This window comes from Microtus oregoni, unplaced genomic scaffold, assembly GCF_018167655.1.
Source record: "Microtus oregoni isolate MIOR12 unplaced genomic scaffold, Mior012 000009F_ref0000495, whole genome shotgun sequence".
In the NCBI taxonomy this organism is placed as follows: Eukaryota; Metazoa; Chordata; class Mammalia; order Rodentia; family Cricetidae; genus Microtus; species Microtus oregoni.
This window is the reverse complement of record NW_024543068.1, coordinates 1,061,149-1,133,237: the sequence shown is the minus strand read 5'-3', so window position 1 is coordinate 1,133,237 and position 72,089 is coordinate 1,061,149. Positions and strand designations below refer to the sequence as shown.

At 41.6% G+C, this 72,089-nt stretch overlaps 1 protein-coding gene across 1 annotated transcript; it reads right to left on the bottom strand.

Annotated features, from left to right (window-relative positions):
* Nucleotides 1-17,603: 17,603 nt before the first annotated feature.
* LOC121452303 (galactocerebrosidase-like) lies at nt 17,604-67,091 on the bottom strand. Its single transcript, XM_041658365.1, has 17 exons — nt 66,882-67,091; nt 60,133-60,201; nt 59,658-59,721; nt 57,030-57,143; nt 55,415-55,554; nt 51,731-51,769; nt 47,628-47,758; nt 40,307-40,462; nt 37,812-37,936; nt 35,592-35,719; nt 31,403-31,492; nt 28,323-28,409; nt 26,265-26,415; nt 25,052-25,232; nt 23,982-24,145; nt 22,716-22,792; nt 17,604-19,172 (listed from the first exon to the last, which is right to left on the bottom strand). The coding sequence occupies exons 1-17, from the start codon at nt 67,080-67,082 to the stop codon at nt 19,026-19,028; spliced, it is 2,064 nt and encodes a 687-aa protein (XP_041514299.1). The 5' UTR covers nt 67,083-67,091; the 3' UTR covers nt 17,604-19,025.
* Between the last annotated feature and the right edge of the window lie 4,998 nt (nt 67,092-72,089).

Here is a 72,089-nt window from a genome sequence, read left to right as displayed (position 1 = left end):
GAGTGAGTAGGGGAGTGGGAGGGAAATGGGAGGAGGGGAGGAGGTGGAAATTTTGAATGGTATTATTTACAAAGCAAAAAAATAGTTAAGATTATGAATTGAAAAAAAATGTAAAATACACAACACTACTATCTATGTACACCAACTTCAACAATGTCCAAATGCACCTGCATTTGGTAAAGAGCTGAAAGAGAACCCAAAAGGAGAAAAACAGGGCTTTGATTAGATATAGGAATTATCTTTCCTTTGTTAAAATGGCTCTTTGTGGTAAATAATTCAACCTATCAGGCAGGGTGACCATATTTGATCTATTTAAACTTTCTAACTCCAACGACTAAGATAAGCATTGTTTCTTTTAAAAAAAATATGGTTTGCTACTACAACTTAAAAAATCAGCAATCATTTATTGAATGCTTAGTATACGGCAGGCTTGTGCCACGCACGTCACATGCATTATCTCACTTAACCTATACAATACCCATACATGTCTTAAACACAGGGATCCGAGAGCCCAAACGAATTGCATTGTCCAAGATCAAGAGCCAACAAGAGTGAAGCTGGAGGCCACCTGCTTGGCCTTTGGATTTCATAGAATTTTGACATATATTATGTAATGCATCCCTACCAGAATCACTTACAGGGGATCCGGATAATAAAAGTTCAGCAAAGTTTTCTACCTCATTGAGTAGTATAAGCATGCCCCAAAGCTTCACTTAGACAGTTTATATTAGTGAAATCAAAAATAAAATCAAATCTTAGAACCTGAGCACACTACCTAGCTCTGGGAACGAGGCGGTATGTATGAAAGTGGCCTTTTATTAGGTCTTAAATAGCTGGGAGAGCTTCCTTGTAAATTTTACATTTACAGTCCATCTATTTCCTTCCTGAAGATGTCACTCATATCCGCCTTCCACACACATCTATGTGTGTGATGTCTGACTAGTGTCCGACGGCTGGGGCTCGGCAGCTGACACAGACGCCACTCACTACAGAGGACAGGGAGAGGTGATGCTGGCCCCATGGATCTTGTAAGATTAACGCACGGCTTTGAAGCCATGAAAGGTTTCAGGCAAACACTGTACTGGGGTCTTGTCCTTCGGCCATTCAGACTCTCCCATGAAAAACCACACAACCTCTCTCCTAGTCAGTCTAAGTAAACAAAGTTACTTTTATTGAATTGGCCTGTTTTTGTTTGTTTGTTTGTTTTTAAAGACCAGGCCTTCTTACGGAGCTATGTAGCCTAGGTTAGTCTCTACCTCAAGAACTTCCTGCCTCATCCTCCTGAGTTATGATTACAGCTGTGCACAAACACGGCAGTGATGAACTAAGCGGTTAGTTCTCTGAATGAAAATTCTGTTGAAAAGTGCTGGCATCCAAGTCACTACAGAACTCATACCACACCTACAGAACTCTGTCCCCTAAAATGAGGCCAGGGTGTCACTGATACAGAGAAGAGAAAGTGTCATCAGATGATGACAACCAGGCAGGAACTTCCAAGGTAAAGGCCCAGTCTAGATTGTTTGCTCAGTTGAGAAGGGCAGGCAGTCATGTTTAGATGGTAAGGTATAGCCCTCCACGTTTGTTTTGCCAGGAATTAATGGGGCTTAAAGAAGAGTCCCTGGCATTCCCAGACTCCTTACAATCTGGGTAAGATTGGCTGTGACTCTCATTCCATTTTAGCAATCCATACTTTACCCTTCTACCACTCTGAATCTAGAATCCAGCTCCTGCTGAACTTCCACTCCATCATCCCCTGTTGTGTAATGCCATCATCCTCCAAAAAAACAAAACACTTGGGTTCTTCCTTTCATGAAGCTGTTCTACTTTGTCTGTATTTGTCTTGACTCTCTCTTTCTCTGTGTATCTCTCTCACACACATAAACAGATGCATACATATTTACCATATATGCATGTCCTTATAACTATTCATACATACAGACTCATGCAAGCACAGACCTTACATATTGCTTTAAAGAAATAAATATTGGGGAATACAATAAATTTAGCCAAAGACCAAAACATTAAGAGAGTGGCAACACTAACGAATAGTTCCTTTAAAGAACAACTATCATCTCTATTCCCAGCCCTTCTTGGGCTTCCTTACCTCCAGCAGGGGCACTTCAGTGGCCCCTGGATTCCTTTCCAGCTTGTGTCTATTTTCCTGGCTTCTCTAGTATCAAGATCTCGTGCACAGAGATTTCTAAATCCTTTCAGCCACCTAGACTTTTGCCCTCAATGTTCCCTGCTCCATCCACAAAGGATTTGACAAGACGCTTTCCTGAAATAGCTCCCTTCAGAGGAATAACTCCAGTAGCAGATCTCAAAAGAAATTCATCTGCCATCTATCCTTCTTTTCAATTAATTTTTCTATGACTTGGTACCCGGTAGTCAGGACAATAAAGACATGCTGTATTCTGGATTTGGTAAATCCTGGCAACAAAAGCCATCATTAAAGCAATCTTAAGGCTGTTCCATCTTTATGAGCATTTCACTACCATAAAGCAGCTTGCTGGCTAGAGTTGTGTTAAAACACAGGGGTCCTGTATATTCTTTGGTCTAGAACTGAGACTACCACGAGGCCCAGCTCCTTCCAAGGATAGCTGGACATCTACCAACAACAAAATTCGAAGCCTTGAAGACAGATGTTCACTAACAAAAGAGAACTGTTGGCGGGAGGCTCCAAGTACGATTCTGTGTCAAAATGGAGGACTGCTGAAGACGACAAGCGGTAGCTAAAGGAAGTCGTGCCAAGCAGAAGGGTTTTCAAAAATAATCAGTAGGAGTGGGCATAGAGGGGACCAGCTGGGGTGTCACTTTCAAACCTCAGTTGAGCGTGCCAAATTCTGAAATTGAACAGAGTAGGAAAAAAAATCGTACCAAGTTGTCAGCAGATGCGAGCTCAGAATGCCAGGTGTCATCTTCACACGGCCAAAAGAGGGAAAAGGAAGAGAGGACCAATGTCCTGAACCCAGGACTTGACACACTGGGCCAGTTCCAGGTCAAAACACTGAAGATGCTAGACAAAAAGCCTGCCTCTTCTGATGCCTTTTTGCTGGGTCATCCTGTCTCCCCTCTGCCCACCTCCTGTTCACTCCACAATTGCTGTCAACACACCTACTCACTCACTCATGAACAAAAGTTCAGCCCTGCTGTTCCTGTGTCCATGTGAAAGAGAGTGAGCTTGCTCAGGACAGCTGCTGAGACACATCTACCCAGACAGGAAAATACACTGCTGTCTTAGTGAGGGGATTTCAAGATTTCACAAGACAAAAGGGTAGAGAGCCGATGGCTGTTGTATGACGGGCTTTAGGTTTGTCAGATTTTCAAAATGATTGTAGAAACCATTTTCTTGTTCTGCTTGTTTTTTCCCTTTTCACTACAAAGAGAGCAGCTTAGCCAAGGGTTGTGAGCAATTTGGAAAGCCCGCATTCTCTGTGACATTGCAGACTCAAGAAGGAAATACAGCTTGACTTGGCTAGCGAGAGAAGGATCTGGGAAGAAGGACGGTGTCGGAGGATATCTGAAAAAAGCAACAGCAGGCTGGAAATAAAGTCTCCTTCCTGAAGGGAGTGCTAAGGGCTCTCTCCTGCACAGTGGGACTTCCAGGCATGCTGTGCAGGATGGAGATGGTCTCAGCCCTCTTGCTGGTCACCTCACCAGCAGCACTGAGCACCCCATGCTCACTTTGCATGTTGCGTACATTCTTTTTTGTCTCTATCACACTGGCTATCTCTGTTTCTTTAGCCAGTGTCTCCTCTCCTTACCTTCCAAACTGGGGAGCATACAAGATCTCAGTCCTTTTGGCTCTCATCTTATTATTTCCAAATCTCTACCTGACCTTACCCAGAGCATCAAGCTGTCCTTGGCAGGTAAATGTAGCTCTCGCCCCTCATCAAAGAAGCATCCTTTTACAGCCAATGGAGATCATTACAGAAAACAACAACTTGATATAATGCAGAAATCAACAGATCATGGGGAGTCCAGGCTCATTAGATACATTGACAACATACTTCCTGTACCTAAGGCTCAGAGAACACCTTGGAAGAATGGGGCAGAAATATTGTAAGAGCCAGAAGACTAAGAAGTCTGCTGTATGGTCCTGCCCTGACCCTGGAACCAGAGCCAGTGAACAAAACACCCTTTAGCCCCCCAGTGAAAGAAACACACTTTGGCCCTGAAACGAGAACCAATGAAACATACCCTGATCCTGAAACCAATGTTGGTGAAAGAAACCCACCATAGCCCTGAAACTAAAACCAAAAAGTTGAAAAGTACACATTTTGAAATGCATACGAATAAGAATACATTTTGACCCTAACACTAGAGCCAAAGAAACACACTCTGCCCCTAACCAACTGAGCAGGAAACCAACCAATCCCTGAGCAGGAAAACCAACCAATCCCTGAGTACCAAATCTAGCCAATCTCTGAGATTGTCAAGCTTGTCAAGCTCAGGAGATTGAAGTCTGACCAATTCCCACCCTGAAAATCTCCCTGGAAAACTCTGCCCCCAGGAAGTCCTATATAAACCCTGTGTCTGTTAAATGGGCAGCTCCCCTTTCCTACCCTGACAGAGGCAGTCACTCTCCTGGATTTCTCCCTCCCAAACAAATCCTTTGAAAGAATTTTGGGTGAAGACCTTCTTTTGCCAGAGGGGAACTGAATCTCTGCTGGGAAACTCTCTCTGTAGAGTGGAGCAGAGAAGCAACAGACCTCTCTGCTGGGAAACTCCCTGGTGGAGCTGAGCACAGAAGCGACAGAAACCTCTGCTGGAAAACTTCCTCGGGGGAGCCAAGCAGAGCTCAGCTAGCTATAAAGGCTCTCTCAGAGAGGAGCAGGATTGATACATCCCCAACAGAACCCTACTTCAGGTATAACCTGATTTCCCAACAAGTCAAAGCTGTGGGTATCCAAGATACCTTCCCTTCATCGCTGTAGGTATTGCCTGACTTCCAACAGGCAGGGTCCCTTTCCCTCAAGAGCTGCAAGATTTGCATCAGTGACTCGGACTTGTGGCACCAGATTCCCCAATCACAGATCAGTACATCCAATGGCCATTCGGCATCTTTACTGGGTATCTGGTATATAGCCTAATACATCACAAATAGAAATTGTTGGTCTTCTATCCCAACTCCACTTGCCTCACCTGTGCTCTCTTTCCAGAGGCAGTATAAACTCTTAAGGCCATTCTTTGAGTTTGCTCTTTCTGATATGCCTTAAATCTAGACTATCAACAAGGCTGCTTTCTTCTACTTTGTAGTTATATCAGAATCCAACTGCTTCTTATCACAATGGCTGTTACCACCACGGTGCCCACCACCGTTCATTGGTATCTGGACCACTGTAACAACTTCCTAAGTAGTCTCCAAGCTTCTGTGACTCTGCAGCATGCTGCTCCAGAAAGACACATCCTTTCCAGGAATCCCTGCTCAGAACTACTGAAGATTCCCATCTTGCCCCACACAAATTCCTATACCATCTGCCCCCTGCTATTTGTTATTAATTCCAAGTGCTCAGTCACACATCCCATATACCTTACACCTATAGACCTGTAAATATATCTCGAGGCACAATGTAGCTGCATACTATCCCCCAGACCAGCCACATGCTTCTTACAGACTCCTATTATAATACAGGCATAAACAAAGGTGCACACTTTGACTAAACGTCAGTCAATACATTCAACCCTGCCACCATCTGTCTCCCAGACGATTAAGTTCAAATTCGGCAAGGCCTCCACCAACTCAATGTAATAAGACTCCTTACCTTTGATACTTTTGATATCATTTAAATTCTTCACCTAAATCTTTGCCATGCTCTTCAAAATAATTCTGTTGGGCTGGTTTAAGGAGAATCTCCTCTCCTTGATATCCAATTACATTTCTCTTAAGAGTTTCCCGTCCCCACGATTTGTTCTGCTGTATCCCGGCCTGAGTAGTCCATAGCAAAGTCTCTTCCCCTTCCTATTGTGACTTGAATGCATGCTTTGTGTCATTTTTAGCAAATATCCAGTGCAAATTTTTCCCTCCCACCATTCATTTGCATGTCGCCCACGGTGACATATGAGGAGCCACAAGGCCGAGGTAAGTAGTTAAAAGAGAATGCCTAATCTTCGAAACTTAAAATATTTCCTCTGTAGTCACTTAAGCCCGCCGATCCTTGCTATTGATTGTGAACTCCTCAAAGATAGAAAGTTTGTAGACGCTCGGCAAATATTGATTGAATAAATCATAAAAACAAGATAAAATTACAAAGTAGTAGCTGGGTTTCTAACAAAGGGAACAGGTTGGGACAATCAATCAAATATGGCCTTACTGCCATGATTATAATAAGAATGTAGTGGGATACTTCTCTCCAAATATGAAGTTGAAATCTATGATGCCATAAATAGTGTCTGCTTCCAGAGGAAGGGGCTGTGAACTCAAGAAATTTAGGAAAACGATCCCAGTCGTATATAAATAGATTCCCATCTGGTGTCACCAGGAACTGTAACAGTGGAGCAGCCAAATGCTTGTGCTCCTGATGCTATTTCACTTTAATAAGGTAAAAATAGGGGTGTGTTTCTGTAGCGTTGCAAGCTTTATAATAAGGTGAAATAAAACTAACTCTCTCTCTGTCCCTCTCTTTCTCCTGATACTGAGGGAAGCTGAGGGAAATACTATAGGCTCTGAGCAACAGAGGATCCTGGGTCATCCCAGTATTGGATAAGGAGCTGTTTCTTGCTTCTGATGGCCGGCTAGGAGGCAGGGAGGGAAGTGGCCTTGTGGAGGCCAACATGGGTAAAGCCTAGGCCTACAGTGACTGGTAGAAATTTTAAGTTATTCTCTGTGGTATGCAGGCCTCTGAAATGCTTCTGGGAGCTACAGAAAGAACACGGCCCAGGTGAGAGATGGAATGGTAAGAAGTGGGGTTTTTAGACAAGACCAACAAAAGGTAGACAGGATCCCTCGGAGGACTAAGGGTGACAAAGTCTGGGTGGCATCAATGCAGACACATGACGTAGAGGCTGGAGAATGACAGAAAGAATTGGTCCTAAGTATCATTAAGCGACAGTCCTTCTAGAACACCCAAAATTATATAGGGGACAGGATTTCTAAACTTAAAGTGGAAGGAATGCTACAATGTGGATGTCTCAAGTGAAATGTGATCTTATTTTAGACCATAACCCACTGTCTTTTTCTTGTTTCCTACGTTCATTAAGAAGAGGTATCTGGGGGCTTTCTCCAAGAAGGTAATTCTGTTCCTGGAAGACCTAAAAAACTGAATGCCACCAGGAAATAGTGGCACACGCCTTTAATCCCAGCACTCAGGAGGCAGAAGCAGACGGATCTCTGTGAGTTCAAGACCAGCCTGGTTTATAAGAGCTAGTTCCAGAACAGGCAACAAAGCTATACAGAGAAAACCTGTCATGAAAAAAATCCCTCCCCCTCAAAAAACAATTTTGAATGCCACCCTTCTTAAGCATCCACTAAAAGTACAAGAACTCAGCTATCCCTGCCACACTCTTATGAAAACAGCTTCACCGGGACTCCCTGGGCCCCCTGCCTTTCCTCGGGCCCTTGCTCCACACTTCAGCAGTGTCAGAGCATGGGCAGAGGAGACAAGAGATGAGCACCAGCTTGTTCTCTTGATAGTAGATGGGAGTGACTCAGGAATCCTTTATGGATCTTGGAGCAGTCACTTCTGAGAGATGCTTCTCTCAATCATGGGATATCAACCTTCTAATCATAAGAGAAATGATCCAACAGGGATGCATTCAGCTCTCACTGGTGTCTCCTAAACATGGGGAGGTTGGCAGACTGCAAATGCTACATCAAGTCTTCCCTAGTTTGAGACCTCAGTTGTGGGGTTTTACTGGAAATTCTAGGCAAAGTGATTCCCTTGCCTACCTGTCTATCAGCCACACCTATTATTTTTATTTTTTAATATCTTAAAACCAAAAATTTCACACTTTCTGGGCAGACCCCAGAGAAAATCTCTCTCTGTCCTTGGCTAGGGTTCTAAAAGGTCTGTGTCATCATATTTGGTAAAAGAAGACAACTTGGGTTCGTCATTAGTCAGACCACACACTCACTGTATGAACTAAATGATCTCCAGATTTCAATGTTGGGCCACACGCAAGTGTGATAGAATTAGGAGGTACAGCCTTTGGGGACCAATAAGGGATAGATGAGGTCGTGAGTAAGGGTGGCATTGGAGCTGTTTAAGTTCTCTGGCATCTTTCTACCTTGTCTGGGCACAGCAAAAAGCAGCAGCCTAGAGGAAAAAGAAGGGAGTCCTCCACACACACAGGACCTGCTGGAATCTTGGCCTTAGACTTCCGGTCTCCAGAACTAGGAGCAATAAATGACAGGTGCCTGGCCTGTGGCTTTCTGTTACAGCAGCTCAATACCAACAACTGATAGATCAAGAGGGGAAAAAAAAGGTAACATAGTCTTCAAGGGTCTGGTCCCTCCGTTTCCTGGATCAGTCACAGCGTATTTTAAACGTCTTTTAAGTGCCAGTATATGACAGGCATTTCAGAATCTAGGATGCATGCAATCCCACCTCCTCCTGCCCAAGAGTGGCCATTAGTTTAAAGAAGAAAAAGGATCTGAAAATAAATCTTTACACCACGAGGCCAAAACAGCAAAAGAACAACTATTCTTTGAGAGAATCTGGACATTCAGATGGATAACACTGGTCCTCAATTGTGAAAGCAGACTACACCCACAGAATACTATCAGGTCTGAGGGGACAGTTCAGTTGGTCTGATTCCATGTAGCAGTATGTTTGTAAAGCCAGCACTAAGAAGATAGAGACAAGTGGGTCCTTGGATAGCACAGGGAGTTAGTCTAGCCTATGTGGTGAGTCCCAGGTCAGTGAGAAACCCTGTCTCAATAAATAAGCAGGCAGAAAGGGTGGATCTGAGAAATTACATGAAGTTGTCTTCTAGGGCATTTAAATGTTCATGCTTACACACACACACGGTGCACACACACACACGGTGCACACACACACGGTGCACACACACGGTGCACACACACACACACACACCATTCTACTCACACACACACACATGCACATCTGCCCACATGCACATCTACACACATGTAATCTCATGCATGATCACACATATTTTCACACCAAAAAATAAAGAAATTCAAATCACAATACTGGGGGTTGACAAAAAGGCTGCAATAGTCTTCCAAATAGCACTCAAAAAGCATGACAGCTATGATTTATTCTCATCACTCGAGTACCTCAGAATCCCCAAAATATCCCATCAGGGGCAATAAATACCACTTCCCAAAACTGTCCACGACAAGCCTCTCAACTGTTGTAGAGCTTAGAAGTAGAAAAAGAATCGGGCCTTCTTTGAGTTGATTCTGACCTAGAATTAGAATCAGTGGGTGGACGTTCTACAAAGGCGGATCTGTGCGTTCAAAATAAATCGTTTCTGATGACTCTCACTCCTGCCATGAAGATAGCTCCATGGAGGAGCAGAGGCACCTGCCACCGAAGAGGTCAGACAGAAATCACATCATCATAGCAAGAGCTACAGACGTATGGATTCATCTGAGGTCCAACATGACCTCCAGATAACTCAAAGACGTGTTCGTTCTATTGTGAAGAAGCTGCTCGTCTGGATGGCACATTTTCTTCATGCTTATTAAACCATGTCTAAGGGTTCATGTCATTACGAGAGGTAAGCTCTGTCAAGGAGGGTCATTGAGGAAAACAGCTTTTGTGCCAAACCATCGATTAGTTGTTTGGTCCTATGGTCAAAGCTTGGAGTTCTTGCTGTGGTACCCATGGAGGAAAGAAGATTGCTACTTAAAAAAATGAGTCCAAAACTATTTGGGGAAAGGGGTATAAAAGATAAAAAGACTTTCTTCCTTCCAAACTCCACAGCTGATGCTGGATTGTGGTTGTCATGGTGACCTGAGCTGGTGCCTGCCTCCTGCTAGGACACCTCCTTACTCCCCGCTGGGGTACAGTGAGTTTCCAGGCTTGATAGATACTCAGCTTCCCTCCAGGGACCTCAGAGCCCTTCTGCCAGTTGTGAGTTATGTTTTGCTTTAGTCAAAATGAATTTTAAAAAAGGAGGGACTTCAAATTCTGGTCTTGTGTTCTTTAAATAAATTTTAATAACTTTATAAAATACTAAACACACATTATAAACAAATACATTTCTATGTACACAAATACTGCATAATACAAAGTAAATCCACCTAAAATTCTATTTAAGGAGGCTCTCTATGTGTACCAAACACTGGAAAATGCTGTTGTTAGTTCCTCCATTCAAGCATACAGGAGCTAAAGGGGACATATTGTACTAATCCCTTTAACTCTCAGAAACTCCAGGCAAGGAATGTCCCTGCTTCTGGGACTATTTTACTATGATCGTGTTTCACAAATAGCAAAGAGATGTATTTGAATTCCAAGACCACAGAGGTAGGAAGTGGTAGGGATGAGAGTCAGTTCTCCATTCCTCACCCAAAACCTGGTACACTTAATTGCCACATGATGTCTTTGAGAAATGGTAATTTTTCAAAAGTAGTATAGTACTATGAAGCATAAATGCACCACTGTCTATCCTGTCCCTCTTTTGATGGGCAGTTGGATGCTTGGCAACAATTGTTGGCAATGATGAGCAACAGTAATAGTCTGGCTGAGCTCTAGCCCTTGTATAGACCTCTTATGATGTCATCTCCTTCTTCACTTGACATTCCTGGCAGTAGGATAGGCAAGCAGGGGCCCCACTCTGCCCTGACTTAAGAAAGCAAGGTGAATGACACCTAAAGTATGATAATCTTGCTTGATTGCTGAAGCACACATGTAGTAAGAGCATGGGGCCCCTTTGTTCCATCCTGCCCGGCTAGCTTAACCCAGAAATAATCACACAGAAATTGTATTAATTAAATCACTGCCTGGCCCATTATCTCCAGCCCCTTATTGGCTAACTCTCACATATTAGTTTAATCTATCTCGATTAATGTGTATCACCACTTGACTGTGGCTTACCAGAATGAGTCTAACCAGCAGCCATCTCTGGCAGGAGAACCATGGCGTCCCGACTCTGCCCTTCTTCCTCCCAGCATTCTGTTCTGTCTACTCTGCCTATTTAAGTTCTGCCCTATCAAAAGGCCAAGGCAGTTTGTTTCTTCAACCAATGAAAGCAATACATAAACAGAGGGAACTCCTACACCACACACATGTATGTGTGTCTATGCTTATGTATACACATGAACACACACATAGGCACAAAGAAAGAAAAATACACAAACAGAAGAAATGTATTCTTTACAAAACTGTCTTCCAGTCTCTCTTCATTCAAGTCTCCTAGTATCATTAATTCTCTTCTCTTCTAGGGTAGTCTGAACAGACACATGAGCCTCAATGTTGTCTCCTGTGGGCTGTGAGATTACAGGATTCTACTTTTTCCTGTTTTTATTTTATTATTGGTAAAATAGGAAAAATAGTATATGTATTGCAGGGTTTGGGAGGATTAGATGATTTACTTGGCACATAGAGATAAACCAGATATTTTTCTGGTTCTCTATTCTTCTTGTTGTCTGGTAAGAAAAGCCATGCCCTTGCTTATTTCTAACTTTAAGAATGGTTCTCTTGCCAGGTGGTGGCACATGCCTTTAATCCCAGCACTCAGGAGGCAGAGACAGGTGGATCTCTGTGAGTTCAAGGCCAGCCTGGTCTACAGAGCAAGCTCCAGGACAGGTTCCAAAGCTACAGAGAAACCCTGCTTCAAAAATCAAAACAAAACAGCAACACCAAGAATGGTTCTCTTTTCTGGCTGTAGAATTCCTTATGCTCTGCCTTTTGCAGTGTTGCCTGAGCTTGGACTGATGTCTATGTCCTGCTTACGGTTCAGTCATCATCTATTCTCAGCCCTCTGAAGAACCATATGTGTCTGTGTTCACTGCTGTTCACCGTAAGATCAGCTTCTTGGATTAAGGATGAAGAGTAGTATCTGTCTATGGATACAATCATAAATGTGGAGAGGATTTCTTGGTATCAACAGAAAGTCACAAAGCAAAACAAAAGGCCTGTGGGACAGGGGCCTGTAGAGAGAAGGACAAGAAACAACAGAGATGGGAAGGCGATAAGGGAGGGTGGCTTTGAAAAGCAAACAGGAGTACATAAATTGTCAAAGAACAAAGTTAATCAATTTTTTAAAAAGTAGTCATTCTGGAGAAAAATGATTCTAGACTTTTACTACTTTAGCACGCTGAAAACAACTTACAGAATTCTTCTGAATGTGATCTATCATTCCTTACTATTTATCCAGCACATATTTTGACTTTCACCAGTCACCTAGGCCACATCTGTTGACATCCAAGCTTTTCCTCCTCCTTTGCCCATTGCGTTAACACAGAGCATTACATTACGAGATTTCCACTATGGACCAACCTTTGGTTTGTATCACTGAACTTCATTTGGCCATGGAGCTATCATTTCATTCACTGCTCAGTTCTATTTGTCTGTCCTTTATTTGCAGTTTTTCATATTGATATTCTTAGCATGGCCAGCTGATGTCTCACCCACCACGTCCAGGAGTGTGCTTCCCGAGATCATTGTGAGGTGCCCCTTCTCCCTCGCTCTGTCAAACTGTCCGAAGACTGCTCCTTAGTCAGCAAAACTGCCCAACTGGAAACTGTTTCTGCCTGATGTTTTATGGCAGATGGCAAATGTTTTATTGTTCCATGATAATTGGTCATTTTCACTTGCTTCTGTTTCTTTTGAAATAGTTCTACTCAGATCTGTTCACAGAAAAGTACTCATTTGGGCTCATTTTGCCATTTGTTGGCAGGTTATCTATATCTGGGCTTAACGGTTATAAGAAAATGACCTTTAGCCCAGGTTTCTAGCCCAGGTTTGTTTAGTATTTATTTCCTTGACTAATTAACTTACAATTTAAAAGAAAATTCATTGTTGAGTACATCACACTCTGTGTTTCATAGCCTGTTTTCTTTACTTACCTTCTAAAATGTCTAGGTCTAGTCTTTGAGGGCCATTAAAACACCTTCTCACAGAAGCAAGAGACCACCAGTTAGGTGAGGAAGGACACCAGGAAAGTAAAGGGTGAGAAATGTCCTCTGGAAGCGCCTTCCGCTTCTACAAGAATGGCTCTCAGTCTTGACTACACATCAGAATTACAGGCAGTGCTTACAATAAGAATCAATCCTCAAACTCTCCCCCAGACCAACCAACCAGATTCTCTGGGGCCAAACCCAGGTATCAAGTCTCCTCAGTTATGCTTACTGTACATTTAGAGTTGATGGCGACTCTATTCTAAATATATATGGCAAGAGCAGAGTTTGGGGTGTGGAGACATCAGAGCTCTTACGGGAATATAGCCACATCATCTCTATTAGATAGTGAGTCAGATGTTAGCAGGCATGGAAGTTTGAGGGTAGATTCCCCCCTCCTTTACAATCTTCAGATTATAAAACCAGGGACTCAAATTTTGATCACTGATCAATAGAATGAGATATGAATCATATTTTCAGCCCTGGGTGAAGATAGGAATTCCTCAAAGCTCATACAATTACTATCAGAGACTCCCTGCTATGAAACAAAGACATACTAGTTCCCCCTCTCTTAATCTAAACAGACCTATCAATCCCCTGGCCACTTAAACACATCTGTTCCTGAAATTTTACAAATTAGCATAAAATCCACCTTAGGGGCACGACGGCCACTCTCCACTGTCCTTTCTTCCCCTTGAAAGGCCACTCCTTTTGTCCTGCTTGTCTTCTGCTCTCTGGGGTCTTGCCTGAATTAATTCAACAGAGATCACAAATACCAGCATGTTGAGGGGTTGCCAGAGCCTGATTCCAGTTACAAATTCCAGCCCATGTCTGCCACTGAAAGATTTATTTAATCCATAGGTATGGTTTAAGGAGTCCCTCCAGACACAGGGTTAGATCAGTCTCAGGACTTAACACAGGCTTTTAACCGAGCTCAGGAAACAAGTCATAAGCAAACAAGCACAGAGCCATGCCAAACATCTCTCCTGATGGAGATGGAAGGGGAGTGCCAGAGGCACAGAAAGCCAGTTCTGTTCTTCATCCTTGCAAAATCCTCATGGCTTCCTTCGGAAGCTTTAGAACAGTGGAAATCAGTCCAATCCTGGGAGAATATATGTCTCCTATTCAGGACCTATAATACATTTAGACAGCATTTTTTAAGATGAATATATGGCTCAGAAGAGCAACATCTCCACAAAGGTAAGTGGAAGCTGTTTTGATGAACTGTTAATCACTCAGAATCACCTCATTCATCCCCCCAAATATCCAAGTATCTCTCTTTAAATTAACATCAGCTTTTTTATTTTCTCAAATTGTTTGTAAGCATAATTAATTTTTGTTCTTAATCACATGCCAACTAGCCAGACAGACTTTGAAAACTACCCCTATTTGGGCTAGGGAATTTGCTGTCAGTAAAGTACTTGCCATGTAAACATGAGGTCCTGAATTCAGATCCCCAGCAGCAGCTAAAAATCCGGGGCAGCAGAACACAGCTGTAATCCCAGCACTGGGAAGGCCAAGACATGAAGGTCCCTAAGACTGCTGGCAAGACAGCCCAGACAAACCAACGAGCTCTGGGTTCAGAGAGACCCTGTCTCAAACAATAAGGAGAATAGTGATGAAGACACCTGATGCTGACTTCTGACCTTCATAGGCATGTGCATACACATGCATGTGCAAACACATACACACACACACACACACACAGAGAGAGAGAGAGAGAGAGAGAGAGAGAGAGAGAGAGAGAGAGAGAGAGTTTTATACATTTCATATGGTAATCGGTGGCAATTCTCAGCTTCCCTGGTAATCCAGGAAGGAGTCAGGCGCCAGCACTCTCTGACATCCTGTGAGTTTTAGTTGCAAACATTACAGGGTCTGAAATAATGTAACTCATGAGAATTACTTAACACAAGATATCCATTCCTCACAAATACTCCATCTTCCCTACGGTAGTAGTTTGAGGATGGCCTTCAAAGGCTTATATATTTGGATGTTTTATATATTTGAATGCTTCATTCCTTGGTCCCTAGATGATGGCCTTTTTTTTTTTTAAGGAAAGATTAGGAAGTGTGGCCTTGTTAGAGAAAATTCAGCCTACTTGGAAGAGGTGTCACTGGGGGTGGGCTTTGAGGTTTCCAAAGCCTATACCAGGCCCAGTCTTTCTCTCCCTCTCTCTGCCTCTCCACTATGGACCAGAGATAAGCTCTCAGCTATTGCTCTAGCATCATGCCTGCTTGCCAGTTTGACATGCTGGACTGACCCTCTGAAAATGTTAAATAAAGCCTCAATTAAATGCTTTCCTTTATAAGTTGCCTAGCTCACGCTGTCTCCTCGCAGCAATAGAATAGCAACTAAGATACCTCCCAACAGCTACTTATTCGTCACCTCTGCATTAATTATCGGGGCCTATACTAGATACTGCGGATATGGCTCTGCACGGAATCAAACTTAATCCCCGTTTCCACGGAGCTTACAGCCTAATTCTCAATAAATGCCTGCTGATATTATTTCAAGGCGCTAAGAAAGGGAACAATCCATTCACTGCTAAAAATAGTGTGGGTGGTACAGCAGGAATTTGCTAGAACATGCTGGTTCCCGAAAGGCAGGGATTTGAAAAGTTTCATAAAAAGAAATAACGCCATCCCGGAGGGTCAGATAACTTTCTGCCATTAATTAAACGTGAAGCAATGGAGATGGGCTGAGTTGATGCAATGCAAGAGAGCCATCTTCCTGCTCCGGAAGTCTTCCCAAAGCCCTGAGAGTCACTCTCTTCACCCCTTCTGGGCCTGTGTGGGGGTCCATGCACATGAATTCAGGAGCCTGAAGAGGTCAGAGGTCTTGGGTCCCCTGGTACTGGAATTATAGGCGGTTGTAAGGCCCCTGATATGGGTACCAGGAACCAAACTCAGTCCATGTGCAAGAGCGGTAAGCATCCTTAACCTCTGAGCCATCTTTCCAGCGCCTATAACATAGATTTTAAATACTGCCATTTGGAAAGACAGTGAGGATCTTGAGAAAATGAGAGCACATGCCCAAGAGTGGTCATGGACTTGCCAAGAGAGATTTTCTTGAGAAGTTATCAGATTATTTATAAGACATTAGAACTAAAATTCCCAGATTAATAGCACCTATGTTAAAGATTCTCCAAAGTAGATTGATGGTCTAGAATTTTAGTAACTATGGAAAGCTGGAATATTCAGGTCTGGAGCCAAATTATCTTGGGCTATTTTTACCCCATCAGGCCTCTTTATTAATTTTTTTAACTTTTTGTGAATTCCACATTATGTATTCTAATCCCATTTATCTCCCCCATCCCCTCCAAAACCAAACAAAGGAGGGAGGGAGAGGGGGAGAGGGAGAGAGAGAGAGAGAGAGAGAGAGAGAGAGAGAGAGAGAGAGATCTTGCCTTGGAAACTGCAGTGTATCCCATTGAGTCACACAGTTTACCCTTTAGTCCGTTCATCTTCGCTTGCAAATGCTCACCACGAGTCATGGGTCTGGCTTAATATGGGTGGCAGAGCAGTAGCCAGCGTCCTCAAGCCAGATCCCTGTGACGATCAAATTTAAACCCTATGAGGTTGTATGAATGGACCTCTAAATTCCACCAACCCAGACTAAGAATGTCATCAGACAGCAGCTCAGGCCCATATCTGAGAACTTCCCCACCTTGCTGTAACCCATCTACTGATGTTGCTACCAATTATCTTTAACAGTGCCTTGGTTGATGACTGCTGTTGTTCTATTACTATAAGAACTTTATGAAATTGCTACCACACAGGAACATGGGATTTGGGATAACCTAAATCCATGTTCCTGGGCTGTAGTCACTCACATTTTGCTCAAGAATAAACTATTACTGCCTTTGAAGCGAGATCTGCACTTATGCACCAACAGCATTACACAAGAGATATAAAAACAAAAAAGAGAGGGGGAGGGGAAAAGAAACCACCTTCTTAGAAGATCATGCTAAGAGTGGAAGACATTCTCCCTAAGATTGGGAACGAGGTGGGGATGGATGCTCTGAGCACTCCTCAAAGCTGTAACTGAAAGTTCCAGTGAGCTCAAGACAGCAGAAACCTCTGAAACAAAGCAACACACTGGGAAAGAAGCAAAAGCCCTGGAGCCACAGATGACAGGAGCGTGTGTGCAGAGATCTTCATCTATCCAGACCCCTTGAAACCACAGATGACAGGAGCGTGTGTGCAGAGATCTTCATCTATCCAGATGCACTACACAGTGTTGGCAGGAATGCTGTCATTGGTGCATTAACACTGGTGATCATCACGGGAGTGTAACATCATTAACACCGGTGATGGGAGTGTAACATCAATGAGATCATTTTGGGAACAGCTGGTGGTTTCTTATGAAGTTAAACGTATCTTAACATAAGAGCCAGTAACCTTTCTCCCCAGTTAATCCAGAAGAAATAAGTGAATAGTCCCAAGACTTGTATGTAAATGCTGTCAAGAGTTTTACTTTTCATCTCATTAAAATAGAAGATGGAAAACCAAACTGTGGCATAGCCATTCAGTGGAGTTCTCTCCAGAAATAGGAAGGAGCCGACCACTTCGGCAAGTGATAACCTGGACAAATTTCACAGCCTTATGCTGATGGAAAGCAACCATTCTGAAGGACGCATCGCACAACATGTCGCTTCCATAGCAAACACAGAGTGCCTGTGCAGGTGTAACAGAAAGCCCTCCAAGGTGATGGAGATAGTTGGTGGCGTCATCACAGTGCTGGTTACAAAGGAATATTTACCTTATCAAAACAAACTACACACTTCAAATAGGAATATTCTATTATATGTAAATTGTATGTTAGTTTTCAAAAATATTTAAAAATTTAAATTATAAATCATTTAGACTTGGTTTAAATATATTTTTCTTTAATCTGAATTATACTGGCAATTATCTTCAAGTTCTTAAAAGCAACACAAACCTCCTTCTAGTTCTACCAGTGTTAGACTGACACAAATTCCCATGTAGTGGAATTAATTCAATGAGTAATTTTTCCTTATAAAGAATTCCAGAGTTCTCTTTATCCACATGAAAAACTGATTTGGTTCTAAGAGTTACATTAATGCTTACCAACACTTAAATATAAACAGTAGGAACATACTAAGTGCACCTATCCATAAAACACTAGGACATGACCCAATTTAGTAAGCTAGTAAAAGGCTAAGTGTACCCTCCTGGCACACAGAGAGAGGTGATGGCATTCGTTAGTGCTCGGCTGTTTCCGGAGGCACCTGTAAGGACATACTTCAAAGGGCAGAAGAAATGAGGGGAAAATTCTCAAGACAGTTATAAGGGTGATAAGAGTCAAAAGCCAGAAGTAGATAAGGAAAGAATACAAACAACCCAATTTACTCTGGTTACTTTTATTACTGCAAAAATGGCTTTGGAGTTAGTTTATTAATGAGGTATTTTTCAAATCATCCCACCAATTCCATTATGGGGGGAGGAAGGCAGAGAGAGAAGGAGGGAGGAGGGAGGGAGAGGGGCACGTGAGGGAGAGAGGGTGTGTGTGTGTGTGTGTTTCTGAGAGAGAGAGAGGACAGCATGTTAAAGTGTGCCCTGAAGTGTTCATCAGCCTCCTCTTAAGCATCAGCATCTTCTAAGGATGCCTCCACTCACTTAGACACAAACCACCTGTGGTTCTCAGGTCCCGGCCATCTGCATGATCATTTACAAACAGTATGGAGAGAGCTACCAAGAGCACCAAGACTACAAGGCAGGTACCACCCAAACCACTCCTGAAGGATGGGACCAACAGTGTTAAGGCTACCGCAGGCAATGCCAAAGACATCCGCATTCCTTCCGGAATTTGTTCTAATTAAATCTTTCACAGGATCTGGCAACCGTGTGCCATCTTCCCTATATACTCTTCATTATTGCTAGCCTCAAAGGCTCACATATAGGTCCATCAAAACTGGCCCTGAATCTAAATCAAAAATAGAAAATCCAAATAGCATCTTGAGGCCCTGTGAGTACTAGCGAGCCGCTTGCACGTGAAAGTTGTCAAACTGCGCAAACTCGAAGGTGTGCGTTCCGATCGCAGCCCAGCCGTTCCCTGAGTATTTCACAGGGACGTTTTCCCACAGGACCTTGCTGTTCAACATGCCAGAGGCGAAATAACCCTGCAGGAGAGAGAAAGGTGTCCCGTGAAAAGGTGGAAATGTCCTCTGAAGTCCATTTAAGAATGTAGCTCACATACTTAGTGTAACAAACATCTCTCTCATTCAAGACCTACAACTGTAAAATACAATTTCATGTGTTTGAGAAAAAGTCTAAAATATATCAAAATTTTTCTGAAAGAATAAAAGGTACCTGTTTAAACAGTTAACAAAATACATTAAACCTCGATATTTCCTGATATCCCACCCAAAACCAAACCTCAAAACAAGGCCGTAATATTTTTATAGCATTATTACAAAGCTTCAGACAAAAGGCCACTGAAACAGCACTGCAGTGGCACACACGGGCACTTTGGCCAAGGGAGACTCCTCCGGAGTTTGCTGAGCCCAAACGCCTGCTGCAAACTGCTCTGTGCTTAAGGTCTCAATCAAGGACTGTGCACCCAGCCAGAGAAGGAATTAGCCTTCCTTTTGCTCTTTTGTGCCCACGAGGAGCATGTCACTACAAAGCCATATGGAAGGGCTACTCTTAGGTCAGAAGAGCAGTAGTTAAACTGAACCGTGGGGCAAAGTGCTGGGGGAAGAAGGAAAGTGCACAGAGGTGTGATTTCCTGGTAATGAGGGGAAGAAATCAAGTGTGTCTTTCTCAGAAAGTGGCCATTACATTTCCCTTACTGTCTGGCACATGGTAAATTGTATTTCACCCTTTATTGCCTCCGCTGCAGCACACTATGAACACACACTCAAACGCATAGCTAGCCACCTAAAATAAGCTGCTTTCAAAAGAGAAAGTGCTGGAGAGTCCAACTATTGGGCCAAAACCCACCACCAATATTTCTGTCTCAAAATTATAATACATTGTTCTTTAATTTTATAGATGAAGACATTGAGAGTTGGGCTGAGTAAGATTCTATGTTGAAGGCTCCAGAGGATCCAGGAAACAAATCCAAGTCACCCAGGGCCCAGTGTGAATCCATACGCCTCTGGTTACACAAGTGTACAGCTGTCTCCCTCTCAAAGGCACTCCTGGACCCCTCCCCCCCCCGCCACTTCTAGAGCAGTGGCCATTAGCCCTGGGCCAAGGGACACACATACACAAATCATATTAGACATATGGCCTGTCCCACGGGGCCACAGTGCCTCCTGGTCCCACTCCCCAGGCTCCAGCCATTTTGGCTTCCCAGATGCTCCCTAGACAAGGCTAGACCAGCTGCTTTCTGCACCAGCTATGAGGGCTACTTAGCTTGTTCTCAGTTTCATCCACATCTAAGCTCAAGCATGGCCCACTTGGCACAGTCTTCTCTAACTGCCATGACTAGGAAGCCAGAGCAAGGGGTGTCATAATTTTTTCATACTCATTTCCAAGTTACTGACTTAGAACAAAGCTCAGTAAACCAAGCCAGCCACCTATTTCCACAGTGAACTTTGATTGGCAAGCAGGCACACTAATCATTCACCTCTTGTCTGCCATGGCTATCTCATGACAACTCCAGAGTTGAGTGGCAGGAGCACAGAGCACATGGACCACAAGCCCCACTATCTCCCACCTGGCTCTTCAGGTCAAATGCTTGCCCAGTCCTGAGTATGAAGTCCTTCATCTAGCATGACTAATCTAGAAGGTAGCTAATTCCAATTCAGAGAGTGGTAGAAGTTAATTGGTCTGCCCCAAGTCTCAAAAGAAACATTGGTGGCAGAATTATACTTAGGAATAGACCTTTTAGTGTTTCTCTCTTACCTACCTGGCACTATTATCAGGTCATAGGATCCAGGAGAGATCCCACCATCGCTATTATTCCACTTAACGAGCATATATTATGCCAACTCTTAGTGACTTAAGCCTATAGATGAATGCAGCTTTCAATCCTCATCCGAGAAGCTTCCTTTTGCAGCAGATGGTGATTAACACATAGACTCACAACTGGGCAAGGTGTAAAGAATGTTCCACCCTAAACAGGACACCTACATCACACCCATCCTCCCAAGGCTCAGGGATCATGCAGAAGAGGAGACAGGGGTTTATAAGGGCCAGATACAATGGGTGACTACAGGAAAATGGTTTTCTGGACACAGCAGGACATCTAAATTATGAACTCACAGCAACTGTGACAGCATGCATGAGCCCTGTGTAAGCTCACACCAGATGAACTGCCAATGTGGAGAGAAGAGGTGGGTATGAGGCCCCTCCCGTCCCAGGCCGAGGAGCAACTGGCAACTGACAACCACACTGAGAGGAAGCTTAAGTTTTCTTAAAGCAAGTGGCCCCTGGTAGATAGAACATGCTCGAAGGGATAGTCACACACCCAAGAGGATGTGGGCAATGTAAATTAGATGTGACAGATTAAAAAAAAAAAAGAGGAAACAACATCATGTGGGAAGGGAAGAGGTTAGATCTGGTAGGAGATGGGTGGTGAATATATCAAACTACACTATAGGAAATTCTCAAAAATAATTTAAAAATAAATTGCAATTAAAAAGAAATAAATGCAATTTTTCTTGTAAATGCCCGTCTCCACCAATCACACCACATAAACATTCAGGAACTATGTTTGGGATCATTCTATCAAAGAACAACTAAAACAATTATGCCATTAAGAATGGTATAATCAAATAAACTAACCACACCCTAACTAGATCCTCAAGTCTACTAATAAAGAGCTTAAAAATCAGAATTCTCATTTCCAGTGGTTGAATGGATACCAAGTGAAACATTTTAAGTTTTTTCAGTCTCAATTTTAATTTCTATTTACAACCTAAGCGAAGGTATGAAAGAACCTCTAGGGAAGAGACACTTTCCCACACAGCATCCTTCGGGAGCACTGTCAGATCAACCAAGGATGCTAATGCTACTAGGGAAGACACTTTCCCACACAGCATCCTTCGGGAGCACTGTCAGCCAGCACCGTGTGATCAACCAAGGATGCTGATGCTACTAGGGAAGACACTTTCCCACACAGCATCCTTCGGGAGTACTATCAGATCAACCAAGGATGCTGATGCTACTAGGGAAGACACTTTCCCACACAGCATCCTTTGGGAGCACTGTCAGCCAGCACCGTGTGATCAACCAAGGATGCTGATGCTACTAGGGAAGACACTTTCCCACACAGCATCCTTCAGGAGCACTGTCAGCCAGCACCGTGTGATCAACCAAGGATGCTGATGCTGATGCTTAGACTTCCTTTCTCCCATGATCACTCCAGGATCATCTCTAACATAGACCAGCAGGGATAAGCTTCTATGGCTTTGCTACTCTGGCAGGTTCTATTTACTCTCTTGGTTCAAGAACATCGAGAACAGCTAGTTCAGCTGCTCACTTAACCAATTATGCCTCAATCTAAAAGACAAAAAAACAAGTTAAAAGAAAACAGGGTCTAAAAAGTCAGCTTCTGGGTCTCTGTGACACAGCACTCCATCTCTGGACGGAGGCTTTAATGACTCCACAGCAGACTCCCCCATTTCATAGTTTCTACCCTTCTACTTTTTTTCTAACAGAAAACTCTAGAAAGTTACACATTTTATTTTCACTCTTTCTTGTCCGTAACTTACCTTAATACTTAGGCGGAGTGTATACCATCTTTTCGCTGTAATGTCAGCTCGTCCTGAAGTATATGTGATCCATCCACCTGTAACAAAAAATGATCTCTCATCTGGGCTACGTGTAAAACCTAAATCTCAGGCTCATACAACTCCAGGAGCTTCAGAAATGGTACCTGTATGTACTTAAGTCTGCCTTAGGGAAGCACGGTCCCTTCATTTCCAGATCTGTAAGTGACTTCCAAGGAGAATTCCTCATTCGGCTACACACTACACAAGCCTGTTCTGAGAGTGGATTCTACACCACAGAACATACCTGCACTCACAGCAAAATAAATGAGATAAACTTAAAAACGAACCATGTCTGACATATCAGCATGGAAACCCACAGATACACTTATATCTTAATGGAGAGCCCAAGGCTACTAGAGACGCTTCCATGAAAACAGCATCAATACAACAGAGAGAGAATTGAATAAGCTAGCTTTCCACTTAGGGCATCTGACTGTCTGGAAGAAATCTAGGGTTAAACATCAAGAGGTGACTTCGAACTACAGCAGTGGGTACTGAAGATGCAGGTTGAAATTCCCAGTTCTGGCTCCACCACTAACTGGTTTTGGGGACTTGGGGACAAGCAATCTATGTATCAATGAGGTACCTCCTAGATGGGCCACACTATGACAATACCCTTACCACCTGCTACTCTCTAGTTTCTGATCTGGAACAAAGATCAGAAAATTATAAAATAAAAAAATGTCACTAATGTGGTAAGTCAAGAGATTTGAGAATTAAGAAGTTACCACCACAAGACCTCATGTCACCGCAGCTGGGTGACCTAAGTGCAATCCAGTGTCAACGAGCACCTAGGCCCCCACTCAGCATTAAGAGCTGTTCTGCATAGGCCAGTGTTGCTGAGACAGATGTCAGAGAGAAAAGGCAAACTCCTTCCCAGCATTCCATGTATTAGGGGATAGAAGTCTCTTTGCTAAGAGGCTCAGCCTGCCCCTTGATTTCCATAAGCACCAATACTTACAGTCTTCTGAGAGGCTCCCCAATGTGTTCTCCCTCCATCACTACCCCACCTGGGTCCTCAAAAGCTCACCCTCACAGCGCTGCACACCCTTCCTACTGTTCCTTCTCATTGCTGAGCTGCTCTCCTCCACACTAACTAAATAGCTGTGGCTCTGAATAACTCGGGACTTGACACACGCTGAAATTCTTCCCCCCTAGACACACAGGCTCCAAGTAAGTCCTGACCCGTTGAGATGTGTCATTTACCCAGGTCAGCTGTGACTCTGTAAGATCCGTTTGCGAAAATCCAGAAGAAAACTCCTGTAGCCGTCCTCACCAAAATGCCCCCTTTGGTCACCCTTCCAGCGATGAACACGCCCCCTCTCTGAGGGGTCTCTATGTAGACATCACACTGCACAGTCATGTTGGTCCTGCAGGGTCAAAGAGTCAATTAGCTCTGCATTCATGGTACCAACCCAGCGGTAACAAGCACTTCATAGCAAATGTCTCCCATCCTCAGTTGAGGGAGTAACTGGCTCTGTCTGAACAGGTAGCGAGGATGGGCTTCAAGAATCCTAACGGCTGTTTCAAGTTTTACACGATTAAGCGAACTGACTTTGTTGATTCTTTCAATGGGTTGGTGGACAGTGTTTACTAGTTTTAGGCACTGGAACGGTATGCTACTTGCCTTTCTATACTAAAGCAGTTTGTCGTCGTGTAGTGTGATACTGAATGAGGCACTTTCATAGTGCATAAAGGCAAAGTTTCTGGTGAGTCTGAATAGAAAGATTTACCTACATTTCCATCACCAACACAGGAGGAAGCCCAAGCCAGGGATGTTTTAACTACTCTGAGGCCAATTATATGTTTCTATCTATCAAGATTAAGAAACCCCCTTGATAATCTGACTAAATTCCATCTCTAAAAGGACAGTCGATTTGAGGGCTGGAGTGGCCCCACCGGATTGCTTTTTAAGTAGCTTCCTAGACCTAGCTTAGGTGGAATTCTACTGTTTGTCCAGCAGGTGGCAAAACCAGCTCAACAAATCAACTCTGATAAACTTCAAATCACAAGGTCTGCAAGTAAGCATTAAATTGTAATTATAATATATTGTATTATTTATTATATACTCAAGTCCCAAGTATTCTCAATTCTTCCTTTAAAGTTAAATTTCTCTCACTAAAGTTATTATCAACCTGGAATAATCTGAGGGCTTCCGAGTTCACACAACCATGACCTGCCTAGTAGGCTTCTTGACATGAGGACTACTGCAAGCTCGTCACTCAGAATGGACCCAGATCAGGAGGTTAGACACTGAGGGCATCTCTCTCACACACCAGTGGTAATCGCCTATAATGCTGATGGTGCTGGAAGCGTCCGCAGCCCAGGTGATAGGTCGTTGATTGAGAACTTGGCGCAGTGTGAAGCGATGCTCTCCAGGGTCTTCGTTATTTATGTAGTACTCAAACACGCCGGTCTGATCAGCAAAGTTCGGAGCTTCGCTAAAAAATGGGTATTCTGTTCAGAACACAACACATCTTCTGTTTAGTGTTTCAGAGGCCGAGCATCAACCCCTTACCAGTGTCCTCCTGTCTGATATCTGTGGAATATTGTGAGACACTTTCCAGTGATTTTTAAAATATAAATAATACTTAAAACCTACCAAAATTTAGACCTAAAGACGTGTGTGTGTGTGTGTGTGTGTGTGTGTGTGTGTGATATTTGGAGATGCCAGTACCAGAGCCCAAAGGCCTTTCTATGTCAAGCAGCTGAACGTTCATGCCCTGCCACGGGAATGTGAGACCCAGCAGTGAGTGGCACAGGCCGGAGTCTCCATGTTGGGTGGAACAAGCAGTGCTGCCCTCTACAGGAGGATGCGGGTACATCACGCTGTACATCTGGACACTCTGTACATTGACAGCCATCAGTTTTGGAGGCAGATTATAGAGCTACTGGACTCAACTTTAAAGCCTTCAGGCCCACCAACCACTATTGCTTGGTAAGCAAATGCCGCTGCTTGCTGGTCCTCTAGAGATGCAAGCACAATGAGCACGCTTCTGCTTTCAGATGGTTTCCCAACGGCCCATCCTCCAAGGCTTCTCCAATCACATCAGGGCAGACCCTCCTGAAGATGCGAGGGTTAAACTCCGGCAAGCAATGAGTTGAAGCCCCTAACTCTAGCATGGCTGCCCTTAGGCACTCAGTTCCCTGGAACCGTGATTTAGCCTCCACATCAGAGAAACATGTAGGGCCGGTCAAGGAGGCGGTACCCAGCTATCATCTTATGCTTCACCCAAAAGGGCTTAGAATTATAACTTTCCTCCTCACAATGACTTCTGCATCTTTTTCTGGAACTCAAAAATACAACTTCGCCTCAAAGAACTGGAAATATTAGCTATCTTTTAACCAGGTAAAACTCAAAGTGCTGAAAGGGACATCAGGACTTTGGACATCATGCTATCTATCTGTCATTCATGCAGTCGGACGAGAAGACAGTGCTCTGCTCTGCAGAGGATGGATGGCAGGTGAGGCAGGTTAGAGACCACTCACCAACGTTGAAATCATCCTTATAGTTTCTCGGGAAGGGCTGCGACTTGGGAGGCGGAGGGTAGCTGCCTTTGCGGCCTGTGGTGAGAGTGGTGAGTGTCACCAGCTCGTCCTCCTGCAGTTCCAAGGCAAAACTGCCACCGCTGTCCAGGAGCTGAAAAAGAAGATGGCCCCACATTCACGGCCAGGTGCTAGAACCCTCACAGGTGTGGGCATGGGGACAGCTTTGAAAGAAGCAAGCTTAGACAGTCATTCTGCTAGAGCTTCCTAAACACGTGGGGAAGACACAGCAATGCTAAGGCCCTCGGCAGTCTCTAAGGGTGTTTTACAAGAGGGTATAGATGATATTTTGTAGAAAAGAAGTTCCAACAGAAAAGGGGAAAGGCCAAGATGGCTGGAAGTCTCTATCAGTCAGCTGCCTCCTCTGTTGGACTACAGACTCCTTAAAGCTCACGTTGGTTTGATTAATGCAACTCAGAGGCTGCTTGTTTCTTCCAGAGCTTCACTAACAGACAAGAAGGCACAAAAGCTCCCAGACAGCTCGGCTGGTGAGCACTAGGAACCTCACACACTCGAGAGCTAAGAACCAAAACCTGCGCATTGTACTCGCAGTTTTAGCTTCAATTACTAGGCTAGGTTTAGGCCACATATATGACCCTAGCGACGCAGTCTTTCTAAGTTTTTCATCTCAAGGCTCTGGACACATATCTCAGAGGGCTGTTGTGAGAATCAGACCAGATGTTTAAAAAGGGCCTGCTTAGCTTGCTTCAGTGTATGGTCAGAGGAAACACTCTCTAGAGCCCAGTTCGTGTAATAGGCACTGCCTTCTGGAAACATTAGAATCCCACACAACTAACGTGGGCACTGAGCTTGAGCTCATCTTTCAAACTTTAATGAGTTTTTATCTACACTGAACTAAAGGGTTTAGCATTATTTCTTGGCTTTAAGGATAAAAAGATGCAGAACCATGGATATCCAGTGCCACGTTCTGGCTCGGGATTAACGCCAGATAATATTCCTATGGGGGAAGTCAATCGCATTATATGATTTCTAGCAAATTATTATACAAGTAGAGAGTGTTGTAATGGGTATTTAATTACTGATACTGACTAGCTAATTGTCAGAACATTATTATTAAAAACGCAGCCGATAAAGTCAGTCCAATGATGTAATATGCTTGCTTGGGCCAGTTCACTCTTTGCAACCATCCCTGGGGAACTACCAAGGATCAAACACCTCTGGACTAAAACAAGGCAGAGCCCCAATCTCAAGGTAACCAAAGTCCTGGGGGAGGGGTATAGGGTATTTAATGAGATCCACATAGAGTCCTGCACTGGGTCAGGTGAGCAAGGCTTCAAAGAAATGGACAATTGAGCTGACATATATCTTCAGAGATACGATGGAAGCCATTTTAGGAGTTTACTCTCTGTGAGGAGAGGCCAGCTACTGAGATCTGCCTCGGGAAGGGAAAGCTATCTTCCAGCGCCTGAGAGGACAGTGGTGGTCACATGACAGGACAGGGATGGTCACATGGGGAATGTGAACTGACGGGGAAGATTGATGATGCCTTCCAAACCAAGGACTGCAGGCACACTGCTCTAGCAGCAGGGCCATGGCTTGCCCTGAGACTCAGACTGGAGTCTGTTGAAACCGTGGGCAGTTTCTGAACAATGAGGCATAATGAAGAGTGGAGACAGGCAGCGGGGAGGACAAGAAACAATGGCAAATAAGAGAAAACACAGAGGGCAGAACTGCCTACAGCCAACTGCCAAGGGGACAGACCAGGACGGAGGGAAACAATCTCAAAGGAGACCTACATCTCTCACTTGGGCGGCCAGACAGCAGTGGGCACATCCACCAATATAAACAAGCACTAATACAGCTACGGATACACAAGGTTTTCACACCTTACTCAGGGTTTCTGTTTAAGACAAATATGGAGAGATGTTTATCTCTACCGCCCTGCTGTCATAAAATCAACTTCCCTTTTAATTCATCGATCACATTTGTTCCTTTTTACTATTGTAATGCCCCAAACGGAGGAATCAATTTTAAGACTACCCATAGAGAGTCCAGTTGTTTGAAATGAAGCCTCTCCGATGGTCCTCTGAGCTTGGTATACCACACCTGGAGCTCTTGTATTTCTCTCTGGGAAGAAAACACAAGAAAGCATGCTTGAGAGATTCATCACATCCTGGAATCGGTCTCTCATCCTGCTGCAGAAAGAACTGTCTCAAGGTTAACACAATTACACTTTCGGAAAAAGGAAGACAGGCTCCAGCAACGCTTTCGTTTCCTACGAACACTAGCCACTGAGCAAAGCAGGCACCACCAGCAACAAACGCCCGCGTTAAAGAACCGGCACGATTGTCCTCTTCTGGCTTTGTTTCAGTGGAGACATTCCGGAGAAACCCAAGGAAAACCAGCACAGCCCTTGAGACACTGACTTGCATTGTTAGGGAACCAAATCAGCCTGGATCGGTACAATACTCAACTGGGCATGCTCAGAAGTGCTCCTGCCATCTGCTTTTGAGTATGTGTTCTCTGACCTTGTGTTAAGTAGGTGTACAACTGAATCTGTCTACTTCTTTTCCTGATTAAGCCACCACCTTAAACTGAGAGTCCTCGGGAACAACGGCTTTCCTCTGTGACCGTGGCCAGGGTCCCAGAAGAAGACTGTCATGCTTCCTTTTCAGGGCACTACAGACAATAAATCTCTCTACCCTGTTAGCTCATTGCATTAACACCTGAGAATACTGGCAAATGTCAATCACAGGTCTTAGTGCCTTGGCCTCCCAATGTAAAAAGAAGCTTTCTTAAACATTTAATTACTTTAAAATGTCTTTACTTATTATTACAGAATCTTACCTCGCTTTCTTCTGCCTTCTTGTGTTATTGACATCCATATAAAATTAAACTTCTTCAAAGGTAATCATTATGTTCTAAATGTTTTCCTTCAAAGTATATAATATTATGGTGAATGCAAAAATGCTAACCAAAAACTGAAGATCCAGTATGAATAATTAATAATGTCCTAAAAGTATCTTAAATTAGTCTTCATATTTTAATACTTATCATTAATTATAATTATTATGTATTACAGTAATTTCTCTCAAGTCAGTAAATTCTGAGTGCCACATTGACAATGGCAATAATTCTAGACATATATAAGAAAGAGACTCCTCTTTCAAGAGAATTCAAGAGGAGATGCATCTCCACGCTCACAGTTGGATTACACAGAAAACACCAGACCCATATGATTTTTAACAACTTGGTAAAGAAACATTTCAAGCAGTATCTTAGGGCTTCTGAGCAGTAACTGCCACAAGTAGCTGGACTGTCTTTACATCTCTGACCGTCTTTGTCATGTACTTTAGATAAATACGTGGGTGGCATGAGCTTGCAATATAAAAAAATAAACATGTAGCTTTCAGCTTGATTTTGGAGACAGCTGTTAAATAGCAAAGAGCCTATATCAGTGCCTCTTTCTGAAGCCTTCCAGCTTCCTGGAGTAGGACATTTAATCAAATACAGAATGCAGCCATTCCACTCTCTGTGCTTTGTGAGCAAGCTTCCCTTTACTAGGATGTTTAATCAAATACAGAATGCAGCTATTCCACTATATGTGCTTTGTAAGCAAGCTCATCTTTGCTAGGACGCTTAATCAAATACAGAATGCAGCCATTCCACTCTGTGTGCTTTGTGAGCAAGCTCCCCTTTGCCAGGAATTAGAGAAACTACACTGCTTTTTTATTACAATTAGTAGATATTTTGTCTTCTTCTATATTAATAAATTTTGTTCTCTTAATTTTATGAATGTATATAATGAATTCTTATTGGTCTCCCTTTAGCCTCTCAAATCCTCACCCCTAGCCCTGCTGGCTGCCTATAATTCTCTGGTATAAAAACTTATTCTGTGGCATCACTAGTAAGAAGTACACTGGCTTCTTCCATTTCAACTTTAATAAGAGGTTTAAAAAAATTGGTGACTTTCGGGTATTTTTGTTTAAGTGGGCTTTGTTTGTTTGTTTTTCAGTATGGAATACTCTAAGCTTTAGAGCTTAAAAATTTCTCATCAAGTGGTGGTTGCTATATGCCTTTAATCCCAGAACTCAGAGGCAGAGGTAGGCAGATCTTTGTGAGGTCAAGGCCAGCCTGGCCTACAGAGTAAGTTGCAGGACAGCTAGGGCTGTTATACAGAGAAACCCTGTCTCAAAAAAAAAAAAAAAAAAAAAGAAAGTAAGAAATAAAGAGAGGAGCCGGGCAATGGTGGTGCATGCCTTTAATCCCAGCACTCGGGAGGCAGAGGCAGGCGGATCTCTATGAGTTCGAGACCAGCCTGGTCTACAGAGCTAGTTCCAGGACAGGCTCCAAAGCCACAGAGAAACCCTGTCGTGAAAAACCAAAAAAAGAAAGAAATAAAGAGAGGGAGGGAGAGAGGGAGGGAGGGAGGAAGGAAAATCGCTTAGGCCACAGAACTGATCTTAGACCACCATTGATAGCTTTCCAAGTCCCCACAGCCACAGGCAGCTTTGTCCTGTTCTGGCCTCTGTTTTTGTTTGTGAAGGTCAGAAGGTCAGAAGAGGCTGTTAACGTGGCTCAGCTGGTGGCGGGCTTGCCTAGCATTCCTTGCCCAGCACCCCCTGAAGCAGGTGTACTGGCACAGGGCTGTGATCCCAGCTCTCAGCAGGAAAAGGTGGGATGCTCAGGAGTTTGTGGTCATCCTCCACTGTGTAGTGAGGCCAGGCTAGACCAGCTATTACGTAAGACTATTATTTAAAAGGGAAATGCAGGAGATACAAGGCACCAGGACAGGTTCCATTTGTATACAAATTCTTAGTAATTATATAATACATGACTTCAAGACTTTAAGAACTGATGGCCTGTAATATAACACAAAATTTTCATAAATTTGTAAAGATTTGTTTTATTTGCTTATTTCTGTATGCTCACATGTGTGACATTTGGAGGCCAGAAGAAGGCAAGAGATCCTCTGTAGCTAGAGTTATATATAGTTGTGAGTTATTTGACAGAGGTTTCCATCTTTAAAGAAAGTAGCAAGCACTCTTAACCACTAGGCCATCTGTCTAACCCCAACACAAATTTTGAAAGCAAAATGAAAGTCAAACATACGTACTTACCAAAGATCCCTTGAGAGTGAAGGTGGCCAGCTGGCGTGAGACATTATAATACGGTAGATATGGCCGTATACACATGGAGTGTTTGTGACTCTGAGGGAAGAGAGTCATGTAAGTTATCCAAATAATATACACACTATATTGTGGGGGAAACTTTACATAATCAATGCTTGAAGAGTAGCAAACGAAGCAAACATTTATAACAAATTTGAATTTATTTCAAACTATAAAAAAATACATTCATAACATAACCTTAATGATAGTGTGCCTGGCCAAAGCTTAGAATAAGGAAATAACCCTAATGGCAAGTTAAATACATAGAAACATATCCAAAGAACAAGAACCATAGATAAAATAAATATAACAGGTGATATAAATATATACTGTCCTCTTTTCTTCTCTTCACTCTTAAAAAATCATCTAAAGTAATAATTTCACAGCATTCTGTTCTCTTCCTGTTGGAAATGTGATGTGTATAATTAAAAATGGGAAAAGATAAAAGCCTAAAGGGAATGAAAAGGCAGAAGAACACCCCTGCATCTGTCCAGGACAAAGAAAACTGAAGTCTAAAGTGGTCCTGAAGCAGTAAGGTATGGGCGGTGAATTCTGAAACCATCGCTAAGATGCAACTCCCAAAAGTATAGTGAAAAGATTATTAAATGAACAGAATGCAGCCTCAGAAAGCACTCACTAAATGTGGAATAAAATGGCAGAGGAGGAATACAACATAGAAACAAAATCATGACTGTGGAAAACAAAGATCACAAGGCAAAAATAAACTCAACCATAGCAACACTAGTGCTTATTCAACAATCGGACCACAATGCCAGATAAGTTTAAGAAAAGCAAGACCCAACTATGTGCTTTTGAAAAGGAGATAAGCTTTATGTTCAAAGAAACGGGCTGAAAACAATGATTAAGGGAAATAAATACACTAACAGATGCCACCAAAAAAGTAGCAATGACAAAAAGGGAAAATCAATTTTAAAACAAAAGAAAAATAAAAACAGTGAGAAAATTTAATGCCAGAAGTCAATACATTAAAATATCTGAAGTAACACTAAGAAAATCTCAAAATCATAGAAAACAAAAACTAACAGAAGAGAGGAGAATTGTAGACAATTCTACAAGGTTGAGATTTTACTTGTCATAATTCACAGCAGAGAAATGAACACAAACAACCAAACAGATCTAAGAAAGAGCCGTGTGGAATTCCACAGGCAACAGGGCACCTAGTCTGCGCCAGTCAGTGTTCAGGATGGCCCACCGGCAAGGCAACAGCTGCAACTCCTCTCAGGAACACTGGGAAGTACGTTCTCCAATCAGAATGGGATGAGATGAAGCACCAACAATGAAAGTTGCAAATTTCACAGAAACACAAATATAAAGATACCTTGGTACTGAGAAATAAAGTCGAGAAACAAATCACAAGGACAATAAAAAAAATATACTTTGTGATTAAAAATGTTAAAACGAAACAGAAAAGGGATGAAGTACACTAAAGCACCGCCTACAGAAGAAGTGAAGCCGATTCATGTTTATATATTTGAGGTTCAAAGGAATAACCTTGACTTCTATTTCAAGAAGCTGAACAGTTTTCAGAAGAACAAAGCAAATCCATAGGGGGGAAATAAAGACAATAAATACTGGTGTGAAATACTGCAACACAGAAAACAAATAAAAATAATATTATTCCCTCGGAAAGATAAATAAACCTTTAGAAGACCAACCAAGAAGAAAGAGACGTGACTTGAGTGACTAAGGTTGGGACCAAAAGAGGAACATTAGGAACATTCCTACCAGCTGTATCTGAGTAGAAAAGGAACTGAACATAGACCTCTGTGTTAAACAACACAGATCTGAAAGACATAAAAGACAGAAAAACAGAAAATCCCAACGCTTCTGAAAACATACCATCTGAACAGACCTACAATGAGTGAAAAGATCCTTAAACTCATGAAGAAAAATCCTGGAGCCAGATGCTATCATATATGAATTCTGTCAAACATTTGAAGAGCACCAGATCTTAAGAAATTCTCTAGAAACATTCCCAAATCACTCCATGGTGTTAGTAACTATTCTCCTACCAGACCCAACAAGGCATCACGAGGAGAGGAAATCCTAGGGGATCTAGGAAGTTGAATCCAATACAGAATACAGAGGATACTGAATGACGTCAGGATGATAATCTCGGGCACACATGGGTGGTTTCACACACAGAAGTCACTCAGGATAATCTAGCCCATGATCAGAGTGCATAACGGGCAAAAGCAGCACAAGCATGCATGCGGGGAAACCAGAACTCTGACTAAAAGGATTCAACGCGCTGCCTACAAAAGGCAAGATCCTCAACCTGAAGTTCTACACACTGACGCAACACCAGCAGCTAAAAGCACACTCTACAGTGATATTTCTTTCTAGATCAGCGGCAGGGCAGGACAACTGGGCAAGCAAAGGAAACACAAAGTTTCTAGAATGATAATGGGAGGACTAAAAGAATCTTACTTACTTGGTGTGCTCATTTAAACAAAATCCTCTAGTAATCCACAGAAAGAACTGGTTGTGAGGACAAGATCAATACATAAGAATCAATTGCATTTCTACACTTGAGAAATGAACACTCTGAAAATAAAATTGAGACAACCTATTTATAGTAGGATCTGGAAGAATAAAACACCCAGCAATATTAATAAGAAACAAATCAATAAAAATTTAAAATTTTAATAGATAAGTTTACTAAATTAATAAAAAGAAATATGAATTCCACAATGAAAAAGACAACATATCATAGAGAAATTAAGTAAGGCATAAGCACAGAAAGACCCCCACATGTGTGGAGTGGCAGGGTAGAATGCAAATGCTTCTCCATATTCATATACCGAGTAAGTAAAATATCAGTCGTAGGCTGTCTGCTTGCAATAACTAATGAGCTAGTCCTAAAACTCATGCTGAAATTCAAAGTACCCAAAATAACCAACCTTGAAATTGATCAAAGCTAAACTCGCCCATCAAACCCTCACTCAGAAGTATAGGGATTAAGATGCAATGGTAACCAATACAGCACAAGTATGGAAAAAAAAAACAAATTTTGTTAAAAATTGCTTTTCAGCATGTATGCAAAATAATTCAAGTGGAAAAATAGACTGTTCAAGACATGGTGGAAGACTAACTAGGCGTGCGTGCACACGCATACATACCACACACACACACACACACACACACACACACACAGAGGAAGAAGCTGAACAAATGCTAAGCACCTCAAGAAATAACAGGATCAGAAACCTAAATGTAAGACTTAAAATAATGGCAATCTTACCAAAAAAATACACAAGTTTAGAACATTTTTACTTCAGAGAATGCCATTAGAAAGAGAGAGACAGGTTGGGCCTAGCGACGACAGCATTTGGGATATTGACACAGCAGGATTATGACTCTGAGATTAGCCTGGTCTACCCTGCGTATGCTATAAGGATGGGAGCAAATACACAGAAGCCACATGTGTCTTCTGAGGGGTGTTAGATAGATTATATGAAGAACTCTTACAATTCAAGATGAAAAATAAAAATCCTCTTAACTTAAATGGACAGTGTAGATTTTAATAGACATTTCTCTAGTGAGGACATACAGCTAGCCAGAGAGCATATGAATATACAGCCAGGACCATCAGTCATGAGGAAAAGGTAAATCAAATTACAATGACACCACCTCATAGCCTATAGAATCGTCATACAAAGATAAGGACAATAATTACTAGAGAGGACGTGGTGATACTGGAAGCCTTAGGAACTGCTGGTAGCAAGGAGAAATGGCACAGGCAAGTGGCAATCTTTGCCCCATTAAAGTTACTATTTAACTTGGCAGGCCAGGCCCGCTCCTAGCTACACCCCCAAAGGGATTGACGCACATGGTCCCAGGAAACCTTCCATAGGAGTGTTAAGAAGCCATTGTGAGGATAAAGGCTAGCTATCCCAATATATCTTTAAGGATAAAGAAGTCTTAGAAACAACATGAGGAGCAAGGTACCCATCAGACCCTTTCCCCCACCTTTCTCCAAGGGAAGCAGTCATAAGACTCTTAGAGAAGTGCCCTCTATGCCCAGGAGAACATAATGCCCTTCTCGTCTCTGAAGACCAAGTTTCTGGTGAAGTAATAGGCGCCCACTAGTTGTGGACCAACAACAAAACATTACCATGGTTTCAATGATGATGGTGAGGTTCCCCAAGCCATCAGTCAGAGCTACATAGCTTCCTCCCTTCTCTAGATGGCCAACTGTCTTCAGGTAATACCAGCCTGGTTGAGTAAACTGAGTTGTATGAGCTACAGAGAAAGAGAAGAAGACGTGAATGAGACAACTATAAAAGAAAACAGTCTAGCGGCTAGAAAGAACTGACTGATTCTAACCAGCTATGTTCTATTATAAGAAATTATCTCCTGACTTCATGCTTCCATTTTTTTTTTTTTTTTTTTTTTTCATGCTTCCATTTTTTAAATACTTCAGCAGAAAAGTGTAAAGGCAGGAGGGCTTTCTGGAGGACCGATGAGATTAAATCAACCTGGAAATTCAAGAACAGTGGTTGTGCATTCCCATTCTCAAAGTACACAACTAAGTTAATCTTGCCAAGCCGTGGTCATCAGTACTTGTTCCACTCTAACAGAGCAGGGAAGAATTAAAAGAATTTTTTAAAAGGAACTTTTAAAAAGTTAATAAATGTATCTCAGAACTATTTTATAATTTGGTCTTAAACAGATTTGTTCCTAAGTACTGTCACCTCTGAATCTGGTCCTGAAAATAAACTAAGTAGTATTCCATGTTCCTACCAATGCCCCAAAGTCAGAAATTTAGAAGAGGGTTACTTCACCTAATTAAGTGAAACAATGCCAACAACTAAGAGGCTATCCAACCAACACATAGAAGTCTTGCTTAATTTTTCCACTATTTTGAAGAGCTATTTAAGGAATTTAAACTAATGCCATGATTACAATCAGAGAATAACACACAAAAAAAGAAAATTTTCAAAATGTGGATTTAAATTAAAGCAAGTTGAATTAGAATTATCTTTCTTTGGAAGAAATTGGGTTTTTAAAGACTATGGTATAATTTTGACACACAATAAATATAAATGTTAAATATTTTACTAAAATTAAAATTTTTCACTATTGTTATTTATCTTATTTATGAGGTTATTAGCTATTAATATGGTTATGTTCCTTTGAATGTGACTGATACTGAAGAAGACCTGGATTTCACTGGAAGTACGTAGATCTGACAGCCCTGTCTTTGAGCCATGAAAACTATGTCATGTCTAGAAGATATTTTAATTGATTTCCTCCCAGTTGTGAGAAACTAATCTTGTCTACATCTATAATTAATCTCAAGTTGCTTTGCCTTGATGACTTTTCCTCTAAGCTCGTTCTAGCATTTACCTGGTTTCTTCCTTTCATGTGAGAAACATAAAATCTTCAGTGTATGACCATTTTTTAATCTATATGAGAGTCATAATTTTATCTTTTCTAAAACTCATTGCTATAGAATGATCCTTTGCTATATTGTAAATATTTGTCACTTGAATTGGTTTAATAAAAAGCTGACTGGCAGAAAGTATGGGTAGGACAACCAAACTAAGGATGCTGGAATGAAGAAGGATGGAGCCAGAGGAGATGCCAACAGAGGAGGCAGGGAATATTAAAAAAAATGAGATAACAAGCCATGAACCACATAGCAGAGGGTAGATTTTAAAAAAAAAATGTGGATTAACTTAAAATGTAAGAGATAGCTAGTAAAAAGCCTGAGCTATCGGCCGAGCATTTGTAATTAATAATAAGACTATCTTGTGGTTATTTGGGAAGAAGTGGCTGCTGGGATGAGAAAACTCTACCTACAGTTGTATATCTTCAAACACTGAGTAGATTTAGGGACCACTGTAAAGTCATATTATTTTACATAACATGTTTATTTCTTTTGATTAATGATTATAATTTTATTAGTATCAAAATTAATATATTATATTCACTCACATTAGTGCAATCAATAAAATGGAACTGATATAAAGAATAACCCCAAAACTCCTAGACATGCTGAGCTTAGCTGGATATTTCTAACTATATTCATTCCATCAGTTATAATGATGATTTGGGATCATAAAGTTACATGATTACCTCTGTCTCCATCACTGGGCATCCCCTTTCCCTATGGTGCTATCTGTCCCCTCTTTATTCTCCCTTTATAAGGGCCTGATCTTAGAATAGCCAAGTATAAAATACAGAAAACAGTCAGGTTACCCAAAATAGTATTATGAAACACTGGCATAACTCCCTTAAAAGAGTCAAACACTTGAAGCATGGACAGTTTGATAACCTCCTTCGGTGCTTTCTGTGGAGAGAGAGAGAGATGGAATCTAGACATTCATACCTGATATCCAAATAGGAGCTTCTACCACATAATGCCCACTCCATGGCTCTTGGGCTGTCATCAATCCACTTCGCCCATAAGGCAATTCCTCATAGTAACTAGCCACCAAATTCCAAGCAATTGTGCTAAAACATTAAGTTGAAAAAGAAGAAACACCAAAGTACTATGTAATATAAATATTTAAACAACTGGAGTAAAAATCTCAGAATGATATGTAAGTGAACATAAACTTTTAAATACCCCAAACAAAATATATGTCTCAGTTCACTCTCATCTTTAAAAATTCAGCGCAGTGCACAGCCGAGCATTTTAACAGTGAATCAGAGAATTAAAAGTAACACACACATGTATATATTCTTGAAAACACACATATGTATTCATGTAAAACACATGCATACACATTTACATTCACACATTTATATGCAAGAATTCAGGCTAACCTGACATGTCAAAATGCAAAATCAGTACAAGTAAGAGCTTATCTATAACTGCTCTTCATGGACAGCCTTCCTAGGCCCCCACCTTCATAATGTGATTGCCACCAACTTGACTTGGAGCTGCTGCAGTTTGAAAACAAGGACTCCTAGACTGGGTTCAAATCAGGACTCCACAGCCTCACCTCTGCTGACCGCTGTTCCCTCCCCTGTGGACTGAAGATGATGATTACACCTGAATCACCAGGTGGCTGGGAGGATTAACTGTATTGACACAACCCCTGCCTCTATTCTTCCTCCTTCCGCTAAAGTGCTAAAGTACCAACTCAGATAGCCTGCTGGCCTATTTGGGGCCCTTTCTTTCAGGTGAGAGACACTAACACTTTACAGCACATACCAGCTCCAGCAGTACAGTCCTACAGCTCTCAGAAAATTCAAGCACAAAACATTATAGGTTCCTTACAGCTGATATATTAACAGCACCCACCTAAGAATTCCACTTCCCTGACCAAGTGCTCTCCCAAGACACAAAGCTATTCTGGCATGCTTAGAAAATCTAAACCTTCTCATTCCCTCAATATAAAGCAAAAATAATAATGCTAATAAAACACACACACACTATCAGTGGAGAACATCATAAGAGTTCTCATGATCTGGGTCACACATGGCTGGCATCCTCTATTTTGTTCTAAGTGTTTCCCAATCTTGGGCATCAACAGAACTGCCCTAAGTACTGACCAGATGTACAAGCACCTTAGAAGTGAGCAGCTGCTTAGGAACTGCATGATGTCTTAAGACAGGGCATAGTTAGGAAATACTTGTTTATGTGACAGAGTATATGGATGTATGATAAGTATCTGGAAGTGGTGGTGTATGCCCATAACTTCAGCACTCAGGAGATTGAGCGAGAGTATAGAGAGTTCAAGGCCAGCCTAAGCAACATAGGAAGGCCCTGTCTCAAAAACAAAACAAAAAGCACGAGATGTAAAAATATACTTAACACGAGAAAAACGTCACAATACCCTGTTAAGTAAGAAGCGGCTTGCTCAACAGACCATATACCAAGGTGTCAATATATTAATTAAAAGTCTATAAAAATAAGGGGATGTTTTAAGGACCATTATTTCAAGATGGCAACATTAAAGGCAGCTTTGTCTCACTTGTTACTCATCTTCATTTTCTCAGTGTCTGCAAAGAAGATGCATCACCCTAATACCGAACAAGCAACCACAAAAGTATGCATATTGGCTTGCTTTTATTAGACTTACAATTATCTTATAAGGCTAACTGGCATCTAATTACTCCTTAGCTGTCATCAAATCATTTAGGAAATGTTCCTTTAAGGATAAAAGTGATTGTGTTGTCTTTACAAACTTGGTTTTGTATAGAATTAAAGTTAAGAGATCCCATAAGGACTCAGCCACTCAAAATGAATGTGGGTACCAACAAAAGGCTACTACCTTGGTTTCTTGTTTGTTTGTTTGTTTGTTTTAAAGGTAGCTATGAAAAGAAGATGAGTCAATAATTTCACATTAAAAGAGGCAGGGACCAAAACTGCTAAATGGAATGCACAGACCTGTGCTATATCTTCTTTAAAATAAATAAAAGTTACAAATGACATTTTAAAAATATGAATAAAGACTAAGAATTAGAAATATTTCCTATGCTCATATTTATGAAAATAATATAATAATGTGAGAAAATATCCGAATGCTCTGGAGATACACACTAAAATATGAAGGTATGAAATGACACAAAGTAATTGAAAATATATGCAAATTATCAAAGATCATTGCTCTGCCTGAGTAGACTGTACCTCAATGAAAACATTACTTAATATAGACTCTTCTCAAACATAAATCATCAAATTCATGCAGAAAAGAAGGCATAAATTAGACAAATATTAGGCATATGTAGATTAAGTCAATAAAGCATATGTTAAAAACCACTGAATCTAGAGCATGAAATTACAGCGGCCCATTATACTTTTCTACTTATTGTATTTTGTAAAATACATTATAATAATAAATACAATATAATAAAAGACTACAAATAACTTACGAGGTCATATTGCCATTGATATAGTTCTGATTCAATATGCGACCCCAACAGCCTGCACCAACATCATTGTTGAAGGTGCTAAAATCTTCCGACGACCAAAGCTTCTTCCCTGTCATCCTTGCGTTCCACACTGTCCGGGTTCCAGGATAATGAGCTCTAGAAGAGAAAACCAAGGGTAGCAGTGGGGAGCGGTCAGAGGTACCACTTCCATACGGGAGATGAGTGAGCTGGAATACACGTCTTTGCCAAAGTCTGCTATTTTAATTCGGTCAAGCAGCTTCCAGAAGAAAGATGGAGGATGGGAAGGAGGCAACCACTTCCCACTCTCCCATTGTGGGCACTCTCCAAATGACAGCAGGTAGACAGAAAGGCAGAACCTTCAGCCATGCACAGAATGAAATGACAATATTCACAAAACCTTAAACAGATGGAAGTAAGTTGACTGACGAAGGTTAAAGTGGCCACAATCTGGACCACTACAAGTGAAGAACAAAGAAAGATTTGCCCTTTCCAGGGGAAGCTGGGGAGCTTTGGACAGGAGGAAAACACCCAGGAAAAGGTCAAGCAAGGTGAGTCTTTTTTTTTTCTTGGTTTTTTGAGACAGGGCCTCTGTGTAGCTTTGGAGCCTGTCCTGGAACTAGCTCTTGTAGACCAGGCTGGCCTCGAACTCACAGAGATATACCTGCCTCTGCCTCCCGAGTGCTGGGATTAAAGGTGTGTGCCACCACTGCCCAACTTGAGGTGCCCAACCAAAGAAGAAGCAACCTCTCCCATATTCCTGTCCTTTGGAGAGAGAAATCTTGGCACTTACTCCAAGGTAAAGCTCTGAAACAAAGCCACAAAAGCTGCACCGATAATAGTGCATCACTAATTCTTGTGTGAAAAGAATGAACTACGCTGAGAAAATTAAGTTACTGTCTCAGAGCGGTAGTTATCTTCAGCCATGGGGATTTCAGTCCTGAAGGGGCCTAGGCAGCAATAGTGGGACACTTTGTCAACTGTCCCTGCTGAAACAGGAAAGGTTTAACAGCTGAATTTAGTAAGCAGAATCCACAAATGCCGCTACACAGCCTACAAGACAGAGGACAGATTCCAACGACAAAGAAATGCCTAGGTAAGACATCAAAAGTGCAGCAACTGAGAATCTGTCCCAGAAGACCAGGCCCTTTCATTCTAGCATGGGAACAGACTCGGTCTGGTAAAGTATAAATATACACCAATTGTTGCAAGGATAAAATACTGTTCTCATGACAACTGTAGACACTACCGATTAAATGAATCAATATGACTAAGATATTAAATGTAAATTAGAAACTAGATTGATAGGTGATACAGTAAAAAGAGCATATTTGCTAAACTTCAGAGTAAGAGTACAAACTTCCCAGGCTGATTATTCACAAACAAGCAGGATAAATACAAAGCAGAATAATGGAGATTTAATATGCAACAATTCTAATCCTCGTACTTTCTTGGGTAGTACACCACCAAAAGAATGACTTTAAAGACCTTTTAATCAATATCATCTTAGGCCAGGTCATTTTAGCAGAAAGCCCTGCTTGGGAATCATTTGGATCAGTAAAGGTGAGTTGAGGCATAGCATGAATGGCAGGAAGAACTGACTGGCATATAACAGGGCACCAACAGAGACGCTGGAGAGAAGTGAAGTTCCAATAGGACCATGTTGAGCGGCTCAGCACAGCTGAGTCAAGCTGCAGGTCAACCTGGCGAACATCCAAGAGCATCTCAGCTCCCTCTGGGTCTAAGAAATTATGTACTTACCTTATTAGGCCAAACTTAAAAAATCAAACTGCTAATCTTCAAACTACTAATGACTGCAAACCTATAATTCTAACATAGTCTAACATATTCTTACATCTCATTTCTATATCCCCTCACTTTATACTGTGATCACTGTGTTCGGTTTTGGCACTTCAGTAAATACAAATTGTCAATATATAAAAAATTAGGATATTTCTAATTGGCAATCTGGAACATGTATGTCTGCTATACTTGTTGTTTTCTGTGACCAGGTCCCACTGGCATGAGCCACCATACCCGGCTTGTCTGATGCAGACAATGAACATATACTTATATCTGTGTTTTTTAAAGGAGGAAAATCCTAGGACATTTGCTACACTATCATTGATCTTTAGAGGATCATAATAGGAGTAAATTTAACTCTGTCTTTATAATGGTACACATCTTCCAAACTATTTCTACATTTTACAATTTTATAATCTATCTGAACTATATTTCTCTTAAGGTTTTTTGGAGCTGTATAGATCTGAATATTTCTCTTATCTTAAATATACCTCATATATTTATCTTTGAGCTTTGTTTATATCTTTTGAATTATTTAATTTAATTTGGCATACCAAATCATCATTTAACATGTAATCAATACAAAAATTATAAAAGATGTTTTTTGATTTTGATTAATTTTCAAAACCTAGTCTAGGATGTGCTATACCCCTCTGTATGCTTTGAATATGTTTTATTACAATTGGTTAGTAAAGAAGATGTTTTGGCCTATGGCAGGATAGAATATAGCTAGGTGGGAAATCCAAGCAGAGATAGAGGAAGAAGGTGGAGTCAGGGGAGATGAGAGCAGCTGCCAGGGAAGCAAGATGTGAGTTAACAAGCCACAAGCCTCACGGCAAAATATAGACTAGAAATGGGTTGATTTAAGTTGTAAGAGCTAGTTAATAGCCCTGAACAATTACAAATAGGCTAAACAATTTGTAATTAATAAAAGTTTCTGTGTGATTCCCTGGGACTGGGTGGCTGGGAAATGAAAGCACAGCCTCCAATGACAAGTCTGCCTCCCACTTCTGACACGCCTAAAGTAGATCAGTCAGATTCCCGGTGATCCACAGACACCCGTGACTGACTGGTGGCTAGTATATCAGACAAGGCAAGCCTAAGGCCTTAGCGAGTTCAACAACAAGTAACAAACAACCCCTTCAGGAATGGCAGACTAAATCAGGGGCCGTGTTTACAGCGAGGGAAAGTACCCAGAAACCTTAGGAGAACAGGCCCAGCAGAACCGTCCTGGAAGGAATGAATATCTCAGAAGACCAAAACCTAGAAACAATACAAATAACCATGAGGAAGGATTTAACACCACAAAATTGCTCAGTCGAGTAAGCGTTCTAGGCCATTCTGACCTAGGGAAGGCTTTCTAGAGCATAAACTATTGTCATGAAATCATATTAGGTAGGTACGATGACGCAAGCCTGCAATCACATCTCTTAGACAGAAGTCACAAGGATGATTTAACATCAGCCCTGGCCAGAGAAAACAACAGAAAAAAAAAAACCCACATTAAATATCTTTCCTTCTTACCTGGAATCTGTAATGAGCAACCGATAATAACATCCTACGTGGTCAACAATGCAATTATACAAATAGCTTGTTGAAACCTTGAGACCGGCCTGCTTCTGCCTTCTGAATACTAGGATTAAAGGTGTGCATAATTTTATAAGTTATTAAAAAAATATAGAAGTGATCTGAAAGGTTAGCAGTTCAAAGTTCATACAAAGTTCAGAGAAGCATTGAAGAGAAATATACTTCCCTGGTTTTTCTAAAGACATTCATGTCTAACTGATGTACAAATACTAAAGACAGAACTACTTTTTCCATGATTTTTTTTTTGCTGGTAAAGCTTTTAAGTTAAAAAGATGAGAACTGCTTTATTTATTTTCCTTACTGATCAATTTCTAAGTGTTCAACTGAGGGGAAAGCTATGCTCCTCTATGAAATGGCATGGCAATGAAATTTTCTGTTCTTTGCTGTTAGAGGTCAGGATAATAGCTACAATTTGAGGCAAATGCACAGAAAGGTTTCCAACCTGCCTGGGTCCTTTACAGTTTCCTGGGTGATAGGCCCATATGTATGCACACTCTGCGGTAATTCATTAGCTCACCTAGCATGGAAAATAACAATCCCAGATGCAGTTTGATCCTCATCACCTCTGCTTGAAAAAACAAACAATAACAAAACCAAAAGAAAATAGGGAAGAGCACAGGAACATAGAGCAGTTCCTCAATTTCAGCACAACCAAAATCGTGGGCTGGTTATAAACATGGGAGAGCTGAGCTGTGTACCCTGGAATTTCTGCAAACACTTCCGGCATCTACCCATTAGATGCTAACAACAGGTCTTTATCTAAGATATTTACAAACACTCCCAGACGTTGCCAAATGTTTCCTTGGAGATAAAATGATCCCCATCTGAAACAACCAGTAGCAAGCTATGAATCAGAATGGCTGAGACCTGCAGAAACAAAAGCAAGTCTTGCGAAGTAGGAAGACATCTCCTTAAGCAAGAACCAAGAAGACAAACACCACAGCAGCAGAGTTTGCCTTGCCAGAATCACAGGACACATCATCAAATAACAGAAAATATCTGCACATGTAAAACACAAACATCAGTTACACCAAAAATTGTAAATGTGGGCTGGAGAGATGGTTCAGTGGTCAATAGAGCTTGCTGCAAATCCAGTTCCCAAACACCCATAACAGACAACTTACAAACTCCTCTAACTCCAGCTCCAGAGGATTCAAGATCCTCTTCTGGTCTCCAAGGGAAAATACACACACACACACACACACACACACACATACAAAGAAAGAGAGAGAGAGAGAGAGAGAGAGAGAGAGATTTAAAAAGAAAAGAAATATGAAGACCTTTTTCAGAGCAGTATCAGAAAGCAAAATTTAATTCAATGCAAGAAATATATCTAAAATAAAATGACTTTGAAAATAAAAAAAAATTTAAAGTAACAAAAACTGAAAGCAGGGTTTCTTTTAATCTCAATGAAGAATTCAGTTCAAGAAATACTGAATAAGTTACAGAATAATATTTTCTATCGACAATAGTTACAACACACAAAAAGATAAAACATCCATTATCTATGTGCCAAGTAACATGACACCAATTCCCATGCAAACAACCGTGTAAGACCGAAACAGTCAGCACTGAACTAGGAAGAGATGTACATAGCAGCTCCACACAGATCACGTGAACAATATAATTAGTATACAGAGCATTTAAACTATACCAGTGAATTTACATACTCAACCAACCTGTTTTCTGTTAGCAAATACATCCTAAGTCAAAAAGCAATTTTTGAGAAAAAGCATTTAAATACATTTACCATTATATGACCACAATCAATAAAACATTAAATTAATGAGAACAAAAGAAACTATGAAGTAATGCTATCGCTCAGAGGAAGACTAATTGCACTACAATACCTATATGACTAATGAGCAGTGAAACACCACACTTCTTTATGAAGTACAACAGAAACTATCCTTCACTCCCGACAGCCTTGCCAGCCAAACACGTTCAAGAAAAACAGTCTTTCCTCCTTCAGATCTGAGCTGTTCAAGTGGATTCTAAGGCAAAATCTTCCATTTAAAAAAAAAAAAGTTTAATATAAATTTACAATTACACTTTCTCTTACAAAAAAATCCCATATCTAATTTACTCTCATCAATTTTCCAGAAAAACAGGATAGGCATGTGTGTTAAAGTACAAGGATGAAATTGTTAAAATATAGACTAGGAAAACTTTACAAAACAAACTATCCAGTCACTTAAGTAAGTTACAAGAAGAAAATAAGCAAGAAGTTAAAGGAACTGAATTATAAATCAATGGAAAGAGACTTAATTACCAACCAATAGATGAATCTTAAATGGATGCAGATACAAATAAAATTACAAAATAAGAAAAATACATATTTGATAATATCAAGAAACAATTACATGCGTAGGTATAATAGCGGTATTATTTATGGCAAAAAGGGAAAGACTATCTTTAGGAAGGCATGATGAAAACATGATGAAGGAACATTCATTTAGTTTTTTTTAAAGAAGATTCTAATAAATTTATGAACATTTTTGAAATTAATTTTAAAAAAATAACAAGTTGCTAATCACATTGTCATATGTTTTGTAATATTTTTCTGCTGCCTTTTGACAATGAGAAAAACATAGCCTCCAAATAAGACACTGTTTTTTGAAAACATATTTTATTCATTATATATGCACATGTTATTTTACATATTTATACATATCTGTGTACAAATGTGTGTGTGTCTGTGCACATGCATGCACACAGACACACACAGACACACACGTAAGGAGTGACGTCAGAGATGTCATAGTCTTTCGATTGCTGGGAATCCTGTTCTGTGCTCTCATATTTAATTTTCTCATTGAAGAGCTGTATGCTCTTTGTACCTTTCAAATGTTTTTACTCTGCTTTAAAACACTGAGAGACTTGTTGACTTGGTGTCAGAATGGTCAAACCGAAAATAAGTAAATTAGACTTCATATGTTTCTAATTCAAAAAAAAAAAAAGAAAACATGATGAAGATGGGAAAAGAAATGGATTGACACAGGAATGAAAAATGGCACTGGGTTCTTATTTTCTGAGGCTGAGCGAGTGGTCAGAACATACATATTTATTATTCTGCTTACTTTTGTAAACATTGAAAACTCTTGCAAGGGGATATAGCTCAATGGTAAAGTATAGCTCAATGGCCTTAGCATGTATGAGGCCCTGGGTTTGGTCCCCAGCACTGAAAATCAAAGATAAAAATAAAACACTAAAAAAAAAATCTAAAATTTTTCTTTTAGAAACAAAGTATATCAGAGATTAAGCTGTGTCACAATAGATTAAAAATCAAATTCCATGCATATGCAGACTCTAGTTTTAAATGCTTATATACTGTCATAATACACAGAACACACGTTTACTTTTTAAAAAAATTGAACTTCTGAGCACAGTTCAGTAAGGACCCAGAGAGCTATATGGCAGAAATTAAATTATAAAATAGATTATAAATTATAAAATTAGATTGAATAATTAAGAGTCAGACATCTAAGAGTCAAAATGCTAAGGGTACAAGAAGAAAAGACAGTCAGGGCGTATACCAAGCCACTTACAAAGTGTTCGTGCATGAACTCGGAGTCACATCATAGGAGGCCTGAGCAAGACACTAAGTTCACAACATTGCCCTGGTAACATCCAAGACTACATACCTACCTTCTAATCTAAATAAAGCCCTGTTTTATTCATCTAAACATTAACTCATTTATTGAAAAAGTCACCAATACATTTCATTATCATAGAAAATGCCCCAAAACACATCTCAAAGAGAAAGGAATGAACTGTGAGAGATCAATGTCTTATTGAGTGAATACTGAATGAAATGTAATCACAGGGGTAGAGAAGGTGAGAAGAAATGCACAGTCAACACCCAGATAAAGAAACCATGAACTGCTGGTAATCTAAGGGAGCTGCACCTTACCCTATAACATCAACCGCCTTCCAGAGGTCACGGTCAAACAGCATGGAAGAAGAAATCGGCTCCCAGAGATTATCACTTGCTATGATTTTCACTCGCTGCAGACCATGGTAGTCCAGCATTTTTCTTAATTCCTTTGGAGACATAAATAGATCACAGCAAAGGTTAACCAGCTTTTAGTTGTTAGACTATGACCAAAATAGCCAGAGAATCTTTGGAACATTTTGCATTCTGAGGACCGTCAAAACCTAGTCTAGTCTTTATGGACTTACTTCTAAACAATAATCAGGAAATGTGTGTATATTCAAATGCAGTGCAATTGAAAACATTTTTAAATGCACGTAATCTGTAAGCTCTGATTTACAAATCAGTTTCTGTCTGATATGATTACAGCACTCTGTACAGAATTTTATCCTATCTCAAATGTTATCTTTATCAAGCGATCCATCCCTCCCAAAATCTACATCCATTTTATCTGTTGATGAGTAAAGAAGGCCCAGAGGCTTACACACCCACATCTGTCCATCACTCTCAGACACCATGATCACAAACTACCATGAACCAGAGTCAATCATGAATGTAACTGCACAGCAAACATAATCCTAAAATAAGTGATACATAAAAAACTTGTATCATATATATTTTATTCTTAAAAACGAAGTCCTCTTCTCTCCAGAAGCCATCTTCTCACACAATGAGGACCATGTATTCGTTGAGGTCATGTGAACTTAACATCTCCCTATATTCATTTGTCATTATTTAATGCTGCAATAGGAATTCCAAAGGAATACAGAATCCAATAAATCCCCTGCTATAAAAACATATAAATTAAATGCTTCTATATCCAGAGATATTAGTGTAGGAAAACCCCAAGGTCAGAAGAAAGTTAAATGAAGTCTGACTTCAAAACAATGCCAGTGAATTTTAGAGCAATAATTAAATTACTAACTTAAAAGAAAATGGAAACCAAATATTAATAATTCTAACATTCCGGCCGGGCGGTGGTGGCGCACACCTTTAATCCCAGCACTCAAGAGGCAGAGGCAAGAGAATCTCTGTGAGTTCGAGGCTAGCCTGGTCTACAAGAGCTAGTTCCAGGACAGGAACCAAAAGCTACAAAGAAACCCTGTCTCAAAACACAAAAGACAAAACAAACAAAACAAAAATTCTAACATCCCTAGAAATGAAACAAACACTATTCTTACTATGCTAGGCGGGCACCACCTTCAGCATCCGTCCCTGCATCTTTCTGACTCACAGCCTTCCACTTACAATCCTGTGCTTCAGTTTTCTAATAAGCCCACTGTTCCATCTCCCATACCCAACTCACTCCCACACCTCTATGAACAAGATCCAGAAAGAGCAGTAAATGTATCACAGCTTCAGTGATGGGGAGAGGCTGGGACATGCCAGGTCCTGAGCTAATTACAATTCTTTAACCCCTTAAATCACTATTCCTTGCCCACCTCTGTGGTCCTACCGTCCCATGACTAACAGAGCACTTGAGGAGATGCACTGTTTAACAGATGTAGAACCCTAGTTTCTACCAGCCAAGGGGCTCGGGGTATCATCAGATCACATCTGAAGCCTCCAGCTAACCATTCTGCTTTGTTGTAACCACCTATTTAATGTGTCCACCAATGCATAGGACAAGTGTCTTGTTGTGTGTTTTTCTTTGTTCCCCTGCTATAAAACTGTTTCCACACAATGGGGATGTTCTATCGGGAACTCACCAAGGCCAGCTGCCCCAGGTCTGAAAAATCATAGGATAAAACCGGACTCGCTGAACATAGCGGACAATGAGGACTACTGAGAACTCAAGAACAATGGCAATGGGTTTTGATCCTACTGCACGTACTGGCTTTGGGGGAGCCTAGGCAGTTTGGATGCTCACCTTACTAGACCTGGATGGAGGTGGGTGGTCCTTGGACTTCCCACAGGGCAGGGAACCCTGATTGTTCTTTGGGCTGACTAGGGAGGAGGACTTGATCAGGGGAGGGGGAGGGAAATGGGAGGCGGTGGCGGGGAGGAGGCAGAAATCTTTAATAAAAATAATAATAATAATAATAAAACTGTTTCCATAGTGGAACATGAAATCTGAAGGAACCTAAACCTGTGCTCCTAGACCATGGCACTTGCACTTGTCTCCAGAATAATCCACCTCTCTGCTACTGCACTGACATCACCTGCTTACCACCCTACGTCAGGCCTGCAGCCTGGCACTGACACAAGCATGTTCTGGATGGAGCTGCAATGTGGCTGCAATGGATGCTCTCAAAACAATACCCTACCTCCTCGCTGACGACAAAGTTGCTAAAATATGCCCTCACTCCAGGGACGCCAGGAGCCTACTGCTTGGGCTCGGTGTCTCTCTCGCTCTTTGGTCTGATGCATCTTTTTACAAGTGCTCTTCCCGTCACCCTCAGCTGTGACTTTAATACCATGGGCTGCCTTAGCAGCCCGGGGGTTACAGCTGCACTTAATCTTTCAACAGACCTCCCTAACCAAGCCAGGGACAAAGTCCATCTCTTCTAGTCACTTTCAGAAAAAACAGTTTTTTTATTATTCTTTTATAAGAATTATGACTAATTTTTTTCTCTATCCCTTTGCCAATACTTCTTTTGGTCATTAACAGTATTCTCTATCACTGCATTCCAAAAATGTTAACAATGCCTGACATGGTATATACTATATACTATGCTGACATAGTATGTACTGAACGAAATACCTGCTGCTTTGCTGACTGAATGAGTAAGCAAAATAAATCCATTGGAAATGATATCTTAGAAGCATATGCATCTGATTTGAAGAAAAACAGCAAAAATTTAAACAAAATGTAGTTACAAAATATTTCTTGGAGAAAAGTGACATAGACAAGACAAATAGAGATGGGAAATAAACTAGTGAATGCTAAGTATGGAAAGTAAAACTACTGGGTTTTTCCAATAACAGAAATCATTTCAGTTTTCTGTTTCCTGGAAACTGGTAATAGCAACCACCTCATGGGAGGGACTTGATGGTATTAGAGTGATCCAAGAAAAGTAGTGAAATAAGATTTACAAATACTGGGTACTACTCTCCAGAGATGGCAAACAGAGCCGTGTTATGTGATATGCTCTACCCTAGCTAGCTTTAACTGTCAACTTGACACAGGCTAGAGTCACATGAGAAGGGAGTGTCATTTGAGGGACTGCCCAGATCCAATTCGCCTGTGGTCACGTCTGTGGGGCCTGCCTTGACTGTTAACTGCTGTGGGAAGGTCTAATTCACAATGGGAGGCACAATCCCTACGCAGATGGCCCTGGGCTAGCTACGCGTGAAACTGAGAGTGGCCCAGCAACACCATTCCCCCGTGGTTTCTGCTCCAAGCTTCTTAAGTTCCTGCCCTGATTCGGCTCAGTAAGGGACTGACTTGGGAATGTAAGTCAAATAAGTCCTTTTCCTTCCCAAAGTTGCTTTTGGTCAGAGGATCTTAGCACAGCCAGAAATGGAACCACAAGACACAAGAACAATATCATGGATATTTGAATGAAATTCAGAAATATGATAAACAAATAAAGCTAAATTTCTTGAGTCTTTAAAATCTAAAATAATATGTTGCTTTTATAACATTTATCAGAATTATAAAGCTATTACATAGATATGCATACATATTTACATTGGTACATATCTTTGCTTATTTGTCGAGATATATAATCCTGCCTATCTTGAAACTCACTATGTAGACCAGAGTGGGCTCAGAATCACAGAGACCTTCCTTTGCCTTCAGGTACTGGGATTAAAGGTGTGCCACTACACCTACCTAATGTTTTGCTTCATTTTCTTTTTCCTTCTGGTGCTGAAGGGATTCAAATAAGCATGAATTCCACTGTAAGTCACAACCTTACCCCAACATTCAACATTGAACCCAACTCTTCAGATAGGTCATTCAGGGCCTATGAAGAATTGCACACAGACTTTTCAATAGCAGGAACATAGACATGAAGAATTTAATTTTATAGCACATTTAGTAAATTAATTATGCTGTCAAAAACCAACATTTCAAAGTCTTCCAAACTTCTGTGTATAAAAGTATAAGTAAAAAGAGATTATATAGTTTTACAGACCTTTATATAGTCGGCATCAAATGGCCTTTCATTCCAAATCTGCAAAACAAAAACCCAAAATTTCTCAGTTCAAAGTATTTAAATATCTGAAAATGAACATTCTCATTAAAATGCCACTTCTCATCCCATTTTTCATTATATCTGATGAACTAGTTTCCTGTCTTTTGAAAATGCCTGTCGTGGAACTTTACAAATATGTTTATAAAGCAACATAACTTTTAAAAATTAAAAGTTTTAACAAAACTTAAAATAGAGAATATTTTTTCAAAGTAATTTATGGGTCTGGAGAGAGAGTGCACAATGGTATTCAGGGAACCAGAGTCATCTCCAATCCCTGGGGTGGCTCACAGCAGTCTCTACCACAGCTCTCAGAGAGTCAGCGCCCTCTTCTGGCCTACAAGGGCAGCAAGCATATATGTGGTGCACAAACACACACACAAGCAAACACTCACATACATAAAATCATTTTTTTCAAAATAAATCATTTATTCCAGAGATTGACAACAACAAAGTATGTATTCTCTCAAAAAAGAAGAAAACAGAACTGTAATGTGTACAAAGAGTACAGTGGGTGCTGGAGAACTAATAGGTATGAGAGTCATTGAAATAACTCTGATATAGAAACATAGTAACAAGCAAATTATTCACCAGGGCACTATATAGAAGGAATTTGTTTACAGTGAGAAATGTAATGATCAGCAAGAACCAAAGAGTAGGCTCTTAATCAGGACGAGTAAAACGAAACACACTCTGCTCTCTAGAGTTCAGAATCATGAGGGGAGAGTTTCAGTGACAAAAGAAAACCATTAAAGAGATGACCCTAAGGTCTGGGTGTAATAGAGCAATTCTTATTACAGAATGTCTCACCACAGCACGTGATTATTAGAGACATCGGAACAAAATGAGGCGTCAGCGTCACTCACTGGAAATATTTAGTGAAGATTGACACATCTTAAAGATAAAACTGGGCACTCTATCTGCTTCTAACCACACTACTGGGTTAAATATACCAACACTAAAAACAATTTCCAGACACAAACTGTCAGCTATAATCTGGAAAGGGAGAGTAAAAGCGAGCATCCCGCTCTCTGCCGTCCTGTGGCCAGGGCTCATCCTCATCCTCTATCATCCTACAGGAGGACTGAGGATCTGCGGCAGTGCCTGCCTCTCGCTTCCAAGAGCTCACTAATCTGATGTTGCTGGAACATGGCAGGCACAGCTCTGCCACACAGTAGGAACTCAGGAAGCACTGGCTAATAATTTAAATCGCGAGTATATGAAAACTTCAATATCAGTTTTAGTCAGTGCTGTATTAAAATGCATATGCTAATGGAGACCCACTACAGTTATGCGAGGCATCATAGGGTATGTGGCCGGCCCCCAACACACAAACTCAGTATGCTTTACACTTTTTAACACATTACAGTATGTTATAAACAGTTTCGGACAGAAGGACGCAGGTTTTCAACAGCCTGCAGACTCTTGCCCGCCACCTTTATCTTCAAGGTCTGAGAGTGTAAACAGTTTTCAGTTTGAAATGATTATACTGCAAGTGATTACGTCTTAATATTGCCTATGAGCTACTACTAGTGCCAACTTAATATCTATACACTAGCTCTTTATAAAAAAAAATCAGCTAATTCCTGGTTTAGAAGATATTCATCAGAATGAGAATAACTTTTAAAGTGTAAAGAAACAATATTATTGCTTAAGAACTAGAAAAAGCTTTGAAGGAGAATTTGAATTGGACTGGCACCAAAAAAATTACTAACCACAGCCAATCAAAACACAGAGTAGTGGAGTCTAGCCCTGATGTGGGAGTGTCATATATCAATCTGTTGATTTCATTGGTTAAGCAATAAAGAAACTGCTTGGCCCTCATAGGTTAAAACATAGGTGGGAGGAGTAAACAGAACAGAATGCTGGGAGAAAGAAACTGAGTCAAGGAGTCTCCATGATTCTCCCACTCCAGGCAGATGCAGGTTAAGATCATTCCTGGTAAGCCAGCTCGTGGGTTACACAGATTATTAGAAATGGGCTAGTCCAAGTGCGAGAGTTAGCCGAGAAAAGGCTAGATATAATGGCCAAGTGGTGTTTAAAAGAATACAGTTTCCATGTAATTATTTCAGGACATAAGCTAGAGCTAGCCATGTGGGTGGCCGGGTGCCGGGGACGCACCCCCGCTGCTCATATTACAACATAGCCCCACGCTACAAAACACTCCCACACTCGCCCAAGGCTCAGAAAACATTCCAGTAGAGGAGGCAGCAAGACCGACAGCAAGAACCAGAAATGGGGAGTTTGCTGTGAGACATGCCTCCTGGTGTCGTCAGAAACAGCTCCTATAAAGTCTCCCCAACATGACTGCCCAACTGTGAGCTGAACACGGATGACACCGACAGACATGCCAAAGTGAATGGGAAATGCCTGTGCGGCCTCAACACCACACAGAGAATTACAGGCAACCAAAGAAGCATGGGAGGGGGTGAAGTTCCCCAGGAAATTCCACATTGGACATTTGTCCAATGCCAAATGGAAACATACAAACATACATGCAAGTAACAATCTACGGTCTGAATAGGTGTTTAGGAATATATATGTACACATACACATATATGTACACAATAACAATTAGAGAAACAAAAAGGTCGTGGATTTGGAGGAGAGTGGGGAGGGGTAGGTGGTAGGACATAAGAGGGAGAAATGCAATTATATTATAATCACAAAAATAAAATTAGAAAAAAAACTTTCCAATTAAAAATGTTTTACTGTGAAAAAAATTAAAAGAGAGGAAATAGTCACTGTTGTCCAAAGGCAAGAATAATAAGGGGTCACCTGCAGTTCACTTGCAGTGCTTTAGACAACAAAAGAACAAATGGATCTCATGGCACAAAAAGGTTAATCAACAAAGCACCACAGAGTCAAGTGTTAGGTGGAGCGGAAGGGCCGAGTGAAGGCAAAGAGCACATTCCTTACAAAAGAGGAAACAAGGCCTTTTTTATTTCAAGTTTCAACTCCATCGTGGTTTGATTTGGTTTGATTTTCTCATGGTCGTTATATGAGTTCAACTTTCTGTTTATTGAAGTAACAAGAACCATTTGTACATTCCCTAAAAAATCCAACATGTATTATTTTTTTGAGGCAATGATGTAAATACAGGGATTTCTTTTAACCCCACTGACTAGGAATTAAACAAAACTAGTCCCTGAACATATTTTTCTCATTGATCCATTTAGAAAGAGTGCTTTTGAAAGTCTATTCTGAGTTTTGTAACCTGAAATATTTCCCCTTTTTCTTCTTAAAATTATATCAAAGGCTGGAGAGATGGTTCAGCAGTAAAGAGCACTGGCTGCTCTTCCCAGAGGACCCTGGTTCAATTCCCAGCATCCACAACAAGGCTCACAAACACCTGTAATTCCCAGTCCCAGGGAATTGGACGCCTCCTTCTGGCCTCTGAGGATATGACATGCACAGACATACATGCAAGCAACACACCCATACACATAATAATTACAAAATAAAAACTATATCAAGTCATAGTACAATGCAATATGTAAATTGTAGTTCTACACATAAAGTATGGTTATAAATCTTTTCAATGGAACAAAATATGAATCAAATTACTTTCTAAACTTTCTAAAATAAACATCCAAAAGTAAATCCTATTTCCAATATGTTACTAACCCCAATATAGTCAATGTCCAGGTCATGATAATGCTTAGCACCCAAAATCCATCTCACGATATAGTAGGCAGTCAGCGGAAGGTTTACATAAGGCCAGCTGAAACCTTTGCCCAGCCATCCGGGAAATGACCACGGCAACCCTGCGGGGACAAGAAAGGTAAAGTGGAGTGTGTGAAACAATGCTGCCACTACCAGAAACAAGATGAGCAAACCTAAATTGAGCATTATATAAATATATAAATGTCAGGGACTCGAGAGGAAACGCCGTTGTGAAGGGAACTTCAGAGTGAGCGCATTCTTCCTGTGACTCTTTGGACTGTGAAGTCAGAAAAGGGAACAGAAAGGCACGAGTTACAATTCCCACTTCAACTGCGATATTTTCAAATAAGCTCACTTCCAGTTGAATATACTACCATCTAGTTCACTGCCAAAAGCAAACTCAGAATCAACATGATGCAATTTTTCCTAAGCTAATTTCACTATGTAAAATGTATGACATTAAAACAACAGACCATTTTAAAACAACAGAAGGCTGAGCACAGTGAAGATCTACCACGTGAGTCTTTGATGGGCTGTGGTTTAACAGGAAAATGCCCTCACCTACGTGAGGTCTAACCTTGAAAACAGCACAGCAGGGAGCAGGTGCTCAATTCCAAGATGCTTACACTCTTCCAAACATTTCTGGAAGAACACACTCTTCAGTGACTGTTTAATTTGGAAAATAATATTCTTTCCTTTAACTATCAAGGGAACTAAATTTTGTAATTCAAAAGAAAACATTTAATATAATTTTATTTAGCTCAGCTTGAATGCAAGTCTGCTTCAAAAGAGCAAGTGATGGAGTGATAGAGTTCGTTTCGGATGATAAAAGCCCGAAGCTCTGGCTGTTTAAAGTAGTTCATGCTGCTACGGACTGTGAAATGAATATAGTCCATCTTGAGCAACTATCCAGTGAGTCTACTGCTAAAGGACTAAGCTCTATGTGGGCAGGGCATTTTCTTAATTAGTGACTGATGGCCTACAGCCCAGCCCATTGTGAACGGTGCTATCCCCGGCTTGTGTTCTACAGGAAAGCAGTCTGAGCAAGTTCTGTTGAGCAGGTCATTAAAAAGCTCCATGGCCTCTGTGCCAGCTCCTGCCTCCAGGATCCTGCCCTGTCTGGGTTCCTATCCTTACTTCCTTTGATGATGAACAGTGATCTGAAAGTGTAAGCAAAAAGAAAAAAATCCTTTGTCCCCCAACTTGCTCTGAGGTCATGGTATTTCAGCACAGCAATGACACCAAGACTTAGCAATAATAAGCCAGGCACAATAAATCAGCCTGTAACCCTAGCACTTCAGAGACAAGGGGATGAGTGATAGGCCAGTCTGGGCTACATAGCAAGTTCCAGGCTACCCTAGGTCACAAAGTGAGACTCTGTCTCAAAAATCAATCAATCAATCAAATGTATATCTATAAAACAATAAAATTATAATTCATAAAGACACAACATAATAAACAGTGACAATGAAGATCAGTCCTGTATATGTTTTGTAGCTGCTAGCAGGGAGAGGGGCATCACAAGCATGATTCTTAATATAAAAGTTAAAGAGACCCCCAAGCACTGTAACCTTACCCATGAGTATAATATTAGGGTTCCTCTCCTTGGCTTCCTTCATCAACCACCACTCATAGCCTCGGAAATAATTCTCATCTAGTTCATAGTGCATGTGGGATGGTTCCGTGCCATCTGAACAGGAAGAGAGCAAAAGGAAGGAAATAACCCATGAACGGTGCTGTCTGGAGCCGTTCAAGTTCTCTCTCTCTCTCTCTCTCTCTCTCTCCATATATATATATATATATATATATATATATATATATATATATATCATACACACACTCTACTCATACACTTATACACATACAAACACAAACAATTTTTAAAGTGGCACTTTCCTTGTATTCTAGTTGTGAAGTTGTGAAGATAAAAATTTTATAAGAAGGTGGCTGTGTAAAGCATATCATTTCCTATTTTTTTAGTATCTTAAACACTGTAAGATTCTTAAATAATAAAACCACAATGTTATGTAAAAAAACAGTACTGAGAGAGAAGCTATCGCATTGTATTCCTACAAATTCCCAGGACTGCATTCTGCTGAGCTTCTGATCTCTCTGAGATTTTCAAGCTCCCGAGTCCAACTTCAAGTTCATATCATCTTAATTTTCACTCTCAACTTTGGGTATGAATCACTGTACTCCTGAGCCCCAATTCTTATATTCCACCACATAACATGTCATCAGACTACTAGCCTTATGGAAAAGTGAATACCACAGTATCAAAGTCCTCTGCCAGCACTCACAATTGGCAGAGGAAAACCGAGGTCAGAGGTCATTCTCTGCCATCCAAGTCCTCAAGTGCTCTCACGCACCACAAACCTCACTTGTTGCTCAATGGAGCCGTCTATGAATGACGCTTCTGAACCATGTCATCTTTAATGTCAACATGAGAATGTGCGTATGTGTCGTTATCTCTAATTTAGCTTCAGCAAATGCACCAGATCAGCATCAGCACCCTGTCTGCATCGGCACCCTCTCTGCACTGGCACCCTGTCTGCATCAGCACCTTATCTGCATCAGCACCCTGCCTGCACCGGCATCCTGTCTAAATCTTTGAAAAAGACACTTTTTGAGAAAAACCTCTGTTCTGTAGGACCTTTTTCTTTCCACATAAATTCTACATGAATACCCGAAAGAGGGCCCAGCAGCTGACCTACCTCCCTCTCATTTTCTCCCTCTCTGACTTCATTTTGCCTCTCTTTTTCCCTCCGGAGTTCTAAATTACTCTGTCCTGCAGTTATCTTGGAGTCTAAGAACAGTTCTGATCCACAAACACACATTTATCTCATCAGACTAAGACTGCCTCCCAAAACAACAGCAAGCCTCCCACAGTAGGCAAGAAGGGAAATCAAGCTGCCCTCTCAAGGGAGAAAGACTTCTCGGGACCTTTGCAGGACCAGCCCTGAGATAATGAATGATCAGACCGCACAGCCTGACCAAGGTTACCTGCTCTGCCAACCATGCAAAACTCTAGCTAGCCAAACCACAGACACAGGCCTCTGTTCCCCATTTCAATACGGCCTCAAAATCCTTGTCAGCCCCTCACAACAAGCCGTGGTTCACTAGACCTTTCTCTGATCTTCCAGAGTGATCTGGATGGTAAGAGTGCCCTTCCTGTCCATCACCAATGCTGTGTCCCTGATAAGCGGTCAAACCAAGTTTGTCACACTAGATGCCAAGACTTTTGTCCTGAAACTCCAATAGATGTACCTGTTAGAAAGTGAGTTCCAGCAAGCTAGAGACATGCCTCAGCTGTAAAGGCTGCTCTTCCAGAGAATGTAGGCTTGGCTCCCAGCACCCACATGAAGACTCACAACCATCTGATACTCCAGTCCCAGGGAGTCCAACTCCCTCTTCTGGCCCCTGCAGGCACCAGGCATGCACACAGTATACATATATCAACACAAACATAACCCTGTACACATAAAATCAAAATACATCTTTTTTTTAAAAATAATTACTTTGAAATCGCTAGCAGGAAGACAAAATATAGAAGATATTCTCAAGTTAATATTAATGGGCTTAGCCTATAATTATTAAGTTAAATACTAAACAGAAGTCCTTTAAAATTTGATTATGAGGGTTGAAGATTTAAATATTTAATATATGTTGTTTTTTTAAGAAAGAAAGCTCTGTTTCTAAAATACAAGTTGCATTTTACAATACATTTTTAGAGTTTGTAACATCTTAATGTCCTACACATAATTAAATTTTTCTTATAACTTTTTCATAAACTTCCAATTGAGCAATTTAGAGTATTAATACTATCTTGAAAATTTTACATTTCACATAATTTTTAAAAAGAAAAGAAATATCAGATCAGCAAGATGGCTCAGCAGGTAAAGGTGCATATCACCCAGCCTGACAACTTCAGCTAGAGTCCCAGGACCCACATAGTGGGAGGAAAGAACTTACTCCCTCAAGTCGTCCTCTAACCTCCACACTGCCATAAACATACATAGACACACAAATACACACACACGCACACACACACACACACGCACAAGTATCCCAAAAATGAGAAGGGAGACGAGTTAAGTACAGTCTGTGGAGGACCAGTCACCTCATAGGAGCTGACCCTCCTTATGCCCTGTATGTTTACATATAGATTAAAATTGGGGAAATCCTGTTTCCCAGATCTTCCTACCTGTCGTTTGCCCATCACCACCGATTTCCACTTTTAAAATATGCAAAGAGGCACCAAAGTTTGGCTGTGGAAAAAAATAACAGTATTATCACCATGCTCCATCATGTAAAGCCTCAACACAATCATCCACAGAGGCCTTTGGCTGCACAGATGAAAGGAGCAGAACCGCAAAAAGCAGCTTATTCCAAGTGGAATCTGCCACTGTCTACAAAAACTACCAGGAAGAGCCGGGTGGTGGTGGCGCACACCTTTAATCCCAGCACTTAGGAGGCAGAGGCAGGCAGATCTCTGTGAGTTTGAGGCCAGCCTGGTCTACATGAGCTAGTTCCAGGACAGGAACCAAAAGCTACCGAGAAACCCTGTCTCTAAAAATCAAAAAAAACAAACAAACAAACAAAAAAAAAAAAACTACCAAGAAGCTGATAAAACCATACACTTTCAAAACATCATAAGCCCAGGAGATAATTTTCCTTACCTTAAAGAGATAATCCAGTATTTCAGAACGAAAGGGCTCTGGGTAATTTACTAGAAGCCTAGAGGTTGCCTGAAAAAATAAAAGTTTTCAAAAATATGAAAACAAATATAATCATCAATACCTGTCTACAGTGTTCACACGCAGCCCATCCAACCCCGGCCCCACATGTCCCTACTGGACCACTCCTTGGGCAAACAGAGCTGGGGAGAGTCATTTCCCTGCACTGTTTGGTCTGTTTGGTCGGTGCCCAATCCTGGTGCACAAGTCTATTGTTTTTCTAAGAGCTAACAGGTTTTCTTATGCTGGTATAAGAGCTGATGAGAGATAAGCTTATAAAGGCTACTAAAGCATTGTTGATGGTTAACAATGTCAACTTGACAGGATCTAGAATCACACACTTCTGGGCCTGTCTGAGAGGGAGTTTCTAGACTCAGTTAAGTGAGGTGGGAAGGGCCATCCTCAATGTGAGTAGAACCATTTCATGGGCTGGGGCCTCAAACTGTCCAAAAAGAAGCAAGGTAGCTAAGCGCAGACCAGCATATCTGTATTTCTCTATCTCTCTTCTTCTTTCACTATATCTAATTGTAAATGCAATGCATGCTGCCTCGTCCTCCTTCCCAACCATGATAGACCAAGCCCTCAAACTAAATAAATCACCTCAAACAAAATAATCACTGCTCCCTTGAATTCACTTGGGGTATTCTGTCTTTACAACATGAAAAATAACTAATGTAAACATGATTTCAATTTTGTCTTGAAACTGGAATAATCTATCTTAAACTACTTATCAATATCTGGGGGCTAGGAATTTTGGGGCCTTATTCCTCACACCAGATTGCCCTGTGCAGCCTTAACAGGAGTTGAGTGCCTTTACTGCAACTTGATTTGCCATGTTTGGTTGATAGCCATGGGAGGCCCTCACTTTTCTGAATAGAAATGGAGGAGGACTGCGTGGGGGTGGGGGAGAAGGGGAAGTAGGAGGGGGGGCTGGAAGGAGAGGAGATGAGGGAGGGGAAACACTGTTGGGATGTAAAATAAACAAAAATATCTGGGGGCAAGAATAAATGAGATGAATCTCAGACAATTTTATGCATTAATATCTTACAGCCACCAGAGTAATGCTGAGAAGAACAGCACTCCCCTTATCTTCATAAATTCCATCTGCTACCACTGTGATCAACTACACAGCAATCCCCAAGGCAGGGCCATATGAACAAAACTGCATACAAGATTGTCAACAGAAAGAATGGAAAAACATACGTAGAAAGTACAGGCACTAACGAAAACCAACAGTGAACCAAAAACCTGTCCTTTGGAAGGTCAGATCAAGGTGTAGGCAAGGCATAGATATGAGGTAGCCAGGAAAACTAGAGCTAAGTCTTCATGGTTGTGCCTCTCATTAGGCAGCAGGAAGACATGACAGAACCAAGGACCTGAAGGCTGTGTCCCCTGATAGTCAAATGCACCCTGCTTGTGATTACAAGCATCATTGAAGCTGAAGTTAGGGCCTTTCTACCTTATTAAACACTAGGGCAGCTGTGGTGCATGCCTTTAATCCCGGTACTCAAGAGGCAGAGGCAGAGGCAGGCTGATTTCTGAGTTCAAGGACAGTCTGGTCTATAGTGAGAGCTAGGACACCCAGGAGAAACCCTGTCAAACAAAACAAAACTAGGGGACCAGGAGGACACTTTCGCAACCGCCTGCCACATACACACAATAGTGAACTAATGAGGGTTACATCCTCAAAAGACCCTAACTTCATTACGGTTTTGACCCCTCCATATTCCACACACACACTCACACACACATACTTAAATGGGTTTTTTTATTATTTATTTATTTATTAAAGATTTCTGTCTCTTCCCTGCCACCACCTTCCATATCCCTCCCCCTCCCCCAGTCAACTCCCCCTCTCTCTTCAAGATGATTATGGAATCATCTGGTCCTCCATGATTCAGGAGAGGAAAAGTAGACCGCATCCATGAATATGGCATCAACCTCATAGTCATAAAAATTCTTTAAAATCCATAACACAAAACCCACTGGACTGCTTTTCCCCTGCCTTTGAGACAATCTACTGCAGTATCTATCTCCTTGTAGTGTTTGTTTTGTTGCTAAGTGTTACTTAAAGAGTATATCAGCCTGAATTCTCTCCTTCAGGAACACAGAACTAAGGAAAGGCTTTTGCCTGGTGATATAAGCAAGATAAACAGGGGTAGGTTTTTTTCAGCATAAAACTGGCAATCAACTGACAATTTGCCGACAATATGAGCTTGTTTTTTTACGGGGATCCATCCCCTCTAAGCGCTCTCATAGAGAACATTCTGCTTGGTGCCTGGTCTACTTAGAATCTTCCTACCCTGTCCCTCTGAGTCACAAACCATGTCATGGAGCACAACAGATCCAAACCAAACAGCATTCTTGCCCAATCTGTTTCTTCTACATGTTCTACCTTCCCAAACAGCAAAATCTGTCTAAGCCATAAGCCTGAGGTTGTGCTCTCAACAAACTCATCCTCAGTCAGCAAGAAGTCCTCAGTGCTCTCAAATCCATCCCCTACTCTTCAACCCCACTAGTTTAAGGAAAACAGCGTAGCGGCTTATCATTCACCCCCCTGTCCAATTCTCCACACCACTTACCAGTTCAATATTCTCCAAACAAAAGTGTAATCCTGTCATTATTCTGCTGAAGTTTCTTGTTCTCTGATAGCTTTCAACATAAAATTCCAACTGTTTAGTTTATACCGCAGTCCTTTAATAACTCGGACCCAGTTCTGCCAGCTTGACTATCACTCTTGCAAGTTTAATTCAGACCTATCAAACTGTTTTTTGTTTCTTGTCATCCTGGGATGTATATTGAATCTTTATTTTCTAGTCAACTCCAATTCAATAGTTAGCTGTCATCTCAAAGTCCACTTCTTCAGGGAAAGCTTCCTTTTGCCACTCCCAGCTAATCCAAGTTCTTGCGCAACACTGGTAGCAGATCCATGTCTCTATTCGAACTAATCCTGCATCCTAATCCCTGGTGCTGTTCTCACCTTTAAGTTCCGTGTATGCTATGTCATCCTCAAGCTCTTGCCCTTACTCTTCGTTATTCAAAAGCAGCTATTGAGTATCTTCTATAGGTTGTTTGCACAGGTACAAAGAACAAGAAGGAGGCTTTGAACTAAATGTAGCATTCGTCCTGATTTTCTCACAAGACCATGAGCAAGCAAGTAATAAAGCTGGGTACTCATTCGGGTGTTGTAACTTTAAGATGCCCATTAAAAGCACAGCAAGGGCTCAAGCACACGGTAAGCCCCAGATAAATGGTAGGTTACACACACACACACACACAAACACACTTTGAAAAAAATACATTGTTCTAAAAAACTTTACAGCCTGGCAGAGGTTCAACTGTCAAAAAAAAAAAAAAAGCATTCATCATGCCCACATGCCAACATATGCTGCCGTAAGCAATTCTTCCTATTTTGCATTATACAACTGGAAATGCAGTTTGTGGCCTGTCTCCTTTTAACACTGGAAGGACCGGGTTTAGAAAAACAATGCTATAGTCACACTATAGTCAGTGTAAACATTAGGCAAAGGCAAGAGACCTAAATGTTGAAACCCATCACTAAACAATGAATTTTCAAATGACTAAGCAAGGTGCCTAAATAAGGCCTGAAGCTATTGGCGATACTAGGAAATAGCATTGGGGTACACTTGTTCAAAACAACTTCCTCCTCCCTAACCCCTAAAGTATTACAGTAATCACAATTGCCTAATCACACCGGTCCTCACAATGGTATAGCCAGGCAGTTAGTTATCTTTGTTCCCTCAGGAAAAAAAAAAAAAAACCCTATGAAGTAAGGTGAATGTCCTTACCAGAATGACTCCACCAACCTGTCAAGCCCACATTTCAACTACTACAGCAAAATGCTTTCCCTAAAAATGTAAGGGTGAAGTGAGAGCTATCTAAATGCTGCTACAAACTGTGCTAGATAGCAAGAGTTATACACACACACACACACACACACACAAACACACACGTGCGATGGACCAGCTCAGTCAGAACCCTGAGACCGATGGGACAGGGTCTCAGGAATATGTGGGAAAGGAGTCGGCCAATGGCAGACACAAGACTCAAAGCTCAAAGGAATTGCATCTGAATGTGTCTTTACTAGGCATGAGGCATTAGACAGAAAAGATAGTTTAACAGCATGTATTGTTTTTTCATGTGGTACAGATTATTCTTAGAATCATTATATCAGATACGATACATGAGAATAGAATTTCATCAGACAGATGTCTCTGGTGTGAGTCCACGGTTAATTGTGCTAGACATGACTTGACATTAGTTTCGATATAAATCTTTATCTAGGCTATGAGTACATGGCATTTTGAGCTAAGGGCAAGCAGTTGTGGTTAACAGTCTCACAGTCTCCAGTATATGTATATATATATATATTTATGTGTGTGTGTGTGTGTATATATATATACACATATATACATATACAAATCCATACAGAGAGGAAGTGGTTTGGCCATTCTCATGATGACTTATGCTCATTATGATAGGTCCTCATTGGTTGCCACACGGATTTTATATATATATATATATATATATATATATATATATATATATATATATATATAGTCTTCTTTCCTTCTCCTTCTCCATATTTCTAACTCCTTTTCAAACCTTCCCCAAAACCAATCTCAAGACATTATAGACATTTATCTCTTTCTTCTATCCTTATCCCGTTTTTTCTGAATCCGTCTTAATTGCTTAATTAAGTTTGCCTTTTGTTCTTTATTTACTAAGCACCAGATTAAACTTGGAAACCTTTTTCCCTTGAATATTAACCCATCTTCCTCCATTAGCATCATATAGTCCTGTATATGGCAATGGCTCATCAGTGGTCTCTGGTAACTTAAACATACTGTCTTCCCTTCCAGAAGAAGCCAGACTGTGTTCCTTAGAACAGGAGCAGGTAATGCCAAGAGTGCAAGGGCTCCAGTGCAGGAAGCACACACACCTTCTCTGCGGGCACTCTTTCTTGAAGCTTCTGCCACAGCCTATGTGAGAGATGGGTGACTTGACTTGAGTCTTGCGTCTGTTTGTCATTCGCTGACTCCTTACTCACCTATTCCTGAGAACCTGTCCGGTCCATCCGTCCCAGTGCCCCAGATGAGCTGGTCCGTCACACACATGTACACACACACATACACACAGTTTAAACTGGTAAGCAAATAGTATGTTCAACCATCTTCATTCATTGCTGATTGTTCTCCTAAACTGAGTAACACTGTACAAAGACATTAATAATTGAATATTTTATAGATAAGAATTACCTGCTCTGGGGACTGGAGAGATGGCAACTCAAAATGACCTAATTCTTCTGGCCTTTAGAGGTACCTGCTCTCACATCTACATATGCTCACACCACACACACACACACACAATTAAAATCTTTAAAAATAAAAGTGAATTTCCTGCTCTAGGTTATTAACTGATTTTGTTTTTTAGAGACAGAGTTTCATTATATAGCACTTGGATGGCCTGGAAACTATATACATACACTAGTTTGGCCTCAGACTCACAGAGAGCCATCTGCCTCTGCCTCCTGAGTGCTGGGATCAAAGGCTTACTCCACCACACCAGGTTATGAAATTATTAATTTTAAATGGAGCTAAATAAGTAAAACTAGAGAGTTTGGCCTTTTTTTTAAGAAGCCTATGCAATTAGACCTAATATCACAGAGATAGCAATAGGAGACATTGAGGATTAATATGAAATACTTGCTATTTTAAATTTTAATGAAAAAAAACAAGAAACACCACACCACTGAGAATAAAGAGATTAGCTCATTAGTGCGCGCGCACACACACAAACATAATGTTGGGGTATACAGAACATTATACTGGGCTGCTAACTTTCCTGTAGATCTAAAGTTTACTCCTTAGTTTCACTTGGAAAACAAAACCACTTCCCACACCTGAGATCTTCGAACCAAAAAGAAATCTTTCCCAATACCACTTCTTTGAAGAATTAACTGGTGTTCATGACAAGGTCAGAATGGGAGAGGAAGACAGAACTTAAGTTCTAGCCGGTACACCTGCCGATTCTCAGGCACTCGAAGAGAGCCAGCATTCCCCATCCCCGCACAGACTGCACAGCCCCTAGGCAGTTTCTCTTCGTGGATGAAGGTAGCCCTCTTAAAAAACAGTATCCCAGATAGCTTCAGACCGTACACAACCCCAAAGAGTCTATGAGGCCACACTCGCATGGGGAGGAAGAGGAGGTGTACTGTCGGCTGCTCAAGAAGGGTCCCCATGCCCTGCTGCACTGCTCATGTCTTCTGTCTGACTCACGGGCCCACTATCTATCTCCCTAGGAAGGAAGGGAACCACTAGGGCAGCCCGCTGAGGCTCGGCGTTCCCTCTCTGGCTTTTTCAGAGGCGACCCTTCCAGCGCGACAAGGACAGCCCAGGAGGGCGATCGAGAGCGCGGGCACTCTCGAGCCCTCGCCGGTCCATTGCAGACACTTCTCCCCTCGAGACCTCCGGGCTGCTCCGCTCAGGGCTAACCGCCTGCCTGGCTTCACTTCAAAGGGGCGTGCGGGAAGCGGCGTCTGCTCGCCCGGCAACGCCGCGGGGGCTTGTGGGACCGGGCAACGCCCGCCTCCCCCACCCCACCCCCGCCCCCGCCCCATCCCGCGTCCCCGCGCTCCAGAGCATCCTCGCCTCCCGCCAGCCCGCGCTCACCCCGCCGCCGCTGACTGCGCCGATGCCATCGAACTCCCGGCCCAGCCCGTCGGAGTCGTCGAGCACGTAGGCGCTGCTGGACGCTAGCAGTGCGCACAACAGCAAGGGCACCGCGACACGGCCTGCCGAGCCCGCGGCGGCGGCGGCGATCATGGCTTTAGCCCGCCGTTGCTGGGAAGCGTTAAGTGGCCTGTCAGCCATTGTGCGGGTCACGTGACTGTGGCGCCCAGGGAGGCGGGCCCGATCGCCTCCATGATGAAGAACAGGGGTCGGCTGAGGCAGCTTTCGCCATCTTTAGTAAGGGCGGCGGGCTGTCCGAGCAGCCGTAGTAGTGTTCAGCAGGGAGAAGCTGAGCGAGCTTTACCTTGGCACTCCTGTGTCAATGAGGTGGTGCCGGTCTGTGCGTGTAATTGCTTAGTGACCGCTCTTGCTACCTCACCTGATGGATCATGGTAGTGACTGGAAAGTGGACGGTCAACAACTGCCAAAAGAAGAGGGCTGTGAGTGGTCCTACCCTAGCATCCCAGATCCTACACTAACAGCTCATTCTCAGCGGGAGACAGCAAGGACAGGGACCTTGCTTGAAACCCCAAACTAAGCACCCAATTCAGCGGTCATCTTGGTTGAGTTGCTTGGTGTTAGGACTCTGAACTTTACTTTTTTTTTATTTTTATTTATTTTTTTTTAATTTATTTATTTATTAAAGATTTCTGTCTCTTCCCCGCCACCGCCTCCCATTTCCCTCCCCCAATTGAGTCCCCCCCCCCCCCCCAGCCCGAAAAGCAATCAGGGTTCCCTGTCCTGTGGGAAGTCCTCTGAACTTTTCTAAACCAACAAGAACGGCAAGTCAGGGAACCTCTAATTAAATACGATAAAAGTAAGATAACAGGCACTCAGGAGCACTTAGCAAATGCTAACTGGCAAAGTTTTCTATTTGATTAAGCACTCTGCTGTATCCAGGGCTTTTAGCCTTAAAGGAGTTAAGAATATGATTACTCCACCACAAAATGTTGCCATAACATATTGACTATTTTGAATTAGAAGAGCTAAACAATACAATAATAAGTCCAGGATACTCTGACCTTTATTCTGTTTCTTAAAGGAATATGAAAGTCACTTACGAAAGACGCCCTGACTAAACTATCAGGAAGCAGCACTGTTTGCCGGTTCTTGTTACAGTAACCCTTACCTTCCTGTTCACTCTCTAGCCACTTAAATACCTTACCAGGTACATCCGAACCTGGGCCTGCAGACCACATGTAGCAGATGTTACCTGGAGAGCAGCCCACCACAAAGTTATGCATATACCTAACTCAAAACATTATGAGACTGTTCATGATTCAAAGAGAAAACACTCAAATGTGCAGACATCAAGTGTGAAGTCTGCAGCTGACAACAGAGTGTCACAATAGCAAAGGCTGGACACCACTGCTGACCCCTCTACATGACCATGTCTTACAAACCCCAGCTACTTCGTGCTCTGATTCAGCTTATAAGTCATTGACCTGTTTGGGGGAAGAGGTGTTTTCTTAGGGTATGGCTCTGTGCCCCGTAACTTGAACTTGTAAGCTTCTTCCACCTACTTCTTCACATCAGTTTGATCCTTAGGCCAAACCAGGACCCAAAGATGGCAAAGGTAAATGTCTACTTCCTTGACCCACTGTCAGGAAACTGATTCCAGAAGATACCCCTAAATCGTTAGGGACGTTGTAAATTCCCTAACCAGGGAATTCTGGTTCCCCTGAGAGAGAAAATTAGGGAGTGAGAGACTAAAGAGAATTTTTTTTTTCCTCTAAAATTTCCTTTACTGGGAAGCATAGAATCATTTGAGTTCCCATCTAAGCTCCTAAGACACCAGAATGGCAAAGTGAAGACAAGGGAAGGTGAGCATTAGCATAATTATCTCTGTAGGAAGTTACATTGTTCCTGTGTCGTTCCTTAACAACAAAGCTAAATTTGTGTTTCAGGACTGCTCTCTTAGGTACCTTTCTCGTTACTGTAGCAAAGTGGTTAAGCCAGGGAAGGAAGGGTTTATCTTGGCTCCCAGTTGGCAGGGAAGTCATGCCAGCAGGACCCTGTGGCACCTGGGTAGTTAGCATCTGTAGTCAGGAAGCTGAGAGAGCTGAACGCTGGCACTTTGCTTATATCCTTTTTGCTCTGTCCAGGACCCATCCCCCCATCTACAGTGCCAAACCACATTCAGGGTGAGTCTTCTGTAAAAGTGTTTCTGGAAACAACTTCATAGACACACCCAGAGGTGTGTTTTGTGGTAATTCTAAATTCAGTCAAATTGATAGTGAAGATTAACCACCACAAACACAATTATGGGAAATTATATGAAAGGGTAAAATCGAATCACTTGGAAATCCCATAATCGACTTTATGAGCTGCTGTGATATCTCTAGGTTCTTTCTGGGCAAGAACTTTGCTCATTCCACCTCTTTCGATGTGTAGGTGTGTGCATATGCATGTGTTTGTACGAGTGTGTGTGTGTGTGCGATATGCACACATATTTGAAGATATGCACTTGAATCCTTGAAGAGGCCAGAGTAGGTCTTCTTCGGGTGGCTTGCTCTATCATGACCTTGAGGTGGGATTTCAAACTGACACAGCAAGCCCCCAGTAATCCACCTGTCTCCTTCACCCTCCACAGCACTGGGATTTCAGGTGCCTGCTGCCATCCTCAGCTTTTGATGCAGGTGCTAAAGGTGTAAACCGGGTCCCCATGCTGATGCAGTAAGTGTTCTCACCTACTGAGGAACATCCCCAACTCTCCACCTCATTTTTTGAGGCAGGGTCTCTCACCGAACCTGGAACTCATGCCACAAACCTGAAAGGAGGAAGTTAACACCAGCACCCAGCATCTGCCATCCTGCAGCATACCCCATTCCGACTTTTCCTTGGCACACAGGCACAGATGGTGTGCAACGTGTGAACTAGGGAGAAGAGGACACGGAAACCATTAAGAGAACAGGTAGCTTCCGGCCACCCCTGCTCCACCTGTCCAGGAAGCATTTACAGTTCATGCATCAAAGAAACCAGCTGTTGTTTTAGATCTCTAATCTAATCTCAGGAAACCAACAAGAAAGCATTCTATAAAAAAAAGACACGTACACAAAGTGGAAAAGAAAATCCACTGTATGAGATGAAGAGAAATCACGGTTATCAGAAAAGCATTTATGTTTAGTTTCTCTCATGTGTATGGATTCAGGATCAATGGGATAAGACTGGGATAGGAAGATCAAAGGTCACACATTTCAAATGTATTATTTTAGGATGTAAGGGCAACCTGGCTGCCACGTCTGTCACCCCATTGATCGCCAGGGTTGATTCGGCTGATCTGGCAGGCTAGGCAGGTGTCCCTTCCTCCCTCACCACTCCATGTGTGTCGCTCTGGAAGCTGTGCACTCGGTCCAAGAGGACAACCTTCCCCGAATAGAGGAGAATCGGTCTTTGGTCAAGGATATACAAGTGGCTGCGCTCTCCTGCTAGAGCCTCCAAATAAGCTCTCAAATGTGTTATTTTGAATGCTTTCAATCAGAAGCATTCCTGTGCATCCTATTTCTGTCCATATAAACCTATTTTATAAGTTAAAACAAGAGAAAAAACAATCTTTTGGAAAAGATGAGCAATCTTGCCCTCTAATAAAATGTGCTGATTAAGTTTTGTAACAGTCTCTTGCAGCTGTTGTTCCATACTGTGTATACACACACACACACACACACATATGCATGCACACACACACACACACACATATGCATGCACACACACACACACACATGCACATACACTTTCTAAGCAATGTCCAACACATGTACATATTCAGCGTGTATTTCTTGATTTTAAATTTTCGAAAGGTCACCAGTCGAATGAAGAGATAAGATGAAGTATTCACTAACAGAGTTGGAAACATTCTTCAGAGCCATCCCCAGTGTGTGACAGGATGTGAAGATGTGTCTCTTCACAGTCATCCTGTAATATCTGCTGGTTGCTCTGCTCTTTAGACTCTGGATATAGTTGCTTGATTGCAATTGTAAAGCAACAGGGGCTTGGAAATCAACTTCCATCAAAAACTCTATGATTGTGAGGCTGGCGAGATGGCTCCAGGTTAGGAGCACTACATACAGAACCAGAAGGGCTAGAGTTTGGAGTTTTTAGAAAGTCTGGCATCAATAAATAGCTGTAACTCCTGTGCCTCGTCATCAAACGCTCTTATCTGGCTGCCCTCTCTCTATAAACATGCAGAGTCACACGTGTGTGCATGCACTCACTCTGGCTTATTCGTGAACATCATCTAAATATATGTAATATGTATTATAAGATATATATCATATATGACACACATATGTATGACTCGCATGTGTGTGCATGCACTCACACAGACACACTCGTCCACATAAAGTTTATGTATATATATGACACACATAATGGGAACCAAAGAGATGGCTCAGGATTAAGAGCCTTGACTGCTCTTCCAGGGACCCATCCTCAATTCCCAGTGGTGCATCACAACCATCTGTAACTCAAAGGATTTGACATTGTAAACCCAAAGGATTTGACAATCTCTTCTGGCTTCTATGGGCACTGGGCATGCAACTGGTGCCCAGACATACATGTAGGCAAAACACCAAATCATTTTTTAACTACATTATTTTTTAATACATGATGGAAATCTGCTAACTTGGAGCATTAGATAACAGTGAAAATGATTTGGAGGGAAGAGTCTACCATGTGGAATAAATTGTACATTGCCCACGGAGCATTTTCTTAAGAGTACATGAGTGTTCCTCCTTTCTCACATCTCAGCAAATCCAGAAATAAATAGGTTTCTGTTTTTGTATTGGTCTAGATTTATTACTGAGTGGGAACTGGGTGCACTTTTTTGTGTTGTCTTGTTTTAATGCAGTTTATCCTTTTTTTTATACTTTTTTTATTAGATGCTTATTTATTTGAGGGGTTGACCATCCCTGACACTGTGCACACGTGGAGGCCAGAGGTTCTCTCCTTCAACATGCGTCCCAGGGATTGAACTCAAGTCATCAAGCACTCTGGTTATCACCTTCACCCGCAGAGGCATTTCACCAGCCTTGCTTTGGCTCTGAGTTTTGGTTCTATAATCATCCAGACCTATCACTAAATCCCCATGGTAAGAGTGTTGGGAGGCAGATGATGCCTCCTTCGAAAATGAAGAAACGAGAGTCTCCATCT

Coding starts and splice junctions, on each gene's coding strand:
- LOC121452303 (XM_041658365.1), bottom strand. CDS start 67,082: ATGGCTGACAGGCCACTTAACGCTTCCCAGCAACGGCGGGCTAAAGCC. Junction 35,720..37,811: donor AGCTCCTATTTGGATATCAG/GTATGAATGTCT, acceptor CTTTCTCTGTAG/CTCATACAACTCAGTTTACT. Junction 22,793..23,981: donor CAGAGTCACAGCTGACCTGG/GTAAATGACACA, acceptor TTTTTGTTACAG/GTGGATGGATCACATATACT.